Genomic DNA, 72,089 nt, shown 5'->3' with positions numbered 1-72,089 from the left:
CTAACAGCGACCACTCAGCCCCGAAAAATGACCAGGATGTATCGATGACATTTATGGAACGCATACAACGCAAACTGAAGGTATTATTGTTAATTCTACTGAATTATTTTTTTTTACCTTTTTTGTTTTCGACCGCAGCAATACTATTAGTAGTGATGGTTGAGAAGGCACGTGTGGCTTCAGTTCGTACAATACGCAGTGCTTATCGCCGGGAGTAAAGTAGAATCTGATATGGCGGCAGACAGGCATTTAATTTTTATTGCTGTTGGTCGTGCTTTAATGACCTCCGTATCCTGCAGTACTTCGAGTGTAAGAGGAACTGAGTTTAAACAGAAACTAGTAGTGCCAATTGGAGAACTTGCTTCATTAGGACACGAGTGTTCTGCTGTAGGTAACTAATAAATGGAAAATATCTGGAACTCAGCAATTATGATTCTTGTAGTAAGCGATATTTCTGTCTTTTTCGTTTTCTTCTTAGTTACTTGACTTATTCTACATGTGCTAAATTAACATATTTTATGTGTAGCTTCTAACGCCTGAATGTAAACCACGGAGTATTTATTAGTTACATAACCACATTCAATCGAGTTAACACGTCTTTGATGTGCGACAATTGTTTATTACTCTATGACTGTCATTTTCATCTGGTTAATTTCAAATAGAGTATCGAGAATAGGTCGATTTCCGTATGCACTGTTTGTGACTCAAAGATTTATCTGCTAAGCGAGGAAATAAGTGATGGTACAAATAATGTCCACGTATATATTTTGTCAGTAGACAAAGAGACTAAAATGGTGTCTTGAATTTTTCTTTGGCATACAGTCACACGTTTCTGTCGCGCATTGTGAATGGACCAAGAAACGCATTCCGTACAGCTGTTCCTCATCCAACATCACTCAGTATTGTTTCGTGACTCGCAGTTTATTATCTTCTATCGACCACACAGTCATAATCCTTTAGATTTTGGTAGACCTATACTATAATCTAACACTAACATTCGGAATGTTTATCTTGTTAGTATATCACTCATAAGTATCACATATCCCATTGTTCTGCTTGTGTGTCTCACGAAAGGTACGCATGTCATTTCAAGCATTTCATGCAATGTATTTTTATGTGATCCTTGTTTACAAAACACCGTGCACTAGCTGTTATACGTTCACATATTCCTCATACCTCGTGCGTGGTTTTCAAGCGTTTATTTGTCCTTTTATACGTGGAAGACATCGTTGGTTAATGACATGTATCGCTATAACGTGGCTATGATACTCAATATAGCAAAGAGTGGAATGGAATAATTCCACTGATATTAAATAAACCTAGGAAAAATAAATCATGACTTAGAACTAAAGTACGTTGCTTCACAATCGTTGATTTTTCACTATGTTATTCCCAGTCCTAAGAACCAAAGGCATCGACTATTTTCTGCTTCATGGTTGAAACAAGAAACCCTTCTTTCTCTCGTGTCTACGCTATCAAACATGCTTGGTAGTATCTAAAATGAAAATTAATTGTGACATTTGTTACAACGGTAACAATAATAATTATCTTGTGAAGGGCACCTCAAAAATGAAGACTGGTGATCAACATTTGACGGCCTTGGTCTTTTTTTCCGCAGGCCCTGAAGAGCAGTAAAGCGGGACCTGATGAATACCTCTTCTTACGGAACACCATAATTCCTGCGCTGCGGTCCGCTGTTTTATGGGTGCGTGGAACTGCCAAGTCGTACGATCGTGAACGTGTAGTTAGATACGTTCGTCAAACTATTGAAGAAACAATAGAATGGTGTAATGAAAACAATGTTATAAGTAACACAATTCTACTCATCTGGTGTGTGATGCATCACGTTGTATTAATAACAATCATGCATCGTTTTTTCCTTGAAGACTGATTGCAAATATCAGTCTAAGAATATTACGTCAGTTTCGTTTGTTATATAATTTGTGTTGAAAGTAATTGTTCTTATTACCTACAATAACTGGCTCAATTACATACCACGGTTTCTTTAAAACTTAACAAAATCGTTAGGGAGCCAATGTTTTCAATGTGTTACTTGTTCTTCTAAATGTTACAAGTTTATGAGTTTGAGTTTGTTCATTTCGTTATTGTGTTCTGAGTTTTCGTTTATATGTTCAATGTTCAACTGTTTTCTCTTTAAAATACAAAAACCAAAAAAACAAATGGTTTTTTAATCACGGATTAATTTCTGAGACAGTACTCAAATATATTGTTCTCTTAAGTGTACTTGCTCCTGCCCGATGTCCGGAATGGATATTTATTTATTGGTTTCCAGTATTTTCCAAATTTTGCTTATGGATTGCAATTGTGATACTGTAATTTTTTTTAATAAAATACGATAAAAGCTGATTTTCTTCAAACGTCTGCCGTTTTACGTGTTACTATTAACAATTTTGAAATCTGATGACAGGGACAGATGATAACTGCATTGACAAATGCAGAAAATAGTACCATTTGGCACCTGAATACATTTAAAACTGGCATTACAAAAATGAAAAAGTGAATAGTCTGAAAATAGGTTTCATATGGTTCGTTTGGAGAGGTTTAGTGCTCGCAGAACTATTTATTGGATGTGGAAGAAATTTCTTAGTAACGCTATGATTAGGTTGTAGTGGATTTAAAATTAGGTAGGAGGGTTTTTAGACCCCAAGCACCGTTTATAGTGCACTTCGATAGAACACATTAGCTCGTTGTAGATATTAGTTTTTCCATTGACTATCACGTATCAAGTAAAATTTTCCCAACCACATTACTGTCGAAAGATTGTCTACAGTGGCATTTATTACAAATTTGTGAGTTAACTCTATGATCCTAGAGTGTTTTCGAAAGTGTCTAGTAATTTAACAATACAATTAGTTCAAATTCTTTGTCAATAAAAGAACAGAGAAAAATAATCTGCAAATATCTGCAAAGGTCTGGGCATGGTCCCTTCCAAACCTTAACTGTCCATTCTTTCTGTGTTTCGTATACTACGAAAGTATTGTCGTAATAATTACTCTCTACATGTTCCGAATATCCCAAATTAAGCATGCCTTTGTTTATTTTACTTCCACGGGCAATATCGTGAATAATGGTAGCTAAATTTTCTCAAATCGCGATATTATGCTCACCTTACGTTCATACGTTACCATATAAGATTATGGAGCTCGTAAATTACCACGAAGCAGATTCGTTCTGACTTAACGTATAGCCACTTCATTTCTGAATCACTTCGATGTTGTCAAATATTGAGTCCTAATGAGTTTTTTCTATAATGGGAGGCCATATCCGGCTGGTCGAGTAACAACTGCTGCATGTCCCGTTTCCGACGTCAGCAACGTAATCCACTCTTGTACGCCACGTTAAATGGACAAGCAATCCAACCGCTCGTATTCTATGTAAAATTTGGGACTAGATAAGCTGTCCCTCGTATGTCACGCGCTTTATTACAGGTATATCAGAGACATCATTCTTACTGGGAACTATCCGTACACATGGAAACATACCGTCATAGATATATTGCATACCAAAGCAGATGTACATTTTCGTATACCACTGAGTTATCGACTATTAAAAGAAACTTAAAACTGCCTTGTGTTAACACATTCTTCTGTCGAAAGGCAACAGAAACGAAGACAAGGAGAATTATTTTTCTTTTATGGCTTAAAATTTAAGCACAGCGTGTAGGAGAGAATCGATTTATATTTTACATTCTCTTTTAATATGTTCCTATACACGAAAACGTTGAAAATGAAAACAAAAAAGATTTGTTGCCGCCCAAAAATTGAAGCGAACGTGTCATACATATGTAATCTTAAAGAGATGCGTTCAAGATTACAATTAAACTACTGTTTTACGATCTAATAACTTGAATGAGTGGCTAATAGAAAAACACGTTCAGTATTAATACGTGAATCTATAGGAAACCGTAAGAAAAGAAAGTGAAATAGAGATTTCAGTGCACGAACAAATAACTAAATACAGACGAACAAACAGAAAAGTGGGTTTGCTATTGCATATTTTTGCAGACTAGTGAGGAAAAATCAAATATGTTTTATAATCTAATAGTTAACATGTAAAGCATTAGTGTCTGTGTAGCTAGATGCTGCATAATAAGTGTATGCAGTTCCTTTAATCCACGTAAGGGTTGAACAGTTTTGTACTGCAGATACTACTCTCACCAGAGCTCTTTCTAACACTGTTACCAAAGCTTTTACGTATTTACCGACAGAATCGAACTATGCTATTTATTAACACTTTCTCATCTGGGGGTACTCTCCGGTAAGGTATTTTTCGGCGATAACTATACATTTCAGCAGACGCCAAGGATACTCACCAGTTCTGCACTACAGTATCACTGTTAACATGACTGCTCAGCGCCGAGGGGACTGGGTCATTTTAATATTGTTTTGTATTGTAGGGCGCCTTCGGTCACGTCTGCACGTAAATGAGACGTAGTTCCGCGTTCTGCCACCGGCAATTGTAAAATAAACAGGTAATACGTAGTTTGTAAATCCAATGAATGCGCTCTAAGTTATAATAAAAATCACATTATAATCTTTAAATTTTGAAACTTACATGAATAAATAAAGAAACTCACCAGTCAGCGAAGTTTTCTTCTGGCCCTGACGGCAGAAAACTCATTGACCATATCTTCATGGTTCAGACGGTTATCAGTGGCGACGTTGGTACCGATGTGAAGAATGGAGAAGGCGTTCAATCTATCCTCAGACATTGTAGGACGCAAGTTCGATTTCAGACATTTAAGATCTTTCTGTTGAACAATTTGTAATTAATATAGAGAGAAATACTCTAAGAGCAATGTCAACAATAATTTTTCCTTTAAACGCTGAGATATAAACTGACCAACAAACGAGACATACGAGAGTTGGTACCAGACAGAAACACAATGTAAAATATCCATTCAGTCACAAAGTAAACTATATTATTCTTTCCAAGCATGTATTGTCGAATTTCGTTCTTAAGGCTTATTTAAACTAGTAAGTTCTTTAACAGTATTAAAAATTTTTGTCCTTTGTAAGCGCAGTTATTTTAAAAGAGAAACATTAAAATCAGTACAGAGCAAAAAATGACGTCCGCTTAATGTGCCGCCCCGAGGCCCGTGCCTAGTGAGACTATGTGTAAATGCTCCGCTGATGAGATTGTGTATAGTCCTTCTCAATCCCTCAGCCCGATATTCACTTCACTTTCGGGGCAAGCCCTGTGAACAGCATACTTGTGGAGGCAGGTGTCCTTCCATTGCGGTTCCGGCGCCAAACATTACTGGCCGCTTATGGTACACACGTTTGTAGCTTGCCTGGGCACGCCAATTATCGTCTCCTGTTCCCTCAGTCGGTCGCCCATCTTCCGGCACGGCGGCCCCGGTCAGGGTGTACGATCGCTGTTCGCATCAAAGCTCTTCTCTCTGTGGGATTGAGGTTTTCGTCCTCTACCTCTTTTCCGGGCTCCTCTGCGTAAAGCTCCGTGGTGTGTGCCCAGCCCATGCCTTCGGCTCGATTTGGCACAGGGCCCTAAGGACTCAGTACCTGCTGACGCCCTCCGCCGCCTCTTACCTTAAACCCTTGCCACGTTTCAAGGCTGTGACGTTGTCTATACTGACGTTTCGATGGTTGCTGGTCGTGTCGGTTATGTTCCAACTCTAGGAGATCATTATGAACAACACTCGTTGCCGGCTGGCTCCAGTGTTTTCACTGCCGAGCTGGTTGCCATCTCTCGCGCCCTAGTATAACATCCAAAACATCTGATGTACATCTGCGACGCAAGACGCGAATCGATTTGAGGTCTGTTAAATGAAAATTATTTGATGTAAAATTACTGTACTTTTATGTTCATTTGCTGGTAAAAACAAATAGAGCCAAATGCGTTACAACTATTTATGATTAATTATTGAAAATTCACTTCCTCTTTCAATTATAATTTTGTATTAATTGATTTATCATAGCTGCAAGAAGCACATCCATTGTTAATTGCGATTATATAGCAATTTCGTCTGTACTTCTAGTTGAAAATAGCGTGGGTTTGTATTAAACTAATTTTCGAAATAATTTAATAATTTTTTTTGGTGGCACCAAAGTAAACGATTTATTGGGAAAAGGAAAGTCTTAATTAAAAAAGAAATCCTCTATCTTACGTTGGCCGCTATATTAACTTTTATTACAGCGGCAAATTTAAATTACTTGAAACTGCAAACGTTCAATGTTCCAATGTGTAAGAAATAAATGCACACCGGTGGTACTGAACCGTTGAACAATGTTTCATTGTTGATGTATGTGGCCAAAATTAAACTACGCACGAATCACGGAGAATAATATTTCTGGTAGCATACGTCAGTGTTGTGTGCCGGTGGTATTCTGTGGTTCCTTTTCATGATCAAATGGCTAAGAATAATTAAATCCATCAAAGACAAAAGTTATAAAAGCTCTGATGTGCGATCTGTAATTTTAGTGATATGAACACAGCTTACAGTCGACATTATTACACTACGATAGGTCTAATTCTTGTGCAATTTGAAGAAAATAATAATCCAGGGGAAGTTGTAGTTTCAATAATGTATTATACATCTGTATAATATTGTCAGTGTCATTTACAAAATCAAATCAATGCAACTGCAAAGAAAGAGTGAATTCAAACCGCAGTATACCATAGAGTATCGTATCATCCATATTCATTGCACTTGTCGATGATGATGATGCACAACACGAGAACCGCCACACTAGACTATATCCGCTCCTGCTCAGATGAGTCCATCGTTATCTGTAGTGACTTCCTGAGTGGCTTACAATCTATCGACCAGTGTTCCCCTCGCTCTCGTCTGGTGATGGTTCTCCAGGAGACCCTCCATACCAGGCTGTTCCAGCTCGTCCGCTCCGTTGTGAGCCGCGGAGCGCTCCCTCCTCCAGGGAGCCGTGTCGCTCGCTGTGACCATTCAAGTGGGCCGGCGTGTGGCACGGCTGGCTTAGACAGACGGCAGGGCAAGCGTTTTGATGTGCCAGCTGCGTCTTACAAGATCGACAACCTCATATTCTTAGCAGCTAAGACGTGGTGACATGCTACACCAGGAAATACGATGTTCAGGAAATAAATAAGAGAGTGTATACTAAATTTATTGGGCCTTTGTAGCTTGACATTTTCTTTTCATTACAAGATCGGAAATATCAGACGTCAGAGTGTTCACCGCGTTAATGCGGAGGATGGTCTTCATTGCTGCATCCTGAAGAAACGATCGTTACTTACCTTTTACTCTTTTCACTGCTGAGAAAAACAGCTCACAACAATACGTAGTTACAAACATGCACATGATCTGAGCGGCGTTGTTGTGAATAGTGTTGTGGCTATAATGAACGATATCATCGTGACAAATCCAACGTGTTGTAGTGCCTCACTTTAACAAAGTTGAATTTTGCAAATCAATAATGTCCAATTGAAGTGACGATGTCAAGTCATCAAGGGAAACTGAAAAAGGATGCTGAACACCTTAAGTTCCATTTCCAATCAAGTGATTTCTTGGAATCGTGTTTCAAACGCTGTAATGATCTGCTTTAACTTTGTTTGGTAGTCACCGAAAGTAGTACCTTCAGGTAGTTTAAAGAAGCAAGGCGATTGAAGAACGTTAAATGTCCACTACTGATCTGCCTCTCAAATAAACGTAACTTATCCATGAACGCTTTGCTCTCGTCCTGCATGTCAACGATTAGCTGCCCTTTTGCCTGCAATGACAGATTTAAATTATTCTAATGCATACTTATGTCAGCAAGGATCGCCAGGTCTGACAACCATTGTATATCTTTTAGACAACGCACTTCTTCCCCTTTCATTTCGAGAAATAGGGATATTTCCTCACGAATGGCAAAGAAAACATCAAAAACTTTACCCCGACTCAGCCAACGAACTGTACTGTGGTAAGGTACATCCTCATACTCCGCTTCCAAATAATTCAGGAATCCTTTGAATTGGCGATGATTCATACCGTGACGTCACACAAAATTCACACACTTCACGACATCTTTCATAAAGCCACCTAGCTCTACTGTTTCAGCACACAGTGCCTCTTGGTAAATAAAACAATGAAGAGTCGAAATGTCTTTCCCGAATTCGTCCCTGAGTTTATTTTTCAAACGACAAGCAAAACCTTGGTGACGCCCGGTCATTTGTGATGCACCGCCTGTAGCTACAGAATGGAGCTTATCCCACGGCAAATTCATATTGCCCACTGATTCAAAAACAGCTTCAAAAATGTCACGTTCTGTTGCGGTATAATCGAGTGGTACAACATCCCAGATTTCTTCAGTTACTTGCACCTCCATGTCGACACCACGCACAAAGACTGCAACCCGAGCACAGTCCGATATGTCGATGCTTTCGTCAAGCGCTAGCGCAAATGCAACAAAGCTCTCCGCCTTTTTCCTGAGCTGTGTCTCTAAGTCGGCTGCCATGTCAAGGATTCGATGACACATTGTTTGCTTCGACTGGCAAACCCCTTCAATTGTTTGCACCTACCTTGGAAACAAACATTCTGCAACTGCTACAGTGCGCGATTTTAAGAGTGCTCCCACCGAAAACGGCTTGCCACTCGTCGCAATGATGTGAGCGAACCTGTAACTTGCTCGAATTGCAGATTTAGCAGTGTTTCCTCCCCTGAATACTATAAACGCATTACAGAACACGAAATATGTTGCATGCTTTGATAGCCTCTGTATTACAACCGTTTTTAAACTTACGTCTCCTGGTATGTCGTTCTAAAGCCTGGCTACCCGTGCTCGGCGGCCGGCTGGTGTGGCCGGCGGTTCTAGGAGCTACAGTCTGGAATCGTGGGATCGCTACGGTCTCAGGTTCAGATCCTGCCTCGGGCATGGATGTGTGTGATGTCCTTAGGTTAGTTATATCCCATAGTGCTCAGAGCCATTTGAACTATTTTTTCGTTGTCTGCGTGCAACGCCTTCTACCTGATCGCAGTGCGCTGCGTGAAGACGTGTATGATGTCGTTGTATATTGTACCTCTTCGCAGAATAAAATACTTTATGACATACAAGACACTGCGGACGACCATCCCTCTCAATGGATAGAAACGTATACTCCAATAGAGGTACAGGGCTCCCGCGGTTAATCATATCTGTCATTCAACACAGATTATTGCGTCTGTTGCAGCTTTATGCGGCGAGGTGGCAGTGAGTTCACTTTCCCCCTCCACGCGGGCTCTGAGCTGCTGCAGTGAGCTGTCCGGAGCGTTCTGGCCCCCTGGAGCTCGGTTGGAACAGCCTGCTCCATATCCTGGTCCATTGCGGCCGCTCTGTGGTCTTTGTGTGGGCTCCTCGTCATGTAGGCATCTTGAGAAATGAACGTGTTGACACGCTGGCTAAACATGCTGTCGGTGGACCAGCCTTGGAGATTGGCCTTTTGGAGAGTGACCTCAGGTCAGTTTTGCAGCAGGAGGTACTTCGCACCTGGGGTGAAAAATGGCACGCCCTTCTTTCGCCCAACAAATTTCGAGCCATCAAGGAGGCCACCGTTGCTTGGCGCTCCTCCTTGCGGTTCTTTCTCAAGGACTCTGTTGTCCTCTGTCGGCTGCGCATTGGCCACACCTAGATGACACACAGCAATTTATTGCACCGCGAGGACCAACCTTTATGTCGCTGTGGGTCAGCTTTGACTGTGGTCCTCATCTTGTTGGACTGTCCGCCTTTAACTCCGCTCAGGCAGACGTTCGCGATGCCTGATTCGCTTCCAGCACTTTTATCAAATGTCATTGTGATGGTAGATTTAGTTTTGAGTTTCTTTCTTGCAGGGGTCTTTTTCACTTGATCTGTTTGTTTGTTTGGAATCTGGCCTTTATCCTACGATTTTAGACTTTGGCTTTTAGTGCGTTTCTTGGTGGTTGGCTTTTCATTACTTTTTCCTTTTTTCTTGTTTCTATGGTCGGCCAACCACTGCCACATTCTGTATGATTTTAATTCCTTTTCTCTGGTCCCTGTGTATGACTTTCTTGTCCTGTGTCGTCTCTTGTCATCTCCATTGTTTGTTTTTATACCTTGTGGGTGTCTCTAGTACATGGAAAAAGGGACCTAGGGCACTAGTAGTTTGGCCCCTTCAATCCCACAAACCAACCAACCAACCAACTTTAGAGTGATCCTCACCATCTCAAGAAGCAGTTTTGCTAAACGATATACAGTAACCACGACAGGCGTCAGGAGCGACACTGTCAAGTCATCTCAAATTCCGCTAGTGTCATCTCCTGTGGTAACAACCTAATCGCCTTTCTCTGCACATGTTCTGTGTTGAGATACGCGTAGTATCGTAGGCTCTCTCCGATTCTATACAGATGTCCATTGTAGCAAGTAGCCAGCCATAGTAAACATGTCCCGCAGACTGTCGTTACTGGTATGCTCGTAGTTTACTCTCTTGCTATTCAGTCTGGTGCTGTTCAACGCTTTACCACTAGCAGCCTCTCCGCAGACACTTGTCGAGGCAAATGTTAGGTTCCCGGCTGGTTTAAGTTTTATTATTATATTCCAATGGCATTATTTGCTATGTTGTTCCTGTTTTTCATCCATGGAAATCTATAAATGGGGTAATATATCAAATCCCACTACGAATTCTCCGGTAACTTTCTCTTTAGAGTGTTCATTTTAGTGGCCTGTCCGGATATACAGTGTGTTCGGCTCAAATAGGGATTAGTCCATCATCGCAGTTTCCTCAATTGTACCATTGTGCATTCAGGAATCCGTTAAAAATCTCTTTTGTTTTGACTGAAATCTAATGATTTCGATTACAACTTGACTTAGAATGTGGCGAAATTCGCAAACTAATCTGCGACCTACTATGTCTAAGTCAGCAGCTCACAGTCTAAATTATTCTGAGCCATCTTTATATCAGCCATCCTAATCTTAAGTCCTTCTCTAAAAGCGGCCTTGTGATATGCAACATAGTCATTACACTCGCTAGAGAACGAACTTTATTCTTCGTACTTGGCCCAGGAAATGCTGCTGCCAATGCGTTACCCTGACCGATTAGTATAAAATTATGTACCGATGTAATTATTTCCAGTATCTTACTGCTCTGTATCCTATTTATATTCTTAGTCCGCATTTGCAGGTTATTTGTACTCTGTGTAACGCACCAACCACAACCTTAAAATTAGTTAAAAGAGAAAATGAAGTACGGAAAGTTATCTTGGCAGTACGACATCTCAGCCGATGAGCTAACACGAAAGGGTTTTTTCAACAATTACATTGTACACCACTGAGCATATTTGTTAGCGAAAGAGAAAGATGAAACATCGTATTTCAGAAATGGACAAATATCCATGAGACAAATGTGAAATTAATATCTCAAAAGTTAAGTCCAAAGTGATGTCATCAGAGATAACTTTAATGTGGAAGACAGTTGTAAGCACAACGAAGAAATTCAGTGCGCCTACAATGGTCTTCCACAGAAGATAATCGCTTGCTAGAACTGATCCAGTGCAGAAGTACGAGAGCAGTTCTGATCTGAATTATTGAGATTGCGAATCGTGACGAGATTGTTTTCGAGTTTAGAAGTGTTTGTTGCGTGACGGGATTCACGTTTCAAGGAACTGATTTTATGAACTGAGACAGGAATACATCTACTCATTTAGCCGTGCACTACGGGTTAACTGAAATCTAATAACGGAATTAGTGAACATTGGACTTAACTTTAAATTAGTAGGACCTTAGTCAGAACTGGACCTTCTATGAAAGAATACATGCAATTAGTCTCGAGTAGGACCCAAGTACACGACATCATGAAAATAAAACAATTACGCTAAAGTGTTGGGTTGCGGAAATTGCCAAGAAACTGTAACTCAATCGTACTGACTTATCTAAACTACTCCGTGTGCGTTTGGTGCGGGAGTTATAAGTATTTTGTAACAAAATAACAATAAAGTGTTCGTTAACAGTTAAATACCCGGTGAGGACTACAACATTAAATAGTTTGATATATGACTAAATCAACGAGTAATCATGAAAGAGTATTTCATTGAAGTGCAAATATTCACGTCATTAGTTGAGAAGTGAACTTTAAAATATTTTCGTATTACGACGCAGTCTTACATATACTGAATCAAAGAGTATCTCTTGATGTTGCTTCATACCAGCACAATAGTTCCATAGCAACGAGACAAGAGCGTACGAGAAAACTGTTAACTAAAATATTTCCTCACAATCACTGGTGTATGCTATGTGAACGAGAGAAGATTTAATAACTACTGCTAATCCGGGAAAATAACAATACAATATTAATAATAAAAAGCATCAGTTATACGAGTTCGCTTAAGTGGAAACGCTGCGGACTTGTAATTGAGATACAACGACTGCGCGAGGAACGCCTTTTCTGGACTTTTTCAGGTTTTTTTCTCCCGTTAATCTACGGGGACTGAAGTTATATCGCATCGTGTCTCTACTCAGCCGCGAGAGCTGTGGCAGCAGCAGCTGTACGGCGTCGACTACATCAGCACGTGGTTGGAGTGCTGTGGCAAGCGCCACATCTGCTGAACGTTTCCTCCTCCAGGAAATACTTTTTCGTTAATGGGTGCTATTGGCGAACTTATTCTTTCATTATCCTGTCCACAAACGTAATTGTATGACTCTCTGTGGCCACCTAGACTTTATTTTACTGCGTTCACTTTCTCATGTACACTGGTTTCCATATCAGCAATTCTGTCATTAACCACCGTAAATAAATCCTTTCGTCAATTTAATCGAGTGTTCATGTCACGACTTACAGCCACTGGTAATAATCCTAGCATCCGTATTATCTTTAATTCCTCTGATTTATGAGCATTACACTGATAAACCATTTCTTACGAAATCCCACGAATTCAGTGGTTCACAGATCGCTCGCTAGCCGGTGCGAACCACAAGTACTTTTTGTCTTCTTAAATTATCGTGCGGTTCAACTCCCAGAAGTACCCCACACCTCCCCGGAAACGTCTTATACCACACGAGTGTAACTCCAAATGTTTGTGCGGTAGAGTAATAATGGTGTGTTTGTATGTGGAAACGGTGTTAGCACAGAAATCGCCGACACAGTGTAACTGAGGAAGAATAAGGGGAACCAGCCCGCATTCGCCGAGGTAGATGGAAAAACGCCTTGAAAACCATTCACAGGCCGGCCGGCACCCCCACCTCGACACTAATCCGCCGCGCGGATTCGTGCCGTGGACCGGCACGCCTTCCCTCTCGGCAAGCAGAGCCTTAGACCGCGCGGGTAGCCAGGCGGGCCATGTGACACCGTAGTCAGATACCCAGAATACGACGCGAAGCAGTCGTCTGTTACAGCGCCTGCGATTTTCAGCAACCCCACTACTGCGACGTTAAGCACTGGCGTCTCTCGTGGACGGCCATCTTGATGCACAGCAACGCATTATGTGTGCCTGGCGTCTCGTCAGCAGACGAGGACACGCCGCTGCATTTAGCTACGCCGATTCCACATGAGCCGCTGTCTGTCACAGTGCTACGATGCCATACGATGCGGAACGACCTGGTCGACGTGAACGATCCCCTCGGAGTGAGCGACACGATGTGTTACTCTCGTCGAATCTACATCTACATCCACATCTACATCTGGAAATCACACAAGTCACTGGCAGTTGGTTCATCAAACAACCTTCACAATAATTCTCTGTTATTCCACCCTCGAACAGCGCGCGGAGAACAACGAAGACTTGTATCTTCCCGTGAGAGCTCTGATTTCCCTTGTTATATTATGATGATCGCTTCTTTGTGCACAGGTCGGCGTCGTCAAAAGATTTTCGCATTCTGAAGAGAAACTTGCAGATTGAAATTTCGTGGTAAGATCCCGTCGAACGAGAAAGGTCTTTTGCTTTACCGGTGTCCATGACAGTGACAACCTCTCCCCCATTTCTCCGTAATACATACTACACTTGTCATCTTTGAACTTTCTCGATGCACTCCGTTAATCATATCTGGTACGGATCCCACACTACGCAGCAGTACTTCAAAAGAGGACGGACAAAAGTGGTGCAGTGTCTTTAGTAAATTTGCTGTTGTATGTTCTAAGCGCTCAGCCAATACGTCGCAGTCTTTTCTTCGCCTTCCTCGCAAAATTTTCTACATTCTTTCCCATTTAAGTTGTTCATAATTGTAATTACCAGGTTCACTCCTGGAAATTGAAATAAGAACACCGTGAATTCATTGTCCCAGGAAGGGGAAACTTTACTGACACATTCCTGGGGTCAGATACATCACATGATCACACTGACAGAACCACAGGCACATAGAAACAGGCAACAGAGCTTGCACAATGTCGGCACTAGTACAGTGTATATCCACCTTTCACAGCAATGCAGCCTGCTATTCTCCCATGGAGACGATCGTAGAGATGATGGATGTAGTCCTGGGGAACGGCTTGCCATGCCATTTCCACCTGGCGCCTCAGTTGGACCAGCATTCGTGCTGGACGTGCAGTCCGCGTGAGACGACGCTTCATCCAGACCCAAACATTCTCAATGGGGGACAGATCCGGAGATCTTGCTGGCCAGGGTAGTTGACTTACACCTTCTAGAGCACGTTGGGTGGCACGGGATACATGCGGACATGCATTGCCCTGTTGGAACAGCAAGTTCCCTTGCCGGTCTAGGAATGGTAGAACGATGGGTTCGATGACGGTTTGGATGCACCGTGCACTATTCAGTGTCCGCTCGACGATCACCAGAGGTGTACGGCCAGTGTAGGAGATCGCTCTCCACACCATGAAGCCGGGTGTTGGCCCTGTGTGCCTCGGTCGTATGCAGTCCTGATTGTGGCTCTCACCTGCATGGCGCGCATACGACCATCATTGGCACCAAGGCAGAAGCGACTCTCATCGCTGAAGACGACACGTCTCCATTAGTCCCTCCATTCACGCCTGTCGCGACACCACTGGAGGCGGGCTGCACGATGTTGGGGCGTGAGCGGAAGACGGCCTAACGGTGTGCGGGAACGTAGCCCAGCTTCATGGAGACGGTTGCGAATAGTCCTCGCCGATACCCCAGGAGCAACAGTGTCCCTAATTTGCTGGGAAGTGGCGGTGCGGTCCCCTACGGCACTGCGTAGGATCCTACGGTCTTAGCGTGCATCCGTGCGTCGCTGCGGTCCGGTCCCAGGTCGACGGGCAAGTGCACCTTCCGCCGACCACTGGCGACAACATCGATGTACTGTGGAGACCTCACGCCCCACGTGTTGAGCAATTCGGCGGTACGTCCACCCGGCCTCCCGCATGCACACTATACGCCCTCGCTCGAAGTCCGTCAACTGCACATACGGTTCACGTCCACGCTGTCGCGGCATGCTACCAGTGTTAAAGACTGCGATGGAGCTCCGTATGCCACGGCAAACTGGCTGACACTGACGGCGGCGGTGCACAAATGCTGCGCAGCTAGCGCCATTCGACGGCCAACATCTACATCTACATCTACATCCGTACTCCGCAAGCCACCTGACGGTGTGTGGCGGAGGTTCCTGGTGTGTCCGCTGTGCCGTGCGTGTGATCATTGCTTGTACAGCCCTCTCGCAGTGTCCGGAGCAAGTATGGTGGGTCTGACACACCGGTGTCAATGTGTTCTTTTTTCCATTTCCAGGAGTGTATTTAGTTAAATTTACGGCCATTGGTTTTGACTTATTTATTGAGTAACCAAAGTTTAACGGATTCTTTTTAGCACTCATGTGAATCACCTCACACTCCTTATTATTGAGCGTCAATTGCTAATTTTCGCACCATACAGATCTCTTTTCTAAATCATTTTGCAACTTCTTTTCATGTGCTAATGACTTCATTAGACGATAAACGACAGTATCCTCTGCAAACCCCCTACGACGGATTCTCAGGTTGTCTCTCAAATCGCTTATATAGATAAGCAACAGCTGATGGATAATAACACTTCCTTTGGGAACTTCAGAAATCACTTCTCTTTTACATAGTGACTTTCCCTCTGTTACTACAAACAGCGACCTCTCTGACGAGAAATCACAAATGCAGTAGCATAACTGGTAAAATGTTCCATAAGCACGCAATTTGATTACAAACGTTTGCGAGGTATTGTGTCAAAAGTCTTCTGAAAAATCTAGAGATAAGGAATCAATTAGAAACTCTTTGTCAACAGCACTCACCACCTCGCGAGAGTAGACAGCTAGTTGTGTTTCACAAAAACGATGTTTTCTAAATCAGCGTTCAGTGTGTGTAAATAGACTTCTCTTCGATGTAATTCATAATGTTTGAAAACAATATATGTTTCAAAATCCTGCTGCATAGCGACGTTAATGATATGCACCTGTAATTTCGTTTATAACCCCTATTGCCTTTCTTGAATGTTGGTGTGACCTGTGCAACTTTCCAGTCTTTGGGAATGGATCTTTCGTTGAGCGAGCGGTGGTATATGATTATGAGGTATGGGGCTGTTGCATTTGCGTGCTCCGAGAGGAATGACTTTTGGCCGGATGAGTCCCGTTTTACACTGTCTCCAACTTCTGGTCAATTTTACGTGCCAAGAGTGAAAAATGGCGCGGGTTTGGCGACGATTTGGGTAGCCATATCGTGTAATTCCATGGCTCTCATGGTTACTCTGCATCGCCGCATTACTGAGATGGATTATGCTATTGTTTTGGCTGATCGGACCCAACGCATGCAACAGTGCTCGTTGCCCAATGGAGTTGCTGGGTTCCAAGACCTGTTTACAAACTTCGCGTTGTCTAGCAATAACTTTGTGAGCACAAAGATAAATTGTTGCCCCACTCCTGGCCACCATAGCCGCCAGATGCCAATATTATTGAGCTGTTGTGGTCTAAATAGGAGAAAAAGTACAGGATCGCTATCCTTCTACATCATCCTTACCGAACTCGCCACTGTTTATTAGGAAAAATGTTTAATTCCAACAACTCTCCTATACTGTATTACGCATGGTAATGTGCTGTATTTTGTGTATGTACATACCTTTGTCCAAATCCTGTAGCCTGGTTCATTTAATGTCGCAGGTTTTCGTCATCCACCAACGATTTAAGACCTATGGATAAGGATAGTAAAAAAATGTACAGAGACGTAAGCTGCTTGGATAAACCGTGTATGATTCGTAATGTTTTTCAGAAAAATTAACATCCCTTTAAATCAATAAATATTTATTGATATTAATTCAGAAATTTGCAAATGACTCTTTGTATCAGTGTGTATTCAACTGAGTACAAAGATGGATAACAATTAACATAGTATAGAACAGCAACGCAAACAAGCCTATTTGTCAACAGATTCGAAAGTAAACAGTGAAGATATGACAGCGCAGTTTCTGAAACGTAATCACGCAGCAAAACTAACTTTCATCACCCTAAGTCATCCATGCGAAAACAGGAAAGTAAATTCATTACACGTTAGTCTCAGACTGCATATTGCAGCGGTGTAGTTAAGTACTTATCTACCTCAAGTCCCTCGAATGAAATCAAAGTTTAGTAGGCCGCTCAGACTCAATCACGAGCGTCATATATTGTAAGCGCAATGAAAACGTAGGGTAAATGCCGCAAGAACAAAATTATGCGTTTTAATGGAGCAGCTGCTTATCCGCCCAGATTTATTCGATTGCTGTCGAACATAGCCGCTGATGAAATGCCACTAATGAAAAACGAGAAGCTGACCAGAAACCACAGACGAAAGACAGCAAGCGCACTGTTGCTCGTCCTTAAACACTAATCAACAACCGAATCCATGTTAAATACTGAATACTGAGGCTGTCTGCACATACAAAGACAATTCTGCAATTGAATTTTGCGACCAGTAACTACAAAAACAGTACTGTATTACTCGAGGCTTACAGTCTGGATAGCGAAGGTTCAAACCAGCGTCCAGCCATCCAGATTTAGTCCCTTCCCCACAGCAAACGCTCAGCAAGCTACTGGTCTTTATGTCATCTACAACCAACGTCATATTTCGCTTACCTGGATAATTTCATTATGACATAACATCAGATCTCATTCTTATAATATAATATATTCTGATCGTGGAACACATGTTTAAAAAATATGTAACTACATCTAGCTTATACAATCAGTTAACATCAAAAGCATGCTTCTAGAGAAGTTGAGTTTCTTGGTTCAATAATTATTAACTTCTTATTACATGTATATGATCATTCCAAATGTTTGAAATTAGATTTCATTGTCCAATGAACCTTTATATCACTACTCGTAGCACACAACCTCCCTCTTGACACTTTTGTAATGATTAAGATCGCTGGCGTTGTGGTATGATAACATCAGGTAGTAGTGAGCACTCCCTTGCTTTGTCTGCTATTGAAGTAGCAACTGTGAGTGAGTGTGGCCAGCTGGGCTCTGAACTACCTCCTCTCCTTCAGGCAAGACTGTCAGCATGAATCGACTTGTTTCACATTACTTACGCTCCTTATTTGCGGCCTCGTCTTTGCCAAGATATAAATCACTTAAACCATCTAAACATTCATGGTGGTGTCTGTTTGTTCTATATCGTGTCGCCTTGCCACTTTCGCGCAACGACGTTCTGAGCGTGTTTTTTAGGGAATTTACTAGTTTGAAGCTGGGACCTGTTGCTGGTAAGGAGACGCCAGACCACACATGACATGTAGAATTCAGAAGAGTTCAGTGAGACTAGCGATGATACAACCAACTACTAAATGATCTCAGCATCAGCTCCACTGCACTCCCTGTAGAAGAATCTTAATACTAACTAAATTTAGTGGAAGGTGTTCAAGGCTTACCTATTTTTAGTTAGCTGGTAAAATAACGTCGAAAAACCAGTTAAGTTTACCATGGGAAATTTTATTCTACTCACAAAACATTGTTTATAAATTGCACTATTGATAGAAGGAAGTGTTTCAATACAGGATGGTAAAAACCAACTGCGTTCAAAAAAAAAAAAAAAAAAAGAACGAATGGGTTTCCAAGTTCTACAATGGATCGAAGGACGACGTATGCCATATAACATCTATAATCTAGGTTTCAATTAAGCTTTACAAAAGAGAAAAACTATCAAAATGGTCTACAGTGACCCTCAATTATCTTTAATAACTTATCTAACTTGTCGTAAATTACAGTGGCTGATATGGCTTGTCAATAACCGTATAACAGAAAAATCATCGCGTTTCAGATTTTTACTTCAAGTGGTAAATGTGAACATTATGAGCTTTAATTGACGATCGACACTAGTATTACGCAAAAAAAGAAGTGTAACAGATGAGACTTCTGCAGTTCTGAGTGAAGCTTTATGCGCTGTTATGGGGCATCGCTTGCGTTCATTACCTTGTCGGTGTTCGTCAAGGGGGCGGCGGCCGGCCCAGCAGCCATCCAGCACGCCGTCTCGGAACTAACTCTCCCCTAACTTCTCCTTACTACAATTTACCGAAGTTGGTTTAGAAAAAACTATCTTGCTGTGTTTTCATCTGACCAATCAGGGTCTCATTGTTAACCTTAAGCTCAGCCAAAAAAAATTCTGTCTATGCAATGAGAAACGTTATACTTTTCGTGGTGAGGCAATGTTTTTATAGTTTGCAATGTAACAGAGACGCGAAAAAGTCTCACGCTAAAACCTGCAGCTGGTGTGGTCCTTTTAGTGTTGTCGTAAGATGTATACTGTTCTTCTGGAAGGCTGTATCTTTTAACATCGCCTAATGTAACAGACACGCGAAAAGGCTCACTCTAAAACGTGCGGGTTGTGTGGCCCTAGAGGTTAGCTGGCGATGTGGGGGTCCAGTTCGTCCTTTATCGTAGGGCCTTCTAGCTTAACACGGTTCTGCTCTCGGCTTCTGTTCTCGTTTCTCCCCTTGGAACTGCGTCGGTCTCACGGTGGGAAGGAACGATATCGATTTAGGCATTCTTGTGTTAGTCTGTGGTTTTCCATTTGCTCACTCGTTACTCGTATTACTTTGGTTAATTTAATGTTATGATTTATTCGGAGCTATGTGACATACTACTGGATTTGCTTATCATGTCAGGGTATCATGGAAGGTGTTGGATTTGCCTGACACCTTAGGTGTCACCACCCTTCGTACTTAATTTTTGCACTGAATTTAGGCAATGATTGTTCGTTGTCTTCGTCAGTAAAAAATTTTCTAATGTATCTCATTTTTGTTGTGTACTGTTCAGCCACGTTATTCTGTTCTGTGCTAGTTTGTATTACTAATTTATATTTTTATGTTCTTCCACATTATAATAAAAATGACAAGAGAAGAATATTTTTATGCCATTATTTATTTTTTATTATTTTCTTTATTTATTTAAGTGTGAAGTTTTTTTTAAGAAGTTTGTTATCGAAAGTGAGGAGCCTTTCACATTGATTTTCGTAGAAATATTGTTTTAATAAATGTAGTAATTAAGCAAAATCTATTCCTAACACATTTTCTAAATATCATGTGCAAGTAAAAGGGTTTTTGTTTCTAGACACTGATTTCAACATTGTTACACTAACAGATATGAATTATTTACAAAAATTACTTTGACAAAGAAATATACATACACAAGTATTGAGATATTATCCTAATAAATGGTACAAATGTTTAAAAAAAGGAAAAACGTCCAACAAGATAATATCTTATTCTTTGTTTTTCTAAGGAGAATATAAGTAAAATATAGTTATTCTTTTATTTTTATGAGGAGAAAATAAGTGGCATATTGTTTCTTTATATACTGTCCATTTCAGAACTAGAGACCTATTTTTATCGATGGTCTCTTTTTTAATTAAGTCGATAGTCAGTGACTGTTATTTTGCAGTTTATTAGCTGTCTGGTGTGCTTAACATATTTAGTTTTCAACACGTTTCTTTTGCACAATTCCTACATCACATAATTTGATTTCACACATTCATACAATCCTATGAATGTTTAAGCATGAGGTTGGCGCATGTTTTTGCACGAAGGTGATGGACTTGAGCGAGATGGATGTAGGCAAGTATTTGATGTACAGCTTCGTTCGTCATTCCTTGTTGGCTTTGCTTGTGTGTGTTGCTGTTGTTGAGGTCCCATAATGGAATGGAGCTGTGAGTGCAGAATCTCGTGGTTTATTGGTTTGTATGCGTGAAAGTCATCGTTATGTGTCGTTGAATGCGGTCGTTTTTCGTTGTAATACTTCGCAGACGACTAATTTACAATAGGATAGGGATTTCTCTGCTTCTTACTTGCTTCTTGGTTGTTCTCTGGGCAGGATATGGAAATATTTATTGATAACTAGTCGCTTTGAAGTTCTCCTCCTAGTAACAGTTTGATAAATTGTTTGGGCGTGTCATTTTTAATTTGTGGAAGTTCTGCTTTACTTTCGTGCATCAGCGTGCTGTTTAATAGCGGTAGTGTGACTTTTACACATATTTCTTGCCAGCGGTGGCTTGCCCAAGCGGTCTTCTCGTCGGGCCGTTTTTTGCTCGCTCCGCTGAGTCGGGGGCTCGGGGGTTTACGAGCGGTGAAAATCGGGTGTCTGCTTGTCAGTCCGTTCTGACGTTCGGCGTTCGGCGTCCCGTCGCATCTAACTGTGCGGCTCTCGTGTTCAATCCCAGCAGGGTTCCCCCTGCCTGGCAAATTTAGTGCCCACTTTCGCTACAAGAAGGTCACTCTGTTGATCTCGCTGTCCTCGTGTCTTCCTAATTACGTCCTTTTCTTTCTTGATACTTCTCCCGTTGCTACTTGTGGGTCGTTGCATCGGGTCTTTGTTGGAGGGTTTACAATCGTTCTGACAAAAAGTTTTACTTATAATCATCTAACATATGTCTAGTAGGTACACTGTTTTGCGCCTTCTTAAAAAGCTTTACAAATTTCGGCGCCCTTTCCGTGTTACAATTCTAAGATATTTGGAACTTAACGTCTACTCAAGAATCCTCAAATTCGTTTTTTTTATTTTTGTGTGGTGTCGTGGGGTATAGCATTTTAGTATTTCATTCTGTTGGACTATCTACACTTTATCCCTTCCCCTTAACCTATGCTACTATTGGTGTTATTATTGAAACTACTTTCTTTTTCACACCTTCCTCTCTCTTCATTCTTCCTTCTCGTGACGATCTTATCAGTAACATAATCTTGAAATATTGTGCTGATTATTTACCAGTAATAAAATTAATCTTCAAACTTGTACAGAAAGTGTTTAATACTGCCAGTCTTAGGTAGAAATACCTCTGCTTTATCTCGTAAAAGAACCTCTAATTCTCTTTTACTGTGTTCCGAAATAATCTTGAACTTCTTGCAGTTTTTCGTCGATTTCTTTATGGACTTCTAACATGAGTTGAGGCGATTCTTCTTTTGTGCATACCATTCTAATTCTTCATCCTCCTTATCTCACGTCATTCTTAATTGTTTGTTTATAACTGGTATTTCTTCTAATTATAGCTTTTGCTCAAAGAGTAGTGTGACATTCCCCATAGTTACGCTACCTTTCCCCATATCTATTATCGCCCGTCTCTCATTTAAAAAATCTGCACCTATAATCAAATCTACTGTTAGTTTACGCATAATCACGAAGTTGGCTTCGATCCTTTGACCGTGGCACGAAAGAGTTAACCTCGTTTTTCTGGTAACTTCCACAACATTGTTTCTAATAGGACCTCTTACTTTAATCTTACGTGTTTTCAGAACTGGCAATTCCTCTTTGGCATTACACTGCATGAATAAATTTTCTGAGATCGCAGTCAGTTCATTTCCGCTATCAATTACAATATTGACTGGGATATGCTTTACCATGGCCTTCACAATTGGTTGAATTTGAAAGGGTTCGTTCTGTTCTTCTTCTTCTTGCATCAACAATTCCTCCACTGAATCATACATGAGTCTTTTTAGGAATATCCCTTGTGAATTCGAACATTCTGTAGGATAAGCTTCGACTGCTACTTCTCTCTTTTTTATTTCCTCTTCTCTATTTCTTCCTTCATTTACGCTTTCTTCAACATCCTCTACCTTTTCCTCATCCTCGTCTACCCTCTCCTTCTTCGTCGCTACTTCCACATAATCGCATCTAAATGCTCTAATTATCGCTTCATAACTTCCTTCATTGGATACGTTGGGTTGTGTTCCCACTTGTAACTTATTTGCAACTTCTGTCGACTGCGCATTATCCTCATTGAATTCGCTTTCCCTGGTTTCCACCTCAAATAGCTCTGCAATACTCATTACTTCGTCGTTTCCTCCTACATTCGTTGTGCATGCCTCTGGTAATTCATCTTCCTCGTCAGTATTCTCCCAATTAATGTCGTCCGAACACGATATTGTTATTTTCTTGCCTTCGTATTCATCTGGTCGCTGCGGATTTGTTTCTTCCTTCTTCTCTTCTCGTGATAAGATTTTTACTTCTCTGTTCAAGGTGCTGCAATTGTCCTGGGTCGGCGCGTCCTTCTCTTTGGCATTTGCACTTAGCTGTCAATTCGAACGTTTATCGGGGTTTGGTGGGCTTACTTCCACCTCTTCTATATGTATTCTCTTTTCTTGTTCAGCTTGTTGATAATGGTTTTTTTGTTGATAATTTGTCGGTCTATTGGTTCTCCAGTACCCGTTACGGTTGTCGTTATTCCCTCTGTAACAGTTGTTGCCGTTCCTCAGTGAATTATACTTATTGCCATATTCTCTTCTAAATTCATAACCGGTTATTTGTTGAAATCTATTGTTTCTTGGTGCGAAGTTATCACGTGGTTCGTAATTATTGTTTCTTCGTACTGAGTCTTGTGGATTCCACTGCTCTTTGCTTTCGTTTTCACGTGCGCTTCGTCTTTTTCTTGCGTCATCTTCCGAAAATATGAACTCTAGTTCCCTTAGAATACCTTTAAATGCTTCGACGTCATTGCCTCCGCGACCTACTAATGATTGCTAGTATTTCAATGGTAGCTTCATCGCGCATAATTTAATCAACTCTCCTTCACTGTATGGTACATCTAAGCATTGATCTTTGTTTGCCATTACTTCGAAAAATTTCACGGGACTCTTCTCTCCTGAATTTTCAAAATATGGGTTCTGTAATAATTCCTACTTCACTCTGTTGTGTGCTTCGCTGGACCAATATCGTGAGAGAAAGTTCTCTCTTAAATCTTCGTACGATCGGCATGTCGCTGCAACATTTTGCATTATTTCTGCGACTGTTCCTGACATGTGTGCACATACAAAGTCTAATTTGATTGCTAGCGTCCAGTGTTCTGGTAATCCTACTCGGAATTGATCAATAAAAGTTCGTGGATGTACGAGGAAATGATCGTTGTCGTACTTCGTCATAGTTCCATATGAAATTCGCGATTCTTCGCCACTTTTGTTTGTAGTTATTTCTCCCGTCGTTCTTTCCGGTTGTGGTAGATCCATTGGATATTGTCCACCGTAACTTTCGCCTAACCTTGCGTAGTATCGTTGGAGTGGTACGCAATAATTTTCTTCCATCGGTTGTGAACGCGTAGCTGAATGCATTGGACTGTACTCTTCGCGACCTGGCTTTCTATTGTCACGTATTGGTTGGTTAACTTGTCTGGCTAACCTTGCTGCTTCATTGCACGAACCAAACTGTCTTGAAACATACATTTGTGGTTCCGCATGTGTTTGTGATGACGTTTGTTCATTAAGAATTTCGAAACGTGTTTGTTGCTGAGCAGGCTGTCTGATTTCACGTATGTTACTTTCCGCCTGTGACTGGAATCGCAAATGCGTAATATCTTCGTTAATTGCTTGTTTTTCCGGTGCTGTTACAGATACGGATGAGGTTCCAGACTCTGTGCTTGTTCGATCCTGTTCACTACGCTCTTCAATGGTTTGCAACAGCTCTGTTCGCAATTTCTGAAATTGTCGCTTCGTGTGCGCTTTTATTTTGACTATGCGGTTATCACATCTTTTCAGCGCTGCTTTTGTGATACGTTTGTGTAACACACTGTTTTCAACAATTTCACGCGCTGTACCTGCTGCTTATCTAGTAATTTGGTTTATCTGTTCGTTAGTTTCTTGACTTCTCCCTGGGTGTTGTTACGTAATGTTTTGATCTCGTCCTGAATGTCATTACGCAATGTTTGTACGTCCACTTGTACCTTGTCAATGTCTGTTCTCAATTGATTGTAACCTGTTATTAAGTTTCCTATCACTTCTCGAGATTCTTTGGCCTCGTCTTCATTATGGCTTAGATGTAACTGAATTTTTTTGTTTTGTTCTTTAATCTCACTCATTTGTCTCGTGGTTTCTGCATTCTGCATTAGAATTTGGTTCGCTATTTCTTTGTTTTGCCTTGTCATGGTTTCCGTAATATGTTGTAATAATTCTGCCAGATTAGTGGGTCCTATTGCTTTTTGTTCCGACGTCCTACGCTCTGTGTTTTCGTCCAAGTGTTGGTTCGCAACCGATTGCATTGAACTGTGCTGTGACACGTTTCTGGTCGCATTCGATGTACTCTGTGGTGAGGGAGCTCTGATTATTTATACTATGGGTTCTACGTATTCAAGACGCAAGTTAGAATCCTCATAGACTGTCTCTCTACTTTCCTGCTCCTCTGTCGTATGCTGACCTAGGTTTTCTGTGCCTTGGCGTATATTATCCTCGTTATGGTGCGTTATATGTCCTATTTCTCGCGATACTGCATCGTCTGTTGTACTGTCCTCTATTCTCTGTCCATTTTCATGCTGGGTCTCTACCTCAATTAGGTCAAGGTCTCGATCTGCCATTGCTAATCTTTCCGAATCCCTTATTTTCTGTTTAAAAAAAAAAAATCACGCGCCCTACTTCAAGTCAACATGCGCTCATACGATCTCACGCGTTTCATAAACTTTTTGTTCATACGACTTGACAAACCATTCACTTACTTGTTGGGTCAGAACCAACTTGTCAACGACGTATCCGCCACCTGTGCGCTTGCATTGGAAAGAAACCTTAATTCTAACAATATGAAAGTTCATGACTTAATTATGCTATTGTCTCTGCTAGAATGTCTAACTATTTGTTGAATAATTTCTTAGTATCTATAGCTGCAGCTACTGTTTACGACTATGTGTAACTTTAGAAAAAAAATTTTACTACGAAAATTTTTCAACAGGATATTTTTCTGTCCTAGTTAGGCATGTGGTCGACCTTCAATCATGGTATTTTACCATCCATGCAGGGTCGCCTTTTTCTAAACATTCATGGTGGTATCTGTTTGTTCTATATCGTGTCTCCCTACCACTTTCGTGCAACGACGCTCTGAGCGTGTTTTTTAGGGAATTTACTAGTTTGAACCTGGGACCTGTTGCTGGTAAGGAGACGCCAGACCACACATGACATGTAGAATTCAGAAGAGTTCAGTGAGGCTAGCGATGATATAACCAAATACTAAATGATCTTAGCGTCAGCTCCACTGCACTCCCTGTAAAAGAATCTTAATACTAACTAAATTTAGTAGAAGGGGTTCAAGGTTTACCTATTTTTAGTTAGCTGGTAAAATAAAGTCGAAAAACCAGTTAAGTTTACCATTGGAAGCTTTATTCTACTCACGAAACATTGTTTATAAATTGCACTATGGTTAGAAGGAAGTGTTTTAATACGGGATGGTAAAAACCAACTGCATTCAACAAAAATATGAACGAATATTCCCTGAATGGGTTTCCAAGTTCTACAATGGATCGAAGGATGACCTATGCCATGTAACATCTATAATCTAGGTTTAAATTAAGTTCCACAAAAGAGAAAAACTATCAAAATGGTATACAGTAACCCTCAATTATCTTTAATAACTTATCTAACTTGTCGTAAGTTACAGTGGCTGATATGGCTTTTCAATAACTATATAACTGAAAAATCATCGCGTTTCAGATTTTTACTTCAAGTGGTAAATGTGAACATTATGAGCTTTAATTGACGATCGACACTAGTATTACGCAAAAAAAGAGGTGTAACAGATGAGACTTCTGCAGGTCTGAGTGAAGCTTTATGCGCTGTTATGGGGCATCGCTTGCGTTCATTACCTTGTCGGTGTTCGTCAAGGGGGCGGCGGCCGGCGCAGCAGCCATCCAGCTCGCCGTCTCGGAACTAACTCTCTCCTAACTTCTCCTTACCACAATTTACCGAAGTTGGCTTAAAAATACTGTCTTGCTGTGTTTTCATCTGACCAATCAGGGACTCAATGTTAACCTTAAGCTCCGCCTACAAAAATTCTGTCTATGCTATGAGAAACGTTATACTTTCCGTGGTGGGGAAATGTTTTTAAAGTCTGCAACATAACAGAGACGCGAAAAAGTCTCACGCAAAAACCTGCAGCTGGTGTGGTCCTTTTAGCGTTATCGTAAGATCTATACTATTCTTCTGGAGGGCTGCATCTTTTAACATTGCCTAATGTATCAGTCACGCTAAAAGGCTCACTCTAAAACGTGCAGGTTATGTGGCCCTAGTAGTTAGCTGGTGACGTGGGTGTCCAGTCCGTCCTTTATCGTACGACCTTCTAGCTTAACACGGTTCTGCTCTCGGCGTCTGTTCTCGTTTCTCCCCTTGGAACTGCGTCGGTCTCACGGTAGGAATGTACGACATGCATTTAGGCATTCTTGTGTTAGTCTGCGGTATTCCATTTTCTCACTCGTTACTCGTATTATTTTGTTTAATTTAATGTCATGATTTATTTGAACCTATGTGACACACTACTAGATTTGCTTATCATGTCAGGGTTCTCATGGAAGGTGTTGGATTTGCCTGACACCTTACAAACAACCGTGGAGCACCAGTCTCCAACATAGATTCCAGTTCAGTTATGTGTAACTAGAACTCAAACAACAAATGGGATGGTAAAGCGACTCTCCTTGCGATGTCCGTGTTACGATGGGATGGTAAAGCGACTCTCCTTGCGATGTCCGTGTTACGAATGCGTATGGTACATTGAACAAACCACTAAATCTCATGTGCCCCAAAAATTTTCTTCAGCTCTGGTTTTGGTACGATGATAGATGACCATTGTGTCTGTATAAATGGTGCATAAAATTATACGGAAGCTCACAGAAAAGAGAGGCTAGCTAAACAGCCTCAAGAATTTTAAACAACATATCTTCCCAAACAAGTACAAAAAAAATCCTCAAATGTATGCAAATCTGTGAACTATAATTGTAATTATTCCTCTTTTCAAAAACTTCCTAGACAAATACTTTACTTCTAGTGTGCAACGACTCCTACGGAACATTCTCACACTCCTGTTGCAATAAAAGACATCTATTTGCGGATTGTCAGCATTTCACATTTCTTGGCCGACAAACGGTTTTTCCTTTAAAATGACCCAACAACCTCATGCACACACAAATCTTTTCCCCAAAATTAACTTGAAATCCCATGTAAAGCTACACATCTATCAATACTGGTTTCCATTTAAGATCCACGTTTTCTGTTTGAGTCACCCCTGGTATGATGAAGCCAGCCAAAAGTCCCTTTCTTGTCACAAACTCTTCATCTCATAGTAGAATATCCACCTTAAGTCCTCAACTGTATGCAGTTTTTATCCTCAGCCCCTACCTTGTCTTCCACGCAAGATATTTTTTGACGTCGCAACAGAAGCCCTATTATCCAGTCCCTTCTCACCGTCAGTGTTTTGCATATATTCCTTTTCTCGCCGATTCTGCGGAGAACTTCGACTTTCTATTTATTATCAGCTCACCTAATTTTCAAGATCCTTCTGTATCACTACATCTCTAATCTTTCGGATATTTTGACTGAGAACTGCCCTTGCGCCAGTTCTAGACTACTTTTTGTGTTCATCGTGTTGTTTACCTTCCAATATGAATGACTTCTTCCGCTCCGTATAATTCGTGGTAACTAATTATGATTTATCATTAATAGTTGAACACATTTTTCCTACTGCCCATTCCACCTTCCACATTCTAAACTCATTAGTCTGTTAATTCTGTTCAACAGGTCCTGCAATGCGTATTCACTTTCACAGAGGATAGCAATCTCATCCACAAGTCTTAGTACTGATATATCTTCTTTGGTATCCATTGCTACCTCATCGATGTGTCGTTCGAACGAAAAACGGCATTCTCGTTCTACATCCTTTCTGAATCGAATACTTCGCTCTCGAAGCAGCATCGTCGCACTGACTTCTATGTAGAGGTGAGCATGACGGTCTGGCACTCCCCAGTTCGGACATATGATGAAGCAGTCAACTTCTGGTTAGCACACCAGTACTATTAAAGTCGCATACGCAACTGTACTTTTGTAATTGTTGAAATTGTACTTAAAGTGGAGAATTTGTCGTTTGTGTATCAAGTGATGGTATACTGTTCGAAGACAGTAGCAAATATACGACATACTCCAGTGGCAATGGATTGCATAAGATTAAGGAAATCTTTCTGTCATTCTAGTAATAACGCCAACTAATTTTCCAAACGGTGTAGTTCCGATCAGCATCTCCAAAAGTAGTCAAGAATCGACAGCGATGAAGCGACAACTGTAGTTGAGTCAGGTCATAATACAAACATCAAAAGAAGTTTTGCATTACCCCGGCTCCCAGAACTCGTGAAGATAGACGTTGACTGGGGAAATTGTGTTACAGACACAGTTCCTCTGACTGTTCAGAGATGTCACTAAACCCGCTCAGAGATGTAAAAAACCACGCATGAGCAGTGCCAATTAGACGGAGGGGGTCCGACAGACGATCAGTTTTAGTCATTCCGCCAGTAAGGATGTACACGGCTCGTCTTTGTGGTTCAACCCTGACTAGACGGTCAATACCACGGTTTGATCGCGTCCGCATTGTTACTTTGTGCCAGGAAGGGCTCGCAAAGAGGGAAGTGTCCAGGAGTCTGGAAGAGAACGAAAACGATGTTGGTCTGACATGGAGGAGATACAGGGAGACAGGAACTGTCGATGACACTCCTCGCTCAGGCCGCCCAAGGGCTACTATTGCAGTGGATGACTGCTGCCTATCGGTTGTGGCTCCGAGGAACCATGACAGCAACGCCACCTAGTTGAATATTGTTTTTCGTGCAGCCACAGGACGTCGTGTTACGACTCAAACTGTGCCCAACAGGCTGCATGATGCACAACATCACTCCCGACGTCGATGGTGAGGTCCATCTTACCAACCACGACACCATGCGGCGCGGTACAGATGGACCCAACAACATGCCGAATGGAGCGCTCAAGATTGGCATCACGTTACCTTCACCGATGAGGGTCGCATATGCCTTCAACCAGCCAGGCTGAACCCCTTAGACACACTGTCCAGCGAGTGCAACAGGATAGAGGTTCTCTGCTGTTTTGGAGTGGAACTATGTGCGGCCGACTTATGCCACTGGAGGTCTTAGAAGGCGCCATAACGGCTGTACGATACGTGAATGCCATCCTCCGACTGACAGTGCAACCATATCGGTAGCATACAGACGAGTCATTCGTCTCCATGGAGGACAATTGGCCCCCTCATCGTGCACATTTTGTGAATAACTTCCTTCAGGACAAAGACATCTCTCGACTGGAGTGGCCAGAACATTCTCCAGACATGAACCCTATCGGACATGCCTGGAGTAGATTGAAAAGGGCTGTTTATGGACGACGTGACCCACCAACCACAATGAGGGATCTGCTCTGAATCGTCGTTGAGGAGTGGTACAATCGGGAACAACAGTGCCTTCATGAACTTGTGAATAGTGCGACACGGCGAATATAGGCCTGCGTCAATGCAAGAAGACGTGCTACCGTGTATTAGAGGTACTGGGGTGTACAGCTATCTGCACCACCACGCCTGAAGGTCTCGCTGTATGGTGTTACAACATGCAATCCGTGGTTTTCATGTGCAGTGTAATGGGAAGAAGTGATGTTTATGTTGATCTCTATTCCAATTTTCCATTGAGGTTCCAGAACTGTCGGAACCGTGGTGATGCAAATATATATATATATATTTTTTATGTGTATAGTAACGCAGCAGTCCTGTTGAACTGTATCTTAAAGAATGAAATTACATTTTATTCCAGCAACTCCAAGTGACGTAAATTATGTTAATCGTAGATACCTTGGAATTCTTTGTGCTTTTGTGTCACAGAATAGCTGTATACATTGTAAACCTATGTCACTGTTACACAAAATTGCTCTGAGCATTGTGGGACTTAACATATCAGGTCATCAGTCCCCTACAACTTAGAACTAATTAAACCTAACTAACCTGAAGACATGACACACTTGCTTGCCCGAGGCAGGATTCGAACCTGTGACAGTAGCGGTCGGGCGGTTCCAGACTGAAGCGCCTAGAACCGCTTGGTCACTGCGGGGTGCCCGCTGTCATACAGTTCAAATATGAGTTACCATACGAGATCGAAAGTAATGTCGTGTTCACCAAGAGTGAGCACGATCATTAGCTTTACGTTGAGCGTATCAGTAAAGAGAATTGTACGGCCATTATGTTATGCAGTAAAACCTTTATTGCTAGTGGAATTTGACAACATACCTCCTCAGTAGGCAGATATTACCTATTACAATGAAGTCGTAAATTATACTGTTCCAGTCAGCTGTCCTCCTATGATGTTTCATAAAAAAGTCAGCCTCGAATATGGTTGCTGTTTGCGGGCGTAAGACTACCCTAAGCAGTGCCACTAAGGCAGTAGGAGCGCTATCCACTATGTTTGACAAAGCGGCACTGACGCTACTGTCGTGCTCTTTCTCTCTTACTTTCTGCTTTGGATTGCCATCATCGTCTCGTATAATGGGCGGTTGGGATATAGACATCGAGAAACACCCTTGGATGCTCAGCTTAATGAGGATGGGTTCTCACCTATGCGGGGCGTCCATCATCAGAAGCCGATGGGCACTGACTGCAGCGCAATGCGTCCTGGGATCCAATGCTCCCGGAGAATATACGCTACGTGCTGGTTCTTCAGATTCCCAAGAGGGGGGTTGGCTGGTCGGCGTTGATGACATTAAGGCAGCCCCGAACGCCAACTTGTGGGAAAGAGACATTGCTCTATTGCACGTGCAGATTGCTTTCCCCTTTGGAGACAAAGTCCAGGTAGGGATTTTAATTTTTGTTCTTCCTAAGCTGTGTGATAATTCATATAACGTAAGTCCTGAGCGAACCAAGCGCCAGGATATACTGTTACTTCACTATTAGATACGTATGTAAATACCGGTGCTATAATTATATGGCAAAGGTAGTAATTGTAGTGCTTGCGCTCATCATCACTCAAGCACGTATTGAACATCATGCGGAATGAATCCAACGACAACAGTTTACGAGTTATCTGGGGATATTACCTAAGTGTTTAGGTATAATGGACCTCTCTTATCCTCTGAACCATGACCGAGTTATTGGGTTTGATTTGATTTCTTATCTTCGTAACTGTGTTGCTTCATACATACCCATGAGACTGTAGAAATGGTAAACGGTTTGCTCTGCGAGATTTGGTTAAAAACAAACTTGATTCGTTCACTCCCTTGTACCTGCTGTTGGCCTCAGGAATACCCTCTTTCTCCTTCAAGCTCATGTTTCCATTCACTACTGCTCGGGTTTCTTTTTGCTGCAGTGCTACTTGTACGTCAAAATCCATACACAACAGGCTGGATAGGTGCACTGATGAAATATTTTCCGACATGCACCTCATTTGTGGGTTCACTAAATTCAGTGGGAGAGAGACAAAACGAGCATCCACAGAAACCATAGCACAATGTTTGTATTTTATTTGCGGTTTTTTTTCATTGCACTCTGTGTATCAAAATGGCTCTGAGCATTATGGGACTTAACTTCTGGGGTCACCAGTCCTCTAGAGCTTAGAACTACTTAAAACTAACTAACCTAAGGACATCACACACTTCCATGCCCGAGGGAGAATTCGAACCTCCGCCGGGACGAGCCGCACAGTCCATGACTGCAGCGCCCTAGACTGTTCGGCTAATCCCTAGCGGCTATCGTACTTTTCGATGTTTGCAGCTCATAAGTTCTCTCACTGTTGTCAAGGTGTTTTCTAAGAAAGAAAGTGAGACAACGTTGACGGTCCACCTCACGAAGCCAGATCAATAGTGCATGTTTCAGCGGTTTACCTGGCCATGTGACTTCATCACTATTCGCGATACTTAATACATCCGGTGTATACTGTCTTAATGCCTGTTTAAAGGAGTTAACGCGATTCTCATAATATTTCCTAAGGAACTCATGATGGAGAGAGATGTGATAGGGATGGAATCTATGTTGACGGAGGCTACGTAGAACACGTGCCTGACTCAGGCCACATCCTCGAGACACTGCGTGGTATAGAACATGGGGATCAATTCCAACAGCGGTGAGAACATTAACTGCCCCCTCTTCTGACGTCACAAGTATCCTTCTGTTCCGTTATCAGCGTGTTACACTATCACTTACAAAGAACTGATTTGAAGAGGCCGATAAATAACTTCCGTAATGGTTGATGCCTGTTGCGATATCTTGTCGCATACGCCGTACAAGAATGAACTGCATTCTTCCTACACTCTCCATATTTCATGAGGACGTTGTCTTTTTAGCATTGGTATATCCCACTGTCTACGCATGACATCCTGCTTGGAATGCCACAAACTAACACGTCAACAAGTCACAGTGCACTCAAAGAACACGCAACCACACTGTAAGCAAATATAACAGCATCGTACTTAGCAATTACGCAGTTTGAATGACGCAGGGTGACAGGGCGAAATATTTTCAAGAACCCATATCAACAAAATGACACTCACTAGAGTCCAGAAGTAGGCGTTACTGACGTTCTGATTTACCCTACTTTTAGTCTGTTAATCTCAGAAACACTATTTTAGTAAAAAAATATATTTGCATAAAAACTGACATACTTAGTATTAGTACAATCTTTCTATTGACTAGCAATATGAGTCCCTGACTTCTAGCCCATCCTGTGAAAGGCAGAAGGGAATATCAACGTCTAAAAAATGAGAAGTGCAAAATGACTAAGCAGGGATGGATAGAGGACAAATGTAGGGATGTAGAGGCGTATAACACTAGGGGTAAGAGATACTGCCCAGAGGTAAATTAAAGAGATCTTTGGAGAAAAGAGAACCCCTTGAATGAATATCAAGAGCTCAGATGGAAGCCCAGTTCTAAGCAAAGAAAGGAAAAGCGGAAAGGTGCCAGGAGTGCATAGAGGGTCTTTACAAGGGCGACGTTCTTGAGGACAGTGTTATGCAGATAGAAAAGAATGTAGATGAAGATGAAATGGGAGATATGATATTGCGTGAAGAGTTTGACAAAGGACTGAAAGACCTAAGTGTAAACAAGACCCCAGGAGTAGACAATATTCCGTTCGAGCTACTATTAGCCTTGAGAGAGTCTGCCATGCCAAAAATTTTCTATCTGGTGAGCAAGATGCACGAGAAAGGCGAAATATCCACAGACTTCAAGAAGATAATCGTAGAGGTAGACCAAGGGATGAATACACCAAACTGATTCGAAATTTTGTAGTTTGCAGTAGGTACTGGGAGATGAAGGAGCTTGCACATGATAGAATAGCATAGAGAACTGCATCAAACTGGTCTATAGACTGAAGACCACAAGAACAACATTGTAACTTAAAATGCACACACTTACGTCACTATACACATCTTATTTAATTATTTAAGTCTGTTACAGTATGGGTTGATAATAATTAATTGTAATGAAATTTGGTGAAAGTGTCCTGAAATAGGTTGACATTTATATGGGTCCCCGCATAAGCACGATTCTAATGTAGCACTGCAGCACACGTGTAAGCAGTAATAACAACTAGTACTGATGTCATACAGAATCTCGGCCAGTCCACCGTCCTCCTCTTCACATCAGAAATGTGGCCATAGAAGAAGCACTATGGGAAGCAGTTAAGACCAAAAATAATTAAGAAGCTTCTTCATGGGAACTAAAATGTAAAAAAATTGAAAAGAGGTTAAAGCATTATTGAGACAAGTTCATCAAAGAAGTAAATTAGTCGTAAGCCAATTAAGACGACGAGATATTTAAAACTTCGTCTAGTGCCTCGATGACATGTTCAGAATGGGAGCATAGGTTACGTTGAATAAATTACTCTCCCAAAAATCGGAAGTGATGTTCATGTAGTATGGACCAAGTTAAACAAACAAGATGCAGCGATCTCAATAACATTTTATCAGTCTCGTCATCTACATCTACAACTACATTTATACTCCGAAAGCCACCCAACGGTGTGTGGCAGAGGGCACTTTACGTGCCACTGTCATTACCTCCCTTTTCTGTTGCAGTCGCGTGTGGTTCGCGGGAAGAACGACTGTCTAAAAGCCTCCGTGCGCGCTAGAATCCCTCTAATTTTACATTCGTGATCTCCTCGGGAGGTATAAGTAGGGGGAAGCAATATATTCGATACCTCATCCAGAAACGCACCCTCTCGAAACCTGAAGAACAAGCTACACCGCGATGCAGAGCGCCTTTCTTGCATAGTCTGCCACTTGAGTTTGCTAAACATCTCCGTAAAGCTATCACTCTTACCAAATAACCTTGTGACGAAACGCGCCGCTCTTCTTTGGATCTTCTCTATCTCTTCCGTCAACCCGATTTGGTACAGATCCCACACTGATGAGCAATACTCAAGTATAGGTCGAACGAGTGTTTTGTAAGCCACCTCCTTTGTTGATGGACTACATTTTCTATGGACTCTCCCAATGAATCTCAACCTGGTACCCGCCTTACCAACAATTACTTTTATATGATCATTCCACTTCAAATCGTTCTGCACGCATACTCCCAGATATTTTACAGAAGTAACTGCTACCAGTGTTTGTTCCGCTACCATATAATCATACAACAAAGGATCCTTTATTTGTATGTATTCGCAATACATTACATTTGTCTATGTTAATGGTCAGTTGCCATTCCCTGCACCAAGTGCCTATCCGCTGCAGATCTTCCTGCATTTCGCTACAATATTCTAATGCTGCAACTTCTCTGTATACTACAGCATCATCCGCGAAAAGCCGCATGGAACTTCCGACACTATCTACTAGGTCATTTATATATATTGTGAAATATATGATGACAGCATGAGCCTCAATCACTCAGTTGATCGTTCCAGACTCACCTAATTAAGAAGAAAGTGTCTTTCTAGCTCAAAATGAGATACCTTCACCCCAGAAAGCTTTCCTACAGAAACTCTGTGTTTTTCACATCATGTTGGACAGAAACCTCTCCGTTACTGTTGTTGCCTAACCTCCCTGGGCAGCAACCATAATGTCTATTTGCAGAGACAAAAAGATATGGTTTGTATCCTACGCCAATGGATAGGGCTGCAAAAGATTGCAAGCCTTGGGTATTGATTACTGTTGCACTTAATAGGAAAGATGGAAGAAACATCCATTCAACGTAAGAACATTGCATTTCTCCACTTACATACTGTGATTTTAATTTATATGAGATTCAGTGTAGCAGCTGACTACAGCAGGGAGCGGCGTCAATGGACACCCCCCCCCCCCCCACACACCCTCACCTCCACCAGTGCCCTGGAATCGCCCACTCAAAACCCCAGTGAGGTATGCTTTCTGCCACAGAAACGATCAAAAACAAACAGAACACATTTTGCTTTTCATAGTAGATTAGGATAGTGAAATCTATTTAAATATACATAAGAAACGAAATAAAAATTAAAAACTTGATCACAAAGTATTAATGTTCTACAATAATATTTATTTAATAGTTCATTATGAAATGGCTTTTCTGCTTGGGGCATTATCAGATACCTGAATAGTTAATAAATAGTAATTAATAGGCTGTGTTTGAATGTAAGGTTCTAAAATTTATATAGTTGTTTCCTTTTATCTACCCAATCTAATGCTACTTGCTGCAGCTATTAGTAATTATTACTTGTCATTAATATACATTTCACGGAATTATATATAACTGAAGTAGCTACGTTGGCACAAAGAAAGTGATAACTAGGGCATGAATTAGCCCTGACCGACTTTCCTTCTGCCGAAAAACACTTTCTTAGTTGTGTTTATTTTCTGTTATATGTTTCGTGTCTATTTAGCTACACGATTAGTGTCATTACTGTTATGAATCATGAAGTTAACTCAAAACTTTACTGTCATCTACACTTATGTCTCTGCACAGCGTGCTACCTTAATTTCTACTCAGTCAGTTAACATAAATACGATGTATTCTCATTCCCCTAACACTTTGTTTTTCATAGAAGAGTATGATGAAATAGTATTTCATTTGGTGCCAGTTCCTCAATTTTATTCACGAGGGAGTAACTGAAAGAGTTGCCACCAGTTGACGGATTGCTAAACTCACAGGCTTTGCTTCTGGGAGGGTAACTGCAGCAGTTATACGTTGAGTCACTGGTTGCCGTTGGTTGACAGCGGCCTAAGTGCATTAAACAGCTGAGTAGGAATTTTAGCAGCTTTTAGGGCAAAATATTCATAATCCAGTATCCCTCACACGCGCTCATAGGAGATGGTGTCAGTAGGTGACAAGTACAATAAGGAGGAAATAAATTTTATGAAACTAAACTGGCAGATTCTTCTGTGTCTGAATTACGTGGGTTAATACTATCGGGAGAAGATTTATCATGTACGGTGTGCTACTGTACCTCTGAAATTGGACAAAAAAATTTGTTGGTTTTGGCCAAGGCTGCCTCTGGACTTTTAACATTCAAAACTGTTTTAAAAGACACTTTTTCCTAATGCCCGTCGGAATTTTACATCCCCTGTACCTCTTCAATGGTCAGGTCTTTTAGTGCCCAAGAAGCAAAGTTCAACTATTCTTTTTGTGCCTCATACAGCATTGTCTGACTTAAAGAGAGTAGACCCTGTGACATTGTTTTACTTGATGTTAATCGTGTAGTTTTCTAAGACATCCCCCATTCCATTGAGCTGATATTTCTAGTTATTTGCCGTCTCTGAAAGATTCAAACTGTCTCACATAAACCTTATACTTTCCACTTTCTATACCTGTACTTTGGTGGTCTTTCCACATTCTACCTCTCTCTCCTGTACTGCTTGCTCAATACCACCGTAAAAAGATTTCAAGTACGTCTCAGCGCCTCCTTAAGCAGAGTGTCGCTTTCGAATCCTTCGTCTCTCATAACTATCATGTGTATGCTAGTTGTAGATAACACCACGTCTCTGTGCATCATTATCTAATGGTGTACAATAATTTCTCTAAATGCTCAAACATTACAAACATAGGTTTGCTATAGCTGATTTTGAATGGAAAGTATATCTACATTTCAGTAAAGGTAATTTTAAGCAGTAAATTATAAGCAGTTTGTCACAAGATGCTACAGTGAGTGCTTTTTGAAATAATAGGTTGCTGTTATCATTCACAGACGCTTTCGAAAAAGATTTCGATGATTTTTTAAGGGAGGATTTATTCGTTTTTCCCAATGAAAATTTTTCACTTTTCTTCAAAAGATAAGATATGGTTTTTTAGAAGAATTATTTTAATTTTGCGAAGAACTGTTTCAGTGTTACAATAAATAATTACTGCTTTCTCGCTTAAGAGTCATACTATTTTGAAAGAGGCATTTCCGTGCGTCTGGAGGAATGGTTCTCCTTTACATCGAGTGAGGATTTCTTGTTCTTCAAGAAGTGGTGCTAAGTACGAAGAAACGAGCTTTTCTCAGGAAAGGAACTCTGCAGTATGGGAGCGCAGGTGGAGAGAACCAGGGCCTATGAAGAGCAGTTCGGCGAGTGCAAGGCTATATAAACGACAGGGTGAATGACCGTTTGGCATGAAGTCAAACCGACTGGTGTGGAAAAGTCTTCAGTACTGACTCTTGCTTAGAATTATGGCCCGATGAACAGTGAAGACGTTTTTGAAGACGCCCTGGAAAGAGGTCGCATACCAGCTTGACTGACGCCCGCCATACGGCCCAACAACCGAGGCTGATGGTCTTGGGTGCCATTTCTGTTCATAGTACCAGCATTTGGTTGTCACCCACGGTACGCTTACTGCAAAGCGATATGACGATGGTATTCCACACTTTCTTTTGTTGCCCTCCATGGAAAGCCGTCTTATGCTTACGATTCAGAAAGACGATAGTCGGCAGCACAGTGCGAGGGGTTCTGTAGCTTGTCAACGTGCTTGGCAAATCCTACCTTACCCAGAAAGGTCACCGGGTCTCTTCCCAATTGAGAACTATTGGTGCATTATGGGGACGACCTACCAACCATTTGGTTATTTCACTGATCTAACGCACCAATTTAACAGAATTGATCACGATACCTGTCAGGAGAACATCCAACAACTCTGTCAATCAATTCCAAGTGAAATAACTGCTGCCATAAGGGCGAAAGGTGGACCAAAGTGTTACTGCTTTCCTCAATTTGTAAAGCTCTTTCTCTTGAATATACACTACTGGCCATTAAAATTGCTACACCACGAAGATGACGCGCTACAGATGAGAAATTTAACCGACAGGAATAAAATGTTGTGATTTGCAAATGATTAGCTTTTCAGAGCATTCGCACAAGGCTGGAGCCAGTGGCAACACCTACAGCGTGCTGATGTGAGGAAAGTTTCCAACCGATTTCTCATACATAAACAAACAGCAGTTGACCGGCGTTGCCTGGTAAAACATTGTTGTGATGCCTCGTGTAAGGAGAAGAAATGCGTACCATCATGTATCTGACTTTGACAAAGGTCGGATTGTAACGTATCGCGATTGCGGTTTATGGTATCGTGACATTGCTGCTCGCGTTGGTCGAGGTCCAATGACTGCTAGCAGAATATGGAATCGGTGGGCTCAGGAGGGTAATACGGAACGCCGTGCTCGATCGCAACGGCCTCGTATCACTAGCAGTCGAGATGACAGGCATCTTATTAGCATCGCTGTAACGGATCGTGCAGCCACGCCTCGATCCCTGAGTCAGCAGATGGGGATGTCTGCAAGACAAGAAGCATCTGCACGAACAGTTCGAAGACGTTTGCAGCAACATGGACTATCAGCTCGGAGACCATGGCTGCGGTTACCCATGACGCTGCATCAGAGACAGGAGCGCCTGCGATGGTGTACTCAACGACGAACCTGCGTGCACGAATGGCAAAACGTCACTTTTTAGGATGAATCCACGTTCTGTTTACAACATCATAATGGTCGCATCAGAGTTTGGCGACATCGCGGTGAATGCACACTGGAAGCGTGTATTCGTCATCAGCATCGCGGTGAATGCACACTGGAAGCGTGTATTCGTCATCACCATAATGGCGTATCACCCGGCGTGATGGTATGGGGTGTCCTTGGTTACATTTCTCGGTCACCTCTAGTTCGCATTGACGGCACTTTGAACAGTGGTCGTTACATTTCAGATGTGTTACAACCCGTGGCTCTACCCTTAATTTTATCCCTGTAAAACCCTACATTTCAGCAGGATAATGCAAGACCGCATGTTGCAGGTCCTGTACGGGCCTTTCTGGATAGACAAAATTTTCGATTGCTGCCCTGGCCAACACATTCTCCAGATCACTCACCAATGGAAGACGTCTGGTCAAAGGTTGCCGAGCAACTGCCTCGTCACAATACGCCAGTCACTACTCTTTATTAACGGTGGTATCGCGTTGAAGCCGCTTTGACAGCTGTACCTGTACACGCCTTCCAAACTCTGTTTGACTCAATGTCCCGGCGTATGAAGGCCGTTATTACGACCAGAGGTTGTTGGTTGCTGTGGATACTGATTTCTCAGGATCTATGCACCAAAACTGCGTGAAAATGTAATCACTTGGCAGATCTATTATAATATACTTGTCCAATGAATACCAGTGTTTCATCTGTATTTATTTTTGGTGTAGCAAATTTAAAGTCCAATAGTGTAGATTCTAACTTTTGTGAGTTTGTAATCATCTGTCTGTCTACACATGCAGATAACATCTACCGATTTTCGTACCCTTAGGATAATTCCTTTGTGGTGGTCGTCTTTTGTTTTCCTTTTCTGATAGAGTGTGCAGTATAAGGTAAGTGTCAGCTGCTTCATTCGCGTATACTGTGTGGTTGCGCAGATGTATTTTTTGTTTTTCTCTAAGCGAGTTTGTGTGTTGTTACAGCAACTGCGGTCGTGTAAATGTAGACACTGTAAAAGAGTAAGTGACTCTTTATATGGTTGCCAGACTTGGAGTGATTAAAGTGTTTGAATGGGTTTAATTTAATTTCCAATAACGAATTACAAAAATGAAAGTACAAATCGGATAAATGTTTGTATAGTTAATAGCGCAAGTCTAACAACAAATACAGAATTCTCTCAGACGGATATCCCAGTTCATAGAATCGCATTTAAATGGGGTATATAGTTTGTCATAAGTAATAATTACTATCTTGCGTATTATTTACAATGGAAATATTGTTATAAACCCATATTAGACGTATTGAAAAATTAATATATTAAAGATTCATTTCCTTTTCTAAGCATTTTGACAAACGTGACTTGTCGCCGTGATTATTAGATAGTTTTATTTTGTTCTGTTCACAAATTGAAACACCTTCTAGACTTTTCACGCTAATTAAGACTTTAGAAGCATGGTCTTACCCGTATGAACCTCTGATCAAAAGGCGAATCAGCATTAATAGTAAACTATTTTCAAAAATCTTTTCATCCTCTACTGCACACTAATAGCAGTTGGATTTCTGGAAAGACTGAAAAATGTATTCTTTTATTTCTATTGTAAAAGTAAAATACAAAATTTCAATTATGCAGCTTAAAAATACTTGAGTGTTTCTTTTAATAATGGTTAATTTTTAAAAAAAATTCTCCCCTGTTTCACCCACTAAGAGTATAAATTTCCAAAAATGCTGGAACATGTATTTTTTTAAATTTTTAACCTAGGAACCAAACACCCATTTTCGTAGTTCTAATTCAAAAGTTTATTTAAAAGGGACATTTTTACGCCTATTTTATATCGGTTGTGGTGTAGGTTCAGAAAAATAGTTCTTAAACGAAGCCATCAGTACAAGATCAACACCTCGGTCTTCTAATATAACGAAATGTTGTTGTACAAATTTAATCCTCTTCTTCAGCCCTTAAGGGCTAAGTGTCCCAAAACACTGAAATAGATAACGTTCTTTTTTCAAACCCAGAAGCCAAATAGAATTTTTTTCTGATTGAGTTTCAACAATGCTTTCGTAATGAAACATTTCCTAAAAGCTTTTCTTCACTCTCTCGGGATTTAAATGTCCAAAGACAAGAAAACACTTTATTTTTGAAATATTTTCTACACATGGTGTTGTAAAGCTTTAATGAATCTTAAGAACTCTATTAACTAATACACAGCTGTAGCTATATATTTTGTTAGAGACGACTGACATCTGTCTTGATTCACAAAATCATAGGGTTCACTGTACCAAAGAAGAACAGAAACATATATTGCAAAGTATGTAACATTTAACTGAGCAGTGGCTTGGTGAAATGACGTTAAATAAATCATTTCTTACGTCCCTACAAACAAAATATTTACAAAACTGAGCTGGACATTTGTGTAACTGGAGTAATATTTACCAGATGTACACTCTTATATCACTAATAGTAGCTAGATATATGTAAAATATATGTCCATTTATCCTCATAAGCGTTTGGGTGAAGTTTACTAAAGTACTGGACAGAGCAGATCAAAGATTACTCAGTGTCAAATTTAAAGGACTGACACATGCCAGGTATGGTTTACATCGATTGTCAGTATCCCCTAGGCAGTAATATGGTACATACTGACAAATGCCACAGGCATATGTTATATTACAACATTAATAACCTCAACGGAGGGATATCTGTTGAGAGGCAAGACAAACGTGTGGTTCCTGAAGAGGGGCAGCAGCCTTTTCAGTAGTTGCAGGGGCAACAATCTGGATGATTGACTGATCTGGACTTGTAACACTAACCAAAACGGCCTTGCTGTGCTGGGGCGAACGGCTGAAAGCAAGGGGAACAACAGCCGTAATATTTCCACAGGGCATTCAGTTCTACTGTACGTTTGAATGATGATGTCAAACTCTTGGGTAAAATGTTCCGGAGGTAAAATAGTCCCCCATTCGTATATCTCCGGGCGGGGACTTCTCAGGAGGACGTCGTTATCAGGAGAAAGAAAACTACGGATCGGAGGGTAGAATGTCAGATCCCTTAATCGGACAGGTAGGTTAGAAAATTTAAAAAGGAAACCGGATAGGTTAAAGTTAGATATAGTAGGAATTAGTGAAGTTCGGTGGCAGGAGGAAAAAGACTTATGGTCAGTTGAATACAGGCTTATAAATACAAAATCAAATAGGGGTAATGCAGGAGTCAGTTTAATAATCAATAAAAAATAAGAGTGAGGGTAAACTACTACAAATAGCATACTGAACGCCTTATTGTGGCCAAGATAGAGACGAAGCCCACGCCTACTACAGTTTTACAAGTTTATATGCCAACTAGCTATGCAGATGATGAAGAAATTGATGAAATGTATGATGGGGTAAAAGAAATTATTAAGTTAGTGAAGGGAGACGAAAATTTAATAATCGTGGGTGACTGGAATTCGGTAGTAGGAAAAGGGACAGAAGGAAACGTTGTACGTGAATTTGGATTGGGACTAAGAATTGACAGAGAAAGCCGCCTGGTAGAATTTTGCACAGAACGCAACTTAATCATAAGTAACACTTGGTTCAAGAATCATAAAAGTAGGTTGTATACATGAAAGAAGCCTGCAGATACTGACAGGTTTCAGATAGTTTATGTAATGGTAACACAGAGTTTTAAATTGTAAGACATTTCCAGGGGCAGATGTGGACTCTGACCACAATCTATTGGTTATGAGCTGTAGATTAAAACTGAAGAAACTGCAAAAAGGTGGGCATTTAAGGAGATGGGACCTGGATAACCTGACTAAACCAGAGGCTGTATAGAGTTTCAGGGAGAGTAATAGGGAACAATTGACAGGAATGGGGGAAAAATACAGTTGAAGAAGAATGGGTTGCTTTGAGAGACGAAGTAGTTAAGGCAGCAGAAGATCAAGTAGCTAAAAAGACGAGGGTTAGAAGAAATATTGAATTTAATTGATGAAAGAACAAAATATAAAAATGCAGTAAATGAAGCAGGCAAAAAGGAATACAAACGTCTCAAAACTTAGATTGACAAGAAGTGCAAAATGGCTAAGCAGGGTTGGCTAGAGGGCAAATGTAACGATCTAGAGGCTTATCTCACTAGGGGTAAGATACATACTGCCTAGAGGAAAATTAAAGAGTACTTTGGAGAGAAGAGAACCACTTGTATTAATATCAAGAGCTCAGATGGAAACCCAGTTCTAAGCAAAGAAGGAAAAGCAGAAAGGTGGAACGAGTATATAGAGGGTCTATACAAGAACGATGTACTTGAGGACAATATTATGGAAATGGAGGAGGATGTACTCGTAAATGAAGATGAAATGGGAGATACGATATTGCGTGAAGAGTTTGATAGAGCACTGAAAGACCTGAGTCGAAACAAGGGAGCGAAAGGTTATTTACATTTTGTATAGAAACCAGATGGCAGTCACAAGAGTTGAGGGACATGAAAGGGAAGCAGTGGTTGTGAAGGAAGTGAGACAGGGTTGTAGCCTCTCCCTGATGTTATTCAATCTGTATATTGAGCAAGCAGTGAAGGAGACAAAATAAATTAATTCGGAGTAGGTATTAAAATCCATGGAGAAGATATAAAAAACTTGAAAGTTCGCCAATAAAATGGTATTTCTGTCATATACAGCAAAGGACTTAGAAGGGCAGTTGAACGGAATGGATAATATAGTGAATGGAGGATATAAGATGAACATCAACAAAAGCAAAACGAGGATAATGGAATATAGTCGAATTAAGTAGGTTGATCCTGAAGGAATTGGATTAGGAAATGATACACATACAGTAAGTAGTAAAGGACTTTTGCTATTTAGGGGTTAAAAATAACTGATGATGGTTGGAGTAGAGAGAATGTAAAATGTAGACGGGCAATGGCAAAGAAAGCGTTCTTGAAGGAGAAAAATTTGTTAACATCGTGTATAGATTTACGTGTCAGGTAGTCGTTTCTGAAAGTATTTGTATGGAGTGGAACTATATATGGAAGTGAAACATGGACGATAACTAGTTTGGAGAAGAAGAGAATAGAAGCTGTCGGAATGTGGTGCTACATAATAATGCTGAAGATTATATGGATAGTTCACATAACTAATGAGTAGGTATTGGATAGAATTGGGGAGAAGAGAAATTTGTTGCACAACTTTACCAGAAGAAGGGATCGGATGGTAGGATATGTTCTGAGGCATCAAGGGATCACCAATTTGGTATTGGAGGGCAGCGTGGAGGGTAAAAATCGTAGAGGGAGACCAAGAGATGGATACACTATACAGATACAGAAGGATCTAGGTGGAAGTAGGTATTGGGAGATGAAGAAGCTTGCACAGGATAGAGTAGCATGGAGAGCTGCATCAAACCAGTCTCAGCACGGAAGACGACAACAACAACAACAACAATAATTCAGTTACATTCCATTTTTATTTCTTGGTTACTGTATGTTATTAATGGAAGTACAGGTAGGCATGCTTCGGTATAATCAATTCTTAAAGTATTATAAGTAGTAGTCATAAGGATAACATAGTTATGACATTAAGTGCCAACTTGAATATATATTTTATTATTTTATTTTCAATTTTTCCACCCCTTTCGGTTCATGTAAGCAAGCAATACACAGCTCAATAACCATTGTTAATAATTATCATCATAAGATTTGATATTTCTAGTACCTTGTCTGTTCAACACATTACTTAATTATCTTTATGTATTATATTACTGAAAAGGTTGTCATTGGTCTACCATTTGAAATATATGCAGAGCATTTACAAATCATAACCTTTCCTACTAAACTTCCAAACCTCTAATTTGTCAGCAGTCTATGTCATACTATTAGTTTTCTGCATAGTTCATAGCTGGTATTAAGGTCTTGGTACTGCCTTAATTTGTCCAGTTCTCTTACATGACAGTGCTTAATTTGTTCTTATAAAATTCAGCAGGTGTGTTATCAATCGAAAATCATCAAATATGTACTAGAGCTATCTATTTGCTTACTGTTACATCATTTTGGTTTCTAAAAATTACATGGTAATGTAGATAAAACTCTTGTGAGCACAAAAGAAAAAAAGAGTCATAGCATCTGTTAGTCATGTGTTCAATATCTGTAATGCAGATATCTGTCACAGCTCGTTGTATGTATCACGCTTATAATTCTGGTATACTGACTGACTTATTTACTAATCATCCATAGTTACAAGAGTTTTCATCACGAAGTCTAGTAAGCACCAAAAATCTAATATGCAACTTAAGAACAATAAAAGGCAAAAAACTAAATATTTACGTTATTATCTCGAGATTCGATTAGACTGAAGTGTGTCTGGCCATGTTTCAATTAATGTTATATGGTAACAATAAAATACAACTGTTTAGCAACTGAATTATTAATGTCATAATGTAATAGATGGATTTAGCGTTTGTCGTTATGTGTAATTTTAACATCTACTTGGTGCTGATAATTGCTCTAATATACAGTTGGTATACCTTTACAATGCCTTATAGTTCTCATCGAATATTCTTAAACTTACACTGTTCAGTGCTTCAGTATACCACACACAAACGTCCATGACGTTTTATGTACATTTTAGCCGAGTAAATACAGCGAGTATTTGTGCTGGTACAATGTACATGCGACAACTGCTATTCCAATTAAGCAAGTGAGTAGCGCGGATTGTTTTGTAAGTACTTCGAAACAGCTGTGTAAGGATGGAAGATATGATGTATTTAATGTCGCTTCCTGTAACATCTGCGTAGGTTAATTTTGCACAGTTCGTTGTATGTGCTTTTATTTCTCTTTAATACAGTTAACTGATGATGATCCTATCCTAGACAGGAACTGATCATCTCAGATTTAACATACAAATGCAACAACTTATCATGTAGTGCAGTTCCTTAGACAAATTGTTTTTATTAGAATTTGAGACACTAAATACTAACTGATATACACTCCTGGAAATTGAAATAAGAACACCGTGAATTCATTGTCCCAGGAAGAGGAGACCATATGGACACATTCCTGGGGTCAGATACATCACATGATCACACTGACAGAACCACAGTCACATAGACACAGGCAACAGAGCATGCACAATGTATATCCACCTTTCGCAGCAATGCAGGCTGCTATTCTCCCATGGAGACGATCGTAGAGATGCTGGATGTAGTCCTGTGGAACGGCTTGCCATGCCATTTCCACCTGGCGCCTCAGTTGGACCAGCGTTCGTGCTGGACGTGCAGACCGGGTGAGACGACGCGTCATCCAGTCCCAAACATGCTCAATGGGGGACAGATCCGGAGATCTTGCTGGTCAGGGTAGTTGACTTACACCTTCTAGAGCACGTTGGGTGGCACGGGATACATGCGGACGTGCATTGTCCTGTTGGAACAGCAAGTTCCCTTGCCGGTCTAGGAATGGTAGAACGATGGGTTCGATGACGGTTTGGATGTACCGTGCACTATTCAGTGCCCCTCGACGATCACCAGAGGTGTACGGCCAGTGTAGTAGATCGCCACCCACACCATGATGCCGGGTGTTGGCCGTGTGTGCCTCAGTCGTTTGCAGTCCTGATTATGGCGCTCACCTGCACGGCGCCAAACACGCATACGACCATCATTGGCACCAAGGCAGAAGCGACTCTCATCGCTGAAGACGACACGTCTCCATTCGTCCCTCCATTCACTCCTGTCGCGACACCACTGGAGGCCGGCTGCACGAAGTTGGGGCGTGAGCGGAAGTCGGCCTAACGGTGTGCGGGACCGTAGCCCAGCTACATGGAGAAGGTTGCGAATGGTCCTCGCCGATACCCCAGGAGCAACAGTGTCCCTAATTTGCTGGGAAGTGGCGGTGCGGTCCCCTACGGCACTGCGTAGGATCCTACGGTCTTGGCGTGCATCTGTGCGTCGCTGCGGTCCGGTCCCAGGTCGACGGGCACGTGCACCTTCCGCCGACCACTGGCGACAACATCGATGTACTGTGGAGACCTCACGCCCCACGTGTTGAGCAATTCGGTGATACGTCCACCCGGCCTCCCGCATGCCCACTACACGCCCTCGCTCTAAGTCCGTCAACGGCACATACGGTTCACGTCCACGCTGTCGCGGCATGCTACCAGTGTTGAAGACTGCGATGGAGCTCCGTATGCCACGGCAAACTGGTTGACACTGACGGCGGCGGTGCACAAATGCTGCGCAGCTAGCGCCATTCGACGGCCAACACCGCGGTTCCTGGTGTGTCCGCTGTGCCGTGCGTGTGATCATTGCTTGTACAGCTCTCTCGCAGTGTCCGGAGCAAGTATGGTGGGTCTGACACACCGGTGTCAATGTGTTCTTTTTTCCATTTCCAGGACTATAGATTTAGCTTTCAACAATATTTCATAGTGCAATGTTTTCATAGCGATTTTAATCCCATATTTCATTGCGTTAGAGTTGTATTTCCAAACACACTAACACGAGAGTACCAATACAATTTTTCATAGATGTTTCCTTAAAAATACTCTAGTCCTTTAATAATGACTCATTTACAAAAAGAAGAAAATTCATATACAACTTCATACCCTCACGGGTTCAATTTTAAAAAATGCTGTCACACTTGCTTTGCTTTTATTTCTGTACGTGAAACTTAATACGAATTTTCGTAGTTCCAGCTTCAAATTTGTATTGATGACGATATGTTTTCAAACCTCCTTTCATAACGTATTTCACTCCGTTAGGAATGGAATTTCGGAAAGTCTTTTTTCAAATGACACCTTCAGTATAACGTCAACCTCTTCTTCCTAATTTCAAGTAGCTGTACTCAGCTTTCAGTGCTGGGCGGCGATTAGTTAGTGAATCAGTTAGGATATATACTTAAGACTCAGAATTAAACTGAGAGACACATAATCAGACAGTTACTACACACACACACACACACACACACACACACACACACATACACACACACACACACACACATATATATATATATATATATATATATATATATATATATATATATATATATTCTTGTATATGCAGGAGCGATCTGCTAACTGACGATTTTTCTCAGTTTGATCCACACTTATCCTGTACTGTGATTTGTGTCAGCAGGCTGCAAACCTGGGACAAGATGAGTTAGAACCTGGCACTAGAGTGACTGTGACGGGCTGGGGCCACACTGATGACCATATGCTGAAGAGGACGATATTGGTTATAGCAAACCGTACCACCTGCGAAAAGGATTTAGGTTTCAACATTACACCAGACGTTTTGTGTGCCCGACCTAGCATGTCAGGCAGGGACGTCTGTGACGGAGAAAGTGGTGGACCACTGACACATAGAGGAATTCAGTACGGCATTGTGTCATACGGAAGATGCTTAGGTGACGTCGACAAAAACAGCCTTTATGTCAATATTCACAGGTTCTACGACTGGATCGAGGACACCGTGACGCAATATCCATAGCTGTAACAGTGTATCTCATTTGTACATTATTATTTTCTGAATTGCGATTTTTAGTACTTTTAACTGAATTACACTAACATTATGTTCGATGACAATTTCTGTTATTGATTTCCTTCGTAGTATAGTAAAATAAGAAAAAATTCAAGAAATATAAGGAAAAAATGCATATATGAAACACAACCTTCCTGCATACATCTTGGTATTTCAGATATTGCCGTTATTTTAAGATGGAGTTAGAAAGAAGGATGTAACATTCAGTCCAGTCTTGTACAACAAGAAACTAGTGCCTATTTGCAGCATCAACTGATTATGTATTCAAAAATATTAAGGGAATTAACCTCTGTGTGAAGTGAAAATATCGTATGTTTATATTATTATTATTTTTATACAGTCATCATTGATCTATCAAGTATTCCTTAGAAACAAATCGAATTGTGCTACGTATAACTTGATAACTTGAATTGGTAAGTAATGTTGAACCTCCAATAGAACACATTCACTGAGTTGAAAGAAAACTTTTTCACTTTCGCATTTGAATATATATATGCGTTTCATGAGTGATGACTTTATTTTTACTCTTCATGGATTAATGGACTTAAATCCATTTGGCGCTATACAGTGAAATCATCAGCGCCGATTCTCATGGGCATAGTATGGTGACGTTAGTCACTTTTGTTCGAATTAAATCTACAGCCACAGTCCTAAAAAGTTTCACATATATTTTCCAGTACATATTTTCATAACATCATATATCGATAGTGTTAGTAAAACAACTGACTACATATATATGGTTGGTTGTTCAAGTAACTAACAGCATGAACCATCCATCCAATAACACATGAAAATGTTCTGTTAAACTGAGCAGAAGTCCTGGCACCACACAAAATCTCACCAATTTTTTTCTACTGCTCTGTTATGGTCGAAAGTTGACAAAGCAAAGACTAGACCAAAATCTCCTCTGATTTTAAGATTACAACACGCAGGCCATTATATCACTATGCATTATTAGTGTTGAGCCACAAACACTGCATTCCAGAAGGTTTTCGTGTCGCAAGAGATATGCATGTGTCGTTAGGCACTGTCTGATACGAAGGAGCGTTAGAACCACTTCATTAAGTCTTTCAGTTCTAAACGAAATGCGCCATATTCAAATAGCTGGTTTAACCAACCACAGATACTTGTTGCCCTCTTCCAGCTACTTACTTTACGTGTGTGTGTGTGTGTGTGTGTGTGTGTGTGTGTGTGTGTGTGTGTGTGTGTGTCTGAGTTAAGCTCGCTTAATGACGAGGTTATCAGCGTCCATACCAAAATCAGCAGAAACGAATGTAGTTAAAAATAGAACTTAAGATGACAGAAAGAAAATACTGTATAAGATAAATGCAATCTTACTCTGCCACAGTCTACCTCATGATCGCACGAACAACCACGATAACTCACACCAGTTAAGATAAAATTTAAAAATGGTGAGTTGTTCTAATGCTGTCAGAAAAAACACCAGTAAGTCATGAAGAAAATTAATATGAGCCAGCCATCCTGAAAACACATTACAATTGCCACCCAAAAATTTAAGGGAACCAGTCGGACACTGCACAAAGCTAAAAAAGACGAAACATGCACATGTCATTGTCTTTTGGGATCTGCTGCCCTCGTGTCTGAATACAAAGTACAGCCCACTAAAACGTGACACACTGTGATCTGCAACGCAATTTCGCAGGTACTCCCCCGAAGCAAGAAGCCATGCGTCATAGGGCCGTGTCCTATGTGAAAACGAGTGAGAAGCACCTCATTTCGGCTGTGTGGTTGGAAGGAGGTACGCCGTGGCCGGGTTGTGCACTTCATCACATGCAGCTTCTTGTCGGTCACGTCCGACCACTCGTCTCTCCATGGACTCATGACCCTACACCCCAACAACAAGGCAATGACATGCAGTGGATGGCATACTGAATGAAGGGAGAGTCGCGACACGCCTCCTTGGCTGCAACATCCGCCCTTTCGTTCCCCACAATACACGTGTGACCTGGCAACCAGTAGAGATACGCCTACTTCCCGAACCTTTGTAAGAGTTTTAGGGCGTCCACTGTGTCTGCTCGCTTGAAGTGCGGCAGAGACTGAAGCGCACACAGGTGTCGGAGCAGACGAGGAATTTTACAGGTTATGTGCATTATATCTAGTCCAGAAACCTCAAGATCGCCGATGTTTCGATAGCGGAGACGGTGGAGTGTGACGGCAACTGATCTTGCGGACACGATCAGGCAACACAACGGCTCAGCCAACGGAATCCAATTGTTTAGACCCATCCCAGAATAGAACCACACAGTTGTGGTGCTCATTTCAAACTTCGGAAGACACATTAAAGATACGGAGTGTGGAAAAAGTTGACCAGAACAGTATAGCAAAAATACAGCATAAAAAAAGGAAATTACGCATTGGAAGTAGCGGTCGCATTTTGATACTTTTTCCTCTACATGAACGTAATTGAAATCTGACAGATGAACGAAAAATAATTTACATTAATTGTAAGCGCTAATTAAATTATTGGACGAACCATTCACCACGATTACAACAAGAAATACTTAAAGTAACCCATATACGTGTCTCGCACTTAGCTGACGTACCATATATCACTTTTTATGAAATCAAAATAATCACATGTACGTGTTTCATGTTACAACATCTCCAAAAAGATCAAATTAAGTGAAAAATTAGTATTTTCTTATACAACAGGCTTGCCATCGCTTAATTAAAGTGAGTATGTCGTTGCAAATGTGCAAACTGATGCCAGCCACCAATTCCTGTTCGTCCTCGACTGTGCCTCATACAGTCTGTGTTTCATGGTTTCCCAAAGGAAATGAACCAATGGTGCTACGTCTGACGAACGTGGCGACCACTGCGTTGTTTCAGCGTAACCGAAATTTCTGTTAACAAATGTACTGTCTGGGTGACGTCGGCAGCATGTGCTAAAAATGGAGTAGCGGCGTCATGTCACAGTGAAAGCTCCATGCGTAACATCACCCTGGAATCCAGGCAGTACTTGGTGGAAATCACTAGATACGACTGAGGTAACACTCAAACGCCCGTGGTCGAGTCATTCACAATTCCCGCCAGTACGTTTACGGCGAGTCGCACTTGATGACCAAGGACATTGTTTCATTCTTTCATGAGGACTCTGTAGTGCGAAAACTTGGCTGCTGTGACAACTCAATAGGCCTTCATAGATAAGGCAAGCCTTGTCCGTAAATAACACACATTCAAGGAAATGTGTCTGTCTTGCTACACGTTGTAGGAACCAGTCAACATATTACAGACAACACGAGAACTCTACCGGACCCACAGCTTGTACCTTTTGTCGCTGGAGTTGATGTAGACCTATCTCACGAAACACATTTCAGATGTGACACCGGTCCATACCAAATAAATTAGCGATTAGTTTGGTACATGTTGGAACTTCCTCTATGCCAAGTAATACATCTTCGTCAACTCTGCTATACGATTAATGGGTCTCGTGCCTTTATCATGCTTACTAGCCTGCAAGAAAACAACCTTTTTCGTAGACTTAAAGATATCAAAGAAGTATTTTTATGAGGTTGCCTTTTGTAGTCAACATAGAATGGGGAAGGTAGTAGTGGATCCATGGAAGTGACTGGGTTTTCTGTTCCAACTGGAGCGATCATTGACGGGAAATGGTTAGGTTTCGATATTTTGAGACTATCTGCAGCTATTTATGGACTTCATGTTCCACAACAGCAATGGAATTTTTCTTGACGACAATGCCACACGTCACCGGGCCACAACTGATCGTGACTGTTTCAAGAACATTCTAGACAATTCGAGTGACTGATTTGGCCACACAGATCACTCGACGTGAATCCCATCTATCATTTATGGCACATAATCGACAAGTCAGTTCGTGACCAAAATGATGCACACTGCATACTTCTGCAGTAACGGATGTCGATAGAGGCAAAATAACTCAGTATTTATTTATACAGGGAACTTCCAACTACTTGTTGAGTCGATACCACACAGAACTTTTGTACTACCCCGTGCCAAAGCAAATCCGACACGATATTAGGATGTATCCCATGAATTTTGTCATCTCAGTGTAACGACATAAAGAGCTTTCATTGCACTAGCTTGGCAGGCTCTCTCAACCCAAGAGAGAATATGGACGAATATATTCGAGCGAAAAACATAATAACTTCTGGAAATGATGTATTAAGAAGACGGAAATCCACTGATGTTAGAAAGGCGACCTACGAGATATTACTGTGGTATCCAAAAGTGAGTTGTTCACTGTAGAGAAATTGGGCCACAGAGCAACATTATAATCGGGAGACCTCAGGAAATGAAGTCCTGTAGCACTAATTGAAGCAGACGTCTATCTTACAGGTGTGTAGCGTTGTCAGTTGCGCAGTAGTTATAGACACCACCATGAACTCTAAGGTTTTGTCAGAAAATCAAAAGAGACTTACACTCTCAGGAACTTAGTTTCAGAATTAACAAGAAGTCATCTTCGTGGAATGAGAAGGTCATTCTGTCATATTTTTTCCACTAATGAAAAGTTATCTCACTATATCAAAGGAATCTTCCTGCAAACATTTCATTGCCAGTAATGTGGAAATTTTTAATTGCTTCTCTAAAAGCTCATAAATTTGAAAAGTGTCACTACATCCAAATTTTAAACCACCAGGATATACTGTGTTATTATTTCAATTTTAATGTAATGAAAATATTCCACCTCGTTTGACCGATTAATAAGCAACAACTGGATCGGGCTATTAAGAACGAATAATGCTGTTGCGAATCTCCTTCCTCATTGCGCAATGGAATTATAAAACCGATATTTAACAGAAGCCAAAAACAAACTGCATTTTCAGCTGATATAAGGTATCCTATCAGTTATGGTATACAATTCGGTTAAGGGATGATATGTGCAATTCTGATAATCTACGGATGTACTCTATAATACTTAACCATGTGAAAATTACTCATTTAAACTTGAACTCCCAAAGTTTTCGTCATTGCAAACCAGATTCACTACAGTCCATGACAACTCATACCCATTATATTGAGCTGAATAGCTTGGTAAAAATTAAGAAATGCAGTTCCTGCTGAACGAATTTCATATGCACTCATAGTGGACTACATTCCCCCTGAAACGTGGTTCTTTCATGAATAACATTTCAATGATTATATATGTGGATCAGCGCAAGGATTAAGAGAATGACATGCAGCGGCGTAAGAAACGAAGTTGAGACAATGAGTCAATTTAAATTATTGCTTTGTACAGAAACTGAACACAAAAGTTCATGAGTAGTACAGTCAAATATCCTTCAACGAAACACGAATGTTACAAACCCATTAAGTAATAAATGGCAGAACAGTGAGGTATGGGACTTGTATGCTCAGAAGACCAATGAAAATCGCATATTGATCTCCACTAGTTCCAAGCAATATGTTAATTCGTACACAGAATTAGCATTTCTTGTATGAAATACAATAGCGAAATACCTCACATACGTAAACATGTAAAATCACATAACATAAATCATGCAACTGTACTGAGAGCTAACAACGAACACATCAAAAACTGTAATGATATGAAGAAAGATCTGTTAAGCTGACAGATGAGGCAATTATCCTTATGAATTTATGTGCACACACAATGTCAATACAGATAATAAAATAACAGAAAGTGGCAAGTAGAAATATTTTGTACAGAAACACAGTTATAGCCGTTGGTTACTTGAGTGTGGCTACACTAGCCAAAATAAATGAGAGGGCTCTTTTAGATTACAATTAAAAAAAACAGACGATTGTAAAGTAAAACAAAAATTTTCGAGTTAAGATGGGTTCAGTTGAAATAATGAATAAGAAAGCAGATAATGTCATACTGTAAACTCTGTTTTAATATATGGGATTTTGTAGTTGCCACATATTTGGCTATTTTTCTGTCTAATCGATGTGGACGTATGAAATACTTTCTTTTTGTTGATTTTCCAGATTACATAACTTTCGGTTACTGATGAACATCTCCACAAAGTGACGTGGTTTGTACATCATCCTCATGAAGGTGTGGAATGTTGATTCTCTTCTCCATATGAGGACAAATGGTTTTTTCCCTAATTCCTAGAGGAAAAGTCTCTTTTTATCAGATATGGCTTTCTGGTTTTTTGGTGTGTCCCTGTGGAACAACAAAAGTTACTTACGAATGTTGCATGAACTACATTTGTCGTGAAGTCGAAAGACTTAACTATCTCTATCACTGTCATTTCAGGTCAAGAGAGGGTCATTCTGATGTAGTTTCATTATTGAATGAAACTGTGTTTAGATTCTTTTTACATCGTTTATCTAATGTAGCAGTGCAGTGCAGACAACTGGAGCTATGTGCCACATTTTTCTTTTTGGGCACATGACCTGTGGCTGTCAAACTGTCTTCAAAGACAAATATTGAGGAAGAAAATTCTCTGGTCTTGGAAGTCTCAATTTCAGGTACAATTTCCTTTCTCCCGCAAAGTTATCATTGTTGCCATTTTCCAGCAATAGTTCATCAAATAATACAACACTAGTTAAAAAACACCCATTGAAATCTTTTCTGAGCTTTTAGAGTGTCTTTACTGTAACAATAGCAACAATGGTTTGTTTTATTTGCCCAGGGTCAAAAAAAGGATCCATTTCCTCAGGTGTATATTTTGCCAACCTTTTAAAAGCTATCGATATACCTAATTTCTAATTTAGTTCTATTCCGGATCTCTTCTAATATTCTATGCGACATAAGAATACCATGTACAATTTCATTGACAATTACATTATTTTCTTTTTCTAAATCAGGTAGAATCCCATAATTTTGTTTACTCGTAATGGGATGCATGGACATGGTGATTTACCTCACTGAGTTCCAATATGATCACTAAAGAAATCAGCACTTCCACTGTATTTCCTCACTGGGAATATTGCAGAACGTGGATTCATTGTCATGGAATATCAGTGGCAGAATTTTTGTCACCTTTCTGAGGAAAGAAAATTCATCTTCATGTAATTCACGGACTGTTGCTTCTATAGTCTGATTACTTGTGCTGACTTCACATGATGTTCATTTGGCTATACCAGCTAATATTGAATCTTGCTCTAAGTAAAGGAGACAAGTAGCGTATGTAAGTATTGTGCTCATAAAACGAAACTTATCATCGCCTGAAACAATTATTGCATAATGAAACACATTTATTTTTGTAAAGAATATTCAGTTTTATCTTTTGCAGTACTTCTGGCTTTACAAAAATGGATGCTAGTTTGTGGAACTGCTAATTGTTTTCAGTAATCCTGGTAACATATTGTGTATTTCAGACAAACGATACATAAACTATCCAAAGATGGATTGTCCACTAAGGACTCTAAGACGACTATGCAACGCATTAAATGCTTAGGATTACAAAATTAATGAACAGGTGCAATGCAGTTGATTGGAAACAAATAACATTTATCTTAAACAAGTGAAATGTATTTCCCAGCATTACAAAGATGGCAACTAAGGTAAATAACTTTTCATAAAATTTATTGATAAAATGCGATTGTCCTGCGTTCAAAAGAGTTCAGTTATACGTCCAAGGATTAAGACTGAACAAGGGTTTCAGACAGTTCAGAAATAAACTGTGAGTACCCACATTACAAACAAAATAAGAAAATTGAAACATCATGTAAACTATGTCATAAAATGTACAAAACTTACTTTACAGTAACAAGTTACACCAGGTAAAATAGAAAATGTTACTAATATTCGACAGTAATTAAATGTACAAGAGGATACAGAGATTAACTTATTTAGCTTCCCCCATATTGGTCAATAGTACTTCGATACCTAGCATGGGTGTCGTCATACCATGATTAATATAGTTCTATGGATTCACGATAGCACTTTTTCTGTAGATTCGAGACATGTCTGCGGATGCTGCGATCAGATTTACTATGACAAGCAGTATCTATCAGCAAACATTGACAAATAGTGTAACTAGAGTTCGCAAAGTACTCTAACTAAACAAAGAGTGATTACAGTACACTCATTCTATAATTCATAGAGATTACTCTTATAGTCTGGTTGATTTAACTATTTTTCCTCATGTGAACCGCCTATTGGTGAACACACATTAGATGATAAATATAATTTTATGTCTTGTGACACAGATTATTATGCAAAAATTATTCCTCAGTCCGTTGAAAAAGGTTTTAACAACGATTAAGCAAAGAAGACTATTATTGTCCAATATACCTTACAAAAACCATCAAACACTGAACACTTGTTCGCTTACTAATAAGGCAAAGTATGATACATCTTCTTGACGTGCCATATAAAACACTGACAAATACAGAATACACAGTTCTACCTGGGGGATAGAAAGGATGTTATTAATTTTCGAGCATCCCTTCGATACTGTGTGTACAACCTCCACAACAATTTCACAGTCTTGTGTCAACAGAACGGATCAGTCATAACTGTTCCACTGAGAGAGATCTCATGGGCAAATGCTAAGTTTTGTTAAAGATTCCTCTAACCAACGATAATTCAAGACAAACCAGGCCAGCATACTGTGTAGCAATCAGTGTGACAATGCAAACAATATGGCACATCTCATATGCTATTGATTCACGTCACTTGAGTGAGAGGTCTGCGCCATTAATTATGCAACATAGCCTCTCTGGTGAGGGATTATAACATTCTGACAGCACACCACAAAGCTTCAAGGACAATTTCTCAGCCTGCTGACATGGCAGAAAATGACGAAGTTGAAGCACTGAAACCACTGCTGTGAATAATTTACCTCGATTTGTATCCGTGAGCACACACTGACGTCCAGGGCATGCCTCTAATGGAGGACATGTCTAAACTCTGCTGCAAAACTTACATCACATGCAGAGCTGCTTAGGCTTACTAATTCACAACCCTTCAAAAGCATACTGTAACAAGAAGTCCTCCACCTAGTGCTTGACCCTGTTGTACGAGGTGCGACGGCTGCTTGCAACCTTGCACTTCACAGATGAGTTATTTCAGTGCCTATGACAGAGACAACGGCCTGGACAATCTACACTTGACCCGGCCTTGGAGAAGATTATTCAGTTGTAATGCTTAAATTGAGTATATGTATGTCTTACTAATGCTATTTCTGTATCTCACAGATCGCCAACCGGCCGCCACTGCCATTCTCCGGGCCTCGTTAGCCTCAAACTGTAAGGTTCTCGGCATATGTCCTTATATAATACACTACTGGCCTTTCCTCGATATATTTACAGTCTCGTTATCTATTAACAACAAAAGCGCATTGAAGGAAGTAATTTAGAGCAAACATGAATATATAAAGTATACATGTTAAATTTCAATGTCCTTTCGATTATGAGAAACAGTTCTGTACCTACTAAAGCAAACTGTTGCAACATGTGCTTCGTGTCCAGGAGCCCCTACGATAGGTCAGGTCCTCAATAATGTGCGAATTCGACGCCGTGTCCGCCAGTAATCTGTGAGCACAAGCACACAGAAGCACGTTCACCTTCTCAGATCTCGTGGATGTTTAGTTGTGAGTACGACGAAATGTCTGGTTTCGGAGCCTACTGCCAGCTTCATTAGAGGCAATTTGTCCCTTTTGTGACAGAGGCAGATGTCTAAAGTGCTTTGTGAGTCACAAAACTCTGGTTACTGGAAAGAAGTACAATTTACATCCTCATTACAATTACCTTTCACTAAATTACGATCGAATAGAGGAGTTGTTTTCTAGTTTGAAGGAAAATAAACAGATAAGTCGTAATATGTGATTACCGACAGTTTTGTAGAATTGTAAAAACTTGTCGTTTTACAGAAAATATTTATTCCAGTTCAGTTGAATGCTGCTAAAAAACCTAAATGGAGCTGTAATACAAGCAAGTTACAAAGTAGGTTAAATCATAGCACTCACTGGCAAACCATTCTCTTTAAGACCTCTGTTTCGATCATGACTGTTAGCAATGTAGCATAGTTCAATTGGAATAAGGGACTTTTAAGGCACTTTTCCTCTGAAAGCAAGCGGTGTCCGACCGAATCCTCCACATGGGAGGAGATTCGGAGGCAAAACTTTGGAATATAGGCCAGAATTTTATAGTTTTATCTGACACGCTCCCCGAGAATGAAGGCTGATACCGAAGTGTTCAATGCTCCATTTTCGTACGCGGTGTGGAACGCAACTGTATGGAGCTGCTGAATATGGGAAAATAAAGTTCGATATTTTTGGAGCCGCATATGAGTATAAGGACGATAAGAACCAGGCATGGAAAACGATTCAATTTGTGGGCACAGAAACGAGGGTCTGCAGCGTTCTCCAACTCTCTCAAAAATTAATAAAAGAGTGACTTTCGAAAGAACATCTGCGGTATACAAAACTACATTCGTCTCGAGGCACAGCGTACTGAAACTGAGGAGCTTGATCGTGTAACGGACGTTGTGGTGAAATGTATAAATACAGTATAATGGTTGGGTGTCAATTGTTGTCAGTTCAAAGTGTTTCTTCGAGATATCGAAGCAGATTGTGGAGATGTACTTTACCAATGCACTTATTCAGTGGCTCAGCATAGGTAAGGTATTTGAGTGTGTGTGTTCTTTTTTTTCTTTTTGCGATGCTTGCAGAAATTCTTGTATTTCAAGAAGTGAAAGGGAAAGAAATGTCTTCCCCAAGGGAACCGAAATGGGTATCAGACCTCTTTTTTCTGGAAGATACAAAGATGCACCTACAGACATTGGCTGCGTCACTCCAGGGGATATATTTCTTAAAACGGTACATGCATGACAAACTAGGGTATTCAGTGATCAGCTGTTTTTATTTAAGAGGCTAATGGGCAACTGAAACGTAACGTTTCCTTTGTAATCTATAAAAGCTTGCACGATCCTTGTTTTAACCTGAGACAACTAAATATCTCGACAACGTCAAATCATAGAAAACAACGTCCCAATTGAGAAGTCAAGATTACTATGGAGGACTTCTGTTTATGTCACCACCTCCTAACCACTCCTCGTACGTGAAAGGGCCCAACGTCTGAATTTTCAAGTGGGAGCACTCCGTTGTTATTACTTATTCGGATTGTAAGCCAAAAATACATTCGGTTTACTCAAACCATAGTTTCCCATTCGCGGTTAATGCAATTGTAATCTGAAAATATCAAGTGTTCTTATTTTTACAGTTAAGAAACGATGCAGTTGAACTTATATTTTATTTACGATATTATTGTAGACTTTTCTATTCTAGCCGGCCGCGGTGGTCTCGCGGTTCTAGGCGCGCAGTCCGGAACCGTGCGACTGCTACGATCGCAGGTTCGAATCCTGCCTCGGGCATGGATGTGTGTGATAACCTTAGGTTAGTTAGGTTTAAGTAGTTCTAAGTTATAGGGGACTAATGAGCACAGCAGTTGAGTCCCATAGTGCTCAGAGCAATTTGAAACATTGTTATTCTATTCTAACGGTTGATGTTATGTTCATACGTTACTAGAGTGTTGCAAATGTAATTGAACAGTACAAATACTATGGAAAATAATCTACATGTAGGGCTACATTTGTTTTCTGCTTCCTACAGATTTGAAAGCACTCGTGATTCCGTAAATTAGCGGAATGCTTGACTTCGAGGCCACACTCGAATCTGGCCATCAAGGTTACTGATTTCAGTGTGTGTTTCCTTCCAACTACCATAACTCTCACGCCGGTGTTTACGAAACTACTGGAATAATACAAACCACAACCATTCTAATAAGGTAAAATGCCAATAAATTGATGTTAAAAAACGCACCTGCCATGGAGACTCACCAAAATCAAGCATCCCAGTCGTGAGTGACCAGGGGCTCACAAAATTCAAGCACCCCAATGGTGCGAGGCAAGGTGAGTGACCAAAATCAAGCACCGATATCAAGCATCACAATGGTAACATAAGACTGTTACACGCTCTTCGTGGTTCCTGATTCACAATAAACGTACCCTCTAACCAGACACGGAAATGGATAACCTTGTCGTACTGTACATTCAAATCTGCAACACTAAAGTATATTTCGAACACAAATATCAACAAATAGAATACAGAGGTTCCACGCATGTCGAAAATGAAAAGCAGAATAAAATGTGTCAGTTAATAATTGCAGAAACGGACACTCTTGGTAACTGTCGACCACAGCGTCATCTACCACGGTTCGGAAATAATGGTTCGAGTAAACCATACGTATTAGATGACGTGGAATGTGAATATGCAATTAAAATTGCTAAAAAAGCTAACCCCACCCACAAAGTAGGGATGCTTAAGAGATTGCCAGTTGGATTACAAAAAGATGTGTCGTCTACTAATATTATGTCATTCATATATTTTTTTGGATAACGCATCGTTTTCGAGAATTCATGATAGATAGTTGTCTCACGTTGAAACAAAGACCCTGCAGTTAATCAACTAGTAAATAGTTTAGAGTTGCAGTCCCAAGAATGAATCATTATGGAGAAAGAACTGCAGTTTGAGTATTCCTTTTTCAGTTGTACCTGAAGATTTGCCACCTTCAGTGTAATTAGAACTAACAGACTCACAAAATTCTACGTTCTTACAGAATAGATACTACAATTGTTTGTATTTTTCTGTAGTATCACAATGAAAGACATTTTTCCAGGCTATACTGGGATGTAGCTGCGATTATGTACATGTCTGGGGCAACATACAGTTTGGAGCAACAGTTCTTTGCGACAAGAGGTTAAAAATTTAAACACATTGACTGAGATCCCTAGAATGAAGAATATGCTCTTTGTAGCTTCAGCAAACAAGATATCACTTTATATAAAGACACATTTTTCACAGAAAAAACGCGAAGTTTCAATAAATCTTTTGTTGTTTGTGTTAATGTTCTTCGATAATTTCTTCAGCTTGTAGTTTCCTTAGAGTCTGCTGCAACATTTTTATATCCTTCTGATTGTAACCCAGACTAACTTCAGCTAGATAATATTACAATTAGAGAGACTGAAAAAACAGCCATGTCCAAGGTGGGATTCTACGACCAGCTGCATTTAATCACTACGTCATGCCACAGCTGGCCCCATCACTTGCATAATCTTTGCCGAAGCTCTGTGCTCACACAGTCACACCCAGCTCACGGAAGACTGATTGAGATGGAACACTCTAAACTAAAGCTTTCTCTACCTTGTCACCTCAAAGCACATTATACAGTCTTAATGAACTGGCCAGGCTTCTTTGCCTAGTGAACCCTTATCTCAACAGTAACTCTACCTCTTCTCTATCCACAGTGTGCAAAAGGTTTTGTACTTAACAGTCCCCACTCTTCACCAAAGTAACCCGATGAGACTGTGCCATTCAAAGTCCAAAGACATATTTTCATTCATGCCATTTCTCTGAGAAATCTGTATGTCATTAATATGATACAAACAACGCTTGTCCTAATAACTCATACTTGAGAAGTCATCTGCAGCAGGTTGTTCCAAAGTGCATTTCAACACACCTATTCTTCGAAACAGTTAATAATGGACACATGTATAAGAGTTGTCATCTCTTGGTTCTTGGTTCTCTTGGACCTTACATGCACTGCATTATGCTTTACTCGGAACAGCCCAACATAAACAGGAAGGTAGATACGATTGAGTGTGTGCCTTATACTCAGCAGCCTTTGCCATCTCACCATTATCTTCTTTCCAACAGTCACGAACCTGACTAGCCCTCCGACTGTATCACATATTTCATTCAATTTGCTCTAACTCGCCGAATGTCCGCAATGTTGTCTATACTATATCATTATGCTGTAAGAAGAATGGAAATGTACAACCTTTCATATGAAGTGGACGTTTCATCATAAGTATTGGTGGTATCTCACGGTAAATCAGTGCAATTGTTTTGTAATTCGTTGATAAGTTGCTGAAGATTTTTTATACAAATCAAGATTGACAATAGCCATGAGAATCGAGGTAACTTTAATTGCCATGTTCTCCAGCATCACAATTAGAAACATCTGAAAAAGAATGGTATGTCAATAAAAGAAAAGTTTTGATTTGGTGTCGTCGCAAAGAACTTCCACAGTTCCCATCGAAACTGATGACATTTGTTGAAGGTACCTTTATCCACTTCAGAAAATGTTCAGTTTAAGCTTGAGTAATGGACCATCTAGTAGATATCCTGAGAGGTGTCAGTGACATCAGTTCCACAGCTATATAGATATAAGAGAAGACTGTAGCAATTCTTGGTAGCGGATAAACAGTAAGTTTCTTTAAGTGTGAAGGAGTAATGGGAAACACTGAAGAATGATGCGATATAGTTGATGTACTTGCTATTTGGCATAGCTTGCGTGATTGCCTCAGATAAAAAAAAATTAATTCCTAAATATGCATAACTCCAATGAGTACAGCAAATTAGCCTTTTGACAAGATCGTCTGATTCAGATGCAGTGCAGTGTAAAATATCAGGATCTTCACATTTTTGCGAAATATAACTCCTAAATACATAGTAGTGTAGAATTAGGGTGTTAGAGTTGTCTTTTTACAATCTTTTGACTTCTCTCTAGAAATAATTTCGATCCTACTCTTTATTAATATCTACAAATGAATGAGCCATGAAATTATCATACACAACTCCCAGTAATATAACATACTAAAAGTATCCTCATTTCTTTCTTCCTACCCGATAGATGATCTCTAGAGTGTATGTGCAGGAATGTGAATAATTGTAAATTCGAATTCCTCTAAGGATATCGTCAGTCTCTATGGAGATGGGTCAGTATAGCACTCACTCATAAAAAATTGCAAAACTATGTGGTTTGTCTAGACCCTGTTCACTCATCAAAATAAGTAACAACGAAACTTGATACATCCTCATAGAGCAGGTAATGCATATAACTCAGTCATGGAATGCTTACGTTCCCATTTCTGTCTAGTGTCAGAAATGGTCCCAAAACACAAAACCCTGTCTTCTAAGTCCTGAAAGAGCTCTGCTCCATGACCAATCTTAGAACTGTCAGAATCAAGGCAAAATTCTTTCCTTAAATTACTATGTGACAGGAAAGAACAAATAAGGAAAGCCAGTCTCCCTGTTTCACATATTAATATTCTATTTCTGCTTTAGTGTGTAAGTCCCCCGTACCCATCAGCGCACAGAGACATCACATAGCCAGCTATTGAGCCTCATTAAACGTTCTTACAGATTTGACAGGCCAATGAGCGAATGATGTAGCCTTTTAGCTGAAGGAACAGGAATATCAATATTAGCTCCCATTTTGACTGGATCAGGACGAATATCTAATGCTGTTACTACATGCCCAAGAAACATAACGTGTCCTCATCCAGCCTCTGATTTATTAAAACCGACCATAAATACAGAATCGCCGAAGATATTCGACAAGGTATGTGACACCTTTCAACAAATTCCTTAACTATTATTTGCTATTAAAACATCAACTAATTACTCTCTTTCTTAAACCTGCAGGCAACATTGTTTTCAAATCTCTAATAAGAAAAGCCTGTCACAATAAGACCATGTCACTAAACTGATAAGAAAAACCATAACAAGGAATGTCCTTCAGGAAATGCTGTACGCACTACAGACCAGCAACACTTCTCACAGCAGAGGCGTATCAGCATCCCAATATTGGAGGGGTTACATCATCAGGATGATAGCGAATCAATCAACAAGGTACCTCGATCAGTGGTTGCTGGCTTCATAGACCAGTTTCTCTCCATGGACGATGTGATCACAAATAATTTCTCTCGTATCTCTACATAACTTTGGTAATTAGGGTGGCGCTGAGGCACTCCGAGGTAAGTTCCGTCTAACTCTGGGCCAGGTGTGGATTTTACCCACAGTTCTCCAAACACAGTTATGACCAGAACCCTCACCAGCTACCACTTACCAACGGTGCAGCCTGTTTCTGCCTTCACCATAGCCAGGATTTTGCCTGTGCATCAGAGATTATCAGCAAAGTTATATCTGGCGTTGACCTTCACTACCTTATTCTCTTCTACTTTTGAGTGGACATCAAACTTTTGCTGTTTCATCATTACAGGCTTTAGCTTAAGCTGCCTTGTGTAAATCCGATGCTACATACGAATTTTTGAATGCCATTGTAATAACTATATCTTCTACAAACGATCAGTCTTTGATTTATGTTCTTTTGAATCAACTGTTTTACATTGTTTTCCAGCACTGTGTTCTCATTGTGCCTCATGCAGTGCAAGACTTAGCAATATCAATTTCAGGTAGGGTAAATGTAATTATCTGTATAGAGCCCATTACAAGCCTGTCACCACTCTTTGGTTCTTCGAGTAATGAATTATAATATGAACTAACTGCAGGTTTAATGATACCTCATTCTAACATCTTTTCGATCTCATCAACAATAGTCTCTTCATAAATCAAAGGTATTGGATAAAACTTAGCACAGATTTATCTATGATCATTGACTTCAGACTGATAAAAGAAACGCTTAGGAGAGCACAGGTTTTGAAAATAGCAAGTAATGACGTTATTTAGACCTTACTTAATTTTTCATCTGTCGCCTTAACACAATGAACAAAGTTCAGTACTTCATGTGAATTGCTTACAGCCTATTGTCATTCTATCAATAGAAATGCGTGTGCACTATTCTCACTTCCAGCTAACTTTCAATAGAGTGACAACTAAAAACTGACGAGATTTTTGAGACAGTGGCATGTGTTCTCTCCCTTCACTGTGCATTCATCAAACAAAAGCTTCATCCTATGTCCATCATACACACCACACAAGAACACTATATCAGCAGTACGTGGTGCACCGACATAGAATTCACTTCTATTGTAGCTTTAGTTGCCAGCTTTGACAAAAGATGCACAGGAATTACACCTACAGCGCCTATTGAAGCAAAGGAAGTAAAGCAGGGACATCCTCGGAAATCTGATCCAGAAAGTTATCAAAACAGTAGAGATGCAACGTTTCCTTACCACATAACGCTTGGAAGTGAAAGGAAACTAGTTTGGAAGGAATCTTTCCTTATATGTCGATGGAATAGTATGTTATACTTTCCACTTAAAATAAAGACATAAGCCCATCATTCCAGGATTAATGGACAGCATTCCAATGGCCTACTAAACATACCTAATACCTATTTCCAGAATGAAGATGGAACACGTGTAGAAAGTCATTGAACATGTGACTGCTGCAAAGAGACCATTCTATGAAGAGGTGCTTTCTTGGCCAGTGATTGACTAAAATTATAGCTAATGTACGGTTAATCACTATTTCTTTTAAAATAAATAAGTGTTTTCTATTTTGTTACACCATGCTAATTTATTATGAAATGTTCGTCCAATTAAATTCTAAAAAAACCAAAAAATATTTTCCTAAATTGTTGGAACCAAATTAGTGAAAAATTTTGAAATCATTAAATATCTAAATGATATAATCTAAGTTAATTATTTATCTCTCAATAAAAGCAGAATGAAGCCACTTTCGTTTATGGAAAATTCCAGTTATGTCACAGTAATATGAGATGGCAGTATTCAGCTTTTTGTTTCTACTGAAAAGTGTAAGAAAATGATTTATTTGGTTTCAACAATAGACGATTCAATTAAGGAATCACCGAAATGAAAACACCAGGTTTGAATGAAACACCTGTCGAATCTTACTTAAATTTCTGGTAATGTTCGGCCCAAACTGAGATGGATGTGCACCGCGATAATCTCTCTACACAGTGTGCATTCACCAATTACTGAAGGACTTCTGATGCTACTGCTGAAAGGGCCCACTGTCACTAGATTTCTAAATTACTGACCGATAATTTTCCTCATTATGTAGGTTATAGTACTAACACGACTGTTGAATTATAGGATAAAAGGATCTAACCCCTAAGATATGAAGGCTTTATCAACCCTGTGCGATGAAAGAACGCACAATATTGCATACTTTTGCTGAATATCAGGCCATAGAACACCTACGTGGGCTACCAAAATAAATTCTGTTAGCTTTTATAAACTTCGACGAAGCATGTCGCATAGTTAATCATGATTTCGTACTCACTGTAATGGCTACAAAGGGATTTCAGGATAAGGTCGTTGATAAAATACTATAATGCGTTTCCAGATCCACTAAATTTGCAAAATAACCTGCAAAACTGCTCGATTAAAGCCAGACAAAACAGCCGCAGTAGAGCGTTATCCTCATTCCGTTGACTGGTTGTTTGATTTGGAAGGGAGGGGACCAAACAGTGAGGTTATCGGTCCCATCGAATTAGAGAAGGATGCTGAAGGAAGTCGACCGTGTCCATCCCGGCATTTGCCTAAAGTGATTTAGAGAAATCAGGGAAAACCTAAATCGGAATGGCCAGACGCGGGCATCCCGAATGTAAGTTCAGTATGCTAATTACAGCTCCCCGCGCCCTTTCCTCCTACCTAGTTAGCACTCTATGCAATCACAGTGGAACGACTGCTCAGAATCTATATGGTCTACAAACCCAAAATAAGAAATCACTATGTCATACGTGTTCCGATTACATCAATACTATCATGAAAATCTACATGAGAAATTAGGCTAGTGAACATAGACAATACATCGACAGTGTGCGGTAGAAGTTGAGAATTTTGGTCTGACTGGAGGTGTTCCAGGGTAATCCGTATGAATGTGGTGGCACTGTGAAACGGATGGCGTAGTGGTCTGGGCGTCTGCATAGTAAGCAGGATCTTCGTACAGTAATTTTCAACTTGTCACACTGAAATGAATCAATGTCCACTGGCAGCCTAAGTCTTTAACTCCTTTGTACACATAATGAAGCTGAAATCCATGCCAAACTGTACAAGCCGCCAAATTGCATACAATTTAGAGCACTTATTCACTCACAGGACCAAACAGAAATATGAAAATTGGCCCAAAAGGAACTGGTAGTAATAAACAGAATAGCTGGACATACGATTAGCTTACATCACATTCTGTGATCGAAATGGAAAGTGTTTCGCAAATCCAAAACCATCAGCTCTACCTGCCTACTGGAGAACTGCAGTCTTCAGCATGATGAATACTGTAACAATATCTTCAGAAAATTGCAAATTATATATTGTATGGGGTCACAATATCAAGGATCAAACACTGGCAGCAAAAGTTCCCAGAAATTATTCTTTCTCACCTCGAAAACCCAGGAACAATTTGGAGCATTTCCTCCCCGAATACATATGCAGAAGGTCAATGAGAAATAAGCGCAAAGAACAACTTCGAATAAGAATACAGTGTTAATTAGCCAAGCATGTAGGTGCCTTTTATTTATATAATTATTCTGAACTTTTCCCGAAAAGGACATTTCCGTTCTTCGTAATTACAGGTCCCAGACCCCAATGAAGGAGGCTGCATTAATTAGCCCACAGTGAAGATATACCTACAGGATATGTCAATTATATCGAAGAAAGAAGGAATTTCAGTTCAGCACAGCAGAAAACTTTAAGTGCAAGAAGAATACAATTTAACGGCAGAAGAGCAAATTAAATAGAATATTCTACAGTTTACTTCAGAGAAGCTAAGTTTATAGACAGTTGAACATCAGTTTTCCTTCAACGAAAAAACACTCTGTTAATGGCACATCAGCATTATTTTATTGTCATAAGAAGAAACTGTCTTAATTTTTGTATGTCCATAGGTCTCGCTGGGGGTTTGAGAGACTTCAGCCGGTCAGTTACATAATAAAATAGTACGCTTACAGCGGTCGTTATTATGTTATTATTATATGGCTACCAGACCCGGTGCTTCGGTAGAGCATTCTCAGGTCTTAAGTGACGCTGAGGGGTTTAACCCAAATAATATAGACGATTCTTCAGTGGACAACATCTACGAACTGGTTTTAGCGAACAAAGTATAACGACGATTTTGTGTCTGCCACCATTAACTACTAACTCGTTTTGGAAACGGAATACACAGATATATCAACAATTAAGGAGGCAAAACGAAATGGCAGAGAAATTCCTCACGAGAAGTCCCGATCAGGCTCTCAGTTGTAATCGACCAGGAATGTTCATTTCGACGCATTTGGTTTCAGGGTGAGAGATTCTTACAGCAAACAATTGTTCACTTTCTCCAGCGATCACAAATAGTGATATAAATATTGACAATAGATAGGTTGGCATACTTAGCATCGCTTTAATATTGCAGAATGCCTTAGGAGATGAATACATAGCAAATCGTGTTTACTATAGTACAGACAAAAAGTCAGAGGGAATTATCTGATCCTAAGTATTTATGTCTAGCAAGAGTCAGTCAATAGACTATTCTTATGTTCACTTTACCAGCAATGGAAGAGACTAATAAAAATTTATACTGTCAAGATCTGATGCTATAACACTTTTATTGCAAACGGAGTTTTACTAGGTACCTTCTCAGTAGAAAGATGTCGTAAATTATACTGTTTCAACCAGCTATCGCAGTGTGATGTTTCATAAAAATAGATTACCTGAATCAACCTTGAATACGAGTGCTATCTCTATGCCTCGAAGCTACGTCGAGCAGCGCTACGAAGGCAAGCTCGCAGTTTCACTATGCTTAGAAGTGCGGCACTCATCTCACTATCGAGCGTGCTTGCTCTCACCTTATCCTTAGAATGGCCAATATCACCTCGTATACTGGGAGGAGATGAGGTAGAAGACATCGAAAGTTTCCCTTGGATGCTGAGCTTACAGGTATGGGGTGTTCACAGGTGTGGAGCGTCCATCATCGGAGGCCGATGGGCGCTGACTGCAGCCCACTGCGTTGCAGGCTCCAGTAGTCCGGCCGACCTATCGCTGCGGGCTGGTACCGTGTTGCGTGAATTGGCGGGCTGGGTGATCGTGGTTGACTTCATTAAGGCACACCCGGAAGCCAAGCTATGGAGGAACGACATCGCCCTCTTACGCGTGCCGAGAGACTTCCCTTTCGGAACCAAAGTCCAGGTAGGGTCTCTAATTTTCCTTCTTTTATTACTTATATATTACGACATCAACATGATGAATTCGAATAACGTCAATGTTCTGCTGAAGAAGCACCAGACTACTCTTTTTGGTCGTGATCAGATGCGTATCTAAAACGCCAACGTAAAACTGCATGACTACCTGTAGTAATTGTAGTGAACCTGCAGTAACTCTAATGGTGTTGGTCTATCACTCGATTCCGTTGGAGCATCCATTTGTCGCGTTTGTCCATAAGAATGACGTACACAAGAGATACAGATAACAGAGACTATAGCCATTAGAAATGCTTTCTCCTTCCCATTTGCTACAATCTGCCAATGCCAATGCTTGGGTAACTTTTCGATTCCACAATTGTAGAACCCACGCAGTTTTGAGGCTAAGAAACGTGTCGAGCGATGTTCGGAGCGCATTTCCAACTGGAAAGGGAATACCTTGAAGGTTTCTCGATAGACAGGTGAAAGTCTAAGGAGGTAACATCAAGTGGGTGATGTGGGTACGAAATCTTTCATAAACTCTTCTGTAGCGTTTTTTACCAGTGCAGCTGAAAGCGGGCGGGCGTTATAGTGGAACAGTATCAGTTCACGCAGGCTTCCTGGTCGTTCTTCCTGGACAGCGTAAGCAGGACGTCTCAATTATTGCCAACAAATGACACCTAGGGGAAGCAATTCATCGTATACCACACTGTTCCACCAGATGCATAGCATTGTCTTTTGTGGATGCGCTTAAATCCTTGTACGGGAATTTGGTGTTCTGTTCGAGCTTAACGATTCCTTTCTGTTCCTTACGATAGGACACGATTTCTCGTAATCAGTAATGGTATGGGTCACGAATAATGGCTGTTGGTCACGAGTCAATTGATAACCAGCAACCGTAGATGCACATGTGGCCATCCACTAATTTTTGTAATTTGGGTTTAGTGCGTACTGTACTCACATACCCAGCTTTTGAACCTTGCTCGTAGCGTGCAAATATCGTAGGAAGGGAATGATCAAAGTTCATCATATTTGTCAGTTCTAGAGCTCACAGACGTGGATCAGAGTCGGTTTATGAGTTGAAATGGTCTTCGTAAAACCTCGAAGGTCTTCCCGAATGTAGAGGGTCACGAATGTCAAAATTATCTTACTTAGAAAGAGAAAATCATTTTCTTGTCGTGCTGTGTTCAGTGGCATTATCTCGATATAGGGCGCAAATGGTTCTGGCTCTGTCGGCTGCTGTCAGTCCTCCAGGTAATCAAACAAGAATATGTGGGAAGTGTTCCGATTTCACAACTTGGCAGTCAATTTTCTAACGTCTACAGGTCTAGTTGCTATCTCGAAATGACAGAATGTAAATTAAAATGGCAAAAGTGAGCAAGGATATAAAGAATAAGATTTAGAAATATCAGTCACATTAGAAAACACATTAAGCAAGGAACAAAATTAAATTTTTTTAACCGTGATTAAAGCTGTCTCGATAGATGGAAATGACGCACAGATCTCTCTCAGGAAAGTAAGACGTGTTCCTAGGTAATACCATTTAAGAGATGAGGATATTAGTAATCATCTATATATTTATAATATTACAGAAAAGAAAGACGAAAATAGAACATCATGGGAAAATCTCCTACAGAGAATGTGTGTAGTGAGTCTATGCTCTACGAGCCAAGAAGAAGAAGGGACGTAGTGGCTCCCAGAATGTGCTGGCAGTGAAAAGTGCCGATGGAACAGGCACGCATACCTAAACTTCGAAGTGCATATGGAGAAGAAGTAGACCATGTATGTTGTTATGGTGCATCAATTAG

Source organism: Schistocerca gregaria, chromosome 3, assembly GCF_023897955.1.
Source record: "Schistocerca gregaria isolate iqSchGreg1 chromosome 3, iqSchGreg1.2, whole genome shotgun sequence".
Classification (NCBI taxonomy): Eukaryota; Metazoa; Arthropoda; class Insecta; order Orthoptera; family Acrididae; genus Schistocerca; species Schistocerca gregaria.
The sequence above is the reverse complement of the archived record's forward strand: the minus strand, read 5'-3'. Positions refer to the sequence as shown.